Consider the following 58,849-nt stretch of genomic DNA (forward strand, 5'->3'; position numbering starts at 1 on the left):
ACCCACAAATTTCACTTTCCAGCAACTTTTTCATTAAAAATGGGTCCCACGATACTATTCACACATTTAAAAATTATTTCGCTACAGTGTTTTTCAGTTTTCAGTTTCAGTTTTCAATTTTCAGCTGTATCCAAACGGACCCTAAGTTTAAATTTTGTCATTTTAGTTTGTTAACTTAGGCGACAATCGTTTTTGTTAGTTCGTTCATTCGTTAGCATTTGAAAAACACCTCTAATCCTTTTAAAATGACATCATTTCATGTTTGTAACATTAAAAAAAATGACTTAAAATAGTGTTATTTTATGAGAGTTAACTATGTTTTACAAATGGTAATGGATGGAAGAAATAATATATATGACCATGTTGACAAAGTTAAAGGACTAAATTAAAATTTAAAATTAAAGAACTATAATGACAATTGACCAAACTAACTAATAGGGCGTATATTGTATTTTTTACCTATTTTTAGGTTAAGTATGGAGTATAAAGTAAAAAATTTAGTTCATTTTGATGGTCTCTGAATTGGGCGGTCTGCACTCTATTGGAGCACATTCAAAATCTTACCTAATATCAAAGGGAGATGATTTTTACGCATCAAATATCTAAATCAAAATGGTTGCACTAGCTTTTCATATATACGGCAGTACTCGATCTCTTCCGTAGTCCATGGGGGGAGAGAAGAGAGAAAGAGACTAAGATAATTAATGGAGGAGATGTGCCCATATGTACAGTAGGGCTAGAAGAAATTAACAGACTTAACGCTTGCATAATTACAGGAGAGCAAAGATTATCAAAATAAGCTCTCATATCATTACACAGGAGAGCTTTAGAAGATACAAAAAGTAAGTGCTTGCATGCATGATTACAGGAAAGCTAGCTACCTAAAAGTGCTTTTGCATTCTATATTACATAGCATATTTTCTAACTTGCTACAGAAGAGTATACATATTACTTCTGTAATACAAGAGTATCTATAGTAGTTTACACAAAGTATTTGCAAGAAAGAGCTAGTATTTAAGCCCAGTACCAAAGCGAATTACTTTTTCATTAGTGAAATCCGTATCCAATGTCCCAACATTGATCACTGGAGCAGGCATTTTGCAAACGATCATCATGATCTCTGGCTGTTTCTTTGGAACTTGACTTCAGTGATGAACACTGGGCCTCCTCGACCTGCCATAGTATTCATCTAACAGTGCAAAGCCCTCCATTCCAATCTTGACAAGGTCAGCCTTTGCCTGAGTTGCCATTTTGCTCAAAAGATCAACAACACAAATAGATATAGAACTCAATTAATTGTCTTTGTTTTCTTGATGCAGTTTAAGGTTATAAGTGAAACCCCTTTTATATAGAACTTCCAGCAAGTGACTCTATATTTCCCACCTTATGGCCCAACAGAGAGAGAGTTGAACAGAACGTAAAAAAAGATAGAGAAATAAACGAAGCCTCCCACCAATGGTGAATGTTGATTCTCTTCAAAGATGCAAAGTAAAGATAGCTTAGATTTTTATGAATAGATCCCTAATCCGCTTGTAGAAAATTCTTATTTGTTCTTATCTCTTTAATAAATAATTTTAATTCACGCCTAAGTTTAAGCTTGTTTATTAAACAAGCTAAGCCTGAATATAATAATGTGTTCATGTAATTTTCATACATGTACACTTGCCATTCAAAGGGCATGAAGAAATAATTGTGTTAAGAATGCTTATTTAATTAAAATTATACTTATTATTCTTATAATTCATTAGTTAGAGGTAGAAGACCTGAACTTTTGAATGTCTTCGTTAAAAACTCTTAGAGGTGTCAGTTGAGTTTTAAAATTCTTTGCAGTAAAGTGAATTATTGAGGCTGCTAACTTGACTACAAATATCTCAAAATACTCCAAGCTTGCTTTTATATATGAAGTGACTAGTATAACTTATTGAGATCTATTAAGGGGAAAAAAATACTGGGTTTCTCTTTAAAATTTAACATCATATTAATTAAAAATTTACAGCAATCAATGAAAGAGGACAACAACTATATATATTAACAACAACAACAACAACAAAAAGACAATTTATATATGGTAAGATCTTTGAGTTATGAGTCTTGTGATTTAGTGACTATAGCATTCCTTCTTTTTTCTTATAAAGTAAAGATTAAACTTATTGCACACAAACTGTTTTTTAAACATCCTAAAAAATAACTGAAATCATGTTTTTTGAAGTGTGTAAAATTGTGTTAAACAATTTGTGTATAATAAACACTACTCTAACCTAAATATGAATTTGAGTCACTATTTCTCACTTGTTTTAATTTTTTTTAAAGGATAATTATCATCAAAGCTTGATGATTCCCTCAAACGTACAACATGTACAAGTTGTGCCAATAGCTTATTTATGATCTTCTTAGTACAAAGCAAAAATATTCTCGATTATCTATAGAGGGGAAGTTATTTGATGTTTTTGGGAAGGCATAATAAGATTCTTATTGCATGTTTTTTGAGAAAGAGATTCTTATTGCATGTTAGTCTAAAAAGAACAACCGAAAGCATATCCACCGGCATTTTTATCCAAAAATAAATTAGATTGATACATTAGTACATACCTCCTTTAGATGATTCATGAAGTTTGGGAAAATGAATAAGTTTTTATCCCTAATTCCCAATTGGAAAATGATACCAAAGGACAGATGAAGGGCAACACCACTGTGATGCTAATGCTATGCTTCCATTTATTATTTTCCTTTTCTTACCCTCACATTATTTCAATCTAGGACCGATTAATTGCCCACTAATTTATCAGTGTTATCTACTAAAAAACAAAAGCTCACTAATTCCACAAAGCTCACCACTACCGACATGCCCAATGGTCCAACATCCTTTCATTTCAGATTCTTAATCCAATTCTGGGCACCATGCACCAGCCCAAAGTCTACAATACTAGAATTTTTATTTTGTATGATTGTGACCAAACCATCATTACCATGAATTACGCAATGTATATATTCCAATTCATGCTACGCATAGGTCAAAATCCAAAAACAATGCTACAATTCAAATTACATTATAATTTCTCCATAGATATTTTCTTCTCAATGAAGTCGATTTTACATTACTAAATTGCATCTTTGATCTAAGATATAGATTTTTTACACTCTTGAATTACTTGTCTTTTGTTTGGATCTATCAACTTGTAATTAATCTTGTTTTTTTTTTTTTTTTTTAGAGAAACAAACACACACACAAGAGAGAGGGAAATAAGTTATAACACAAAGGCACACAAAAACTCTACTAACAATTCCAAAAATAGTGGCATAGGAGGCAAGTGAGACAGTGAGTGTCCCCATGTGCAGGATCTTGAAAAATCAGAATTAAGTAGGTTAGGTACAGATCAATTTGCTTTTGCGCTTGGTCCGAGTACCCAAGGTCAAATTGGGTATTTTTCTTTGATTTCTCTTGAGTTATTGGATCTACGTTTACAATATTTTCACAAAAAATTATAGGTGGCAAATTATTATTAGTTGTAATTTAAATTCACCACTAAAATTACTATTTTTTTCACACTAGTAACAGTCAGTAACAACTTGCCATTTAAAATTTGTTGTAAAAGTATTGTGAAAATGTTGTGAATATAGCATTTGTCGGGTTGAATTTTTTCAAATTTATCAAATAATGGCTATGAAAGTAGAATGAGAATCATTCCATTTAAAGAAAATGTCTAAAGATGCAAATATATATATATATTGATAAAAAAATTTGAAACATGCAAATATGATTGATTGTAAGTGATAGCTAAAAAAAAAAAAAATCATTTTTAGTGGTCAGTCCAGATGGTAAAAGCTTGCCAATTTAATACGTGTGAAAAAAGTTGTCATTTTCTTTGTGTATGTGTTTGGGAGTCCAATTCACCAAAGGATAAGGACTCAACAGTGATCCTAGAAAATCTAAAAATTCAAAAGCAATTGTTTCAAAAGTTGTAAATCAGAGTTGCTCTAAACCAAATCTTTCAAGAAGTGCGAGACATGGCAAAAGAGACTACTCAAACACTCATATAATCAAACTGTCGCTCTCTAAATTTTATTTTCCATTAGTATAAAAAATAAATAAAAAGTATTTAGAGTCTAGTGAAAAATAGATTCAAGTTATGATATTGTAACTATCTCAACAACAACAACAACAACAAAATTCGTCAATTAATAATATTAAACCGAAGCAGTTTCAAAACGATATGCCGAAATAATCCAGCATTTAAATATTATAGTTGACAAAGGAAAAGGGGCACCGAAATTGGAAAGAAAACCCAAAAAATAAAATAAAATAAAAAGCATAAAATCATAGATCCGTTACTTTTGAAAAGCCCACAGCTGAGCTCTGCATGCAAATCGGTCCCCATGCTATAGCATAGCTGCTTTTGCTTGCTCCTCGTTATCTCCGCCTGTACCGCGAATCACACACAAACTCGTCACTCTACTCTCGCTCTTGGTTGGTGCGTGCTTCTATCAGCTTCGTTCAAATACTTGGCATTGTTCAGCCACTACTGCCACAAATCCTCAAACGCAGCCAGGTGCCGATTCACATTTATCACGGTTTGTTTCACACTTCGTCACACTCAGAGCAACGTCAACAACAACCATGGCCTTTTCTCTTTTGGCTCCATTCTCTTTGCTTTACTTCTACACCCTTCCTGATCTTACTTTCCTATTTTCTGCTGCTAATAAATACTACCACCACTCTTCGTTTCCACTCTCACTTGCTTTCTCTCTCTGGTTCTCTTCCTTTCTCTTTAGTTTTCTTTCGCTTTCAAAGCTTTGTGTGTGATTTGAGAAGCGAAAATATGCGAGACAGGCTCCAGGAATCTCTCTCTGCTCATCGAAACGAGCTCGTTTCGCTCCTTTCCAGGTTCCTCTCTCTCTCTCTCTCTCTCTCTCTCTCTGCTTGAATTGATCATGAAATTGATGGCTTGGCTGAGAAATTTGGGTTTTGGAATTGCATTTTGAATTTTTCAAGTACTCTTTTGCGCACACACGCATGCAAACTTTATAACTTGAATCACTTGATAATGCTAACATAAAGGTTTCATGGTTAAGAAAGATTAGATTTTTGAGATTGCATGTTGAGATCGAAAACATGCAATTGAAGATTTGATGAGAAATTAGGATTTTAGAATTACATTTCTTATTTCTTCAACTACACTCTCTCTCTCCCTCTCCTATACACATGCTTTAATGGTTAAGAAAGATCAGGTTTTTGAGATTGCATGCAATTCTTCAAACTCATTGTGGCCTCTCTCTTTCTCTCTCTCTCTCTCTTTTAAGCACACGCATCCACACACAGACGCACATACTGTGGCTTGAATTGTTGATAAGAGACTTTGTTTTGATAACATTGTGTCTTGAATTATTGATGAGAGCCTTGTTTTGATAACATTGTGGGTTTTGAGAGAATTAGGGACCGTTCGGTAACATTGTTTGTATTTTTTGGAAATACGTGAAGATGAAAACTACATGTAATAACTACGTGTAATGTTGTTTAAAAACTGAAAATTGTTGCTTAAAATCTCATACCAAACGGCCCCTTAGCTTTTTGAATATAGGCAAAACTTAGATTTCCCAATTAAATTCAACTGCATGATTGTATTGAGCAATGAAGTAAAAAGTGTTATTTATTCCAAGAACGGTTAAATTTAACCATATGATCTATTGTTCAATACAACTATATAGTTGAATTTAATTCAGGAACATAAGGTTCAACAGCTAAGTAATTGTACTTAAATTTTATTCTTAATGAGGGTTAACTTCTGTTGTTTTTATTTGTCTTGCCAGGTATGTTGCTAACGGAAAGGGGATACTGCAATCTCATGACCTGATAGGGGAGCTAGACAATGTTGTTAAGGAAGATAAATCAATGAAGATGCTCAAGTATAGCCCATTCAGCAAAGTCCTTCAATCTGCACAGGTGAACACACTCACCTTGATTCTCTACCATCATGATATATGATGCATTTTTTTTTTTTTTTTTGTCATGGATTTGGATCGGCTCCTATGGTTAGACATACTATTTCAAACTGGGTGTATTTAAATTAATGATAGTGTCATAAAATTTCAGTTTTGGTTAGTATTCAAGTGAGGATCACTAGTTTTAATTTTCCTTTCCCCCTCTTGGCGAAAATCTTATTAAAAAAAGAAGGTGACTCCTTAATTAATGTTGTTTGAGTGAGGGCATTTCAGGATTTTGAAGATGAGTGTGTTGGATTGTTTAGAATTAAAAGAAATTATTTTTTTGAATTCAAAATACAATGTGTTAAGACTTGGAATGCATTCTTCGCTTTTGCTCATTTCCACATAAGTCACCTAGACGATAAGTTAGTTCTTGTTCATATATAATGATTCAGGAAGTTCATAACTCCGTGCTGCCTGTAGCAAGGGTTACTTGGTATAAATGAAAGAAAGTTTTTCATTTTACTCTTTAAGATGTGGGGCATTGTGTAATCCTATAGTCTATATGTTTAGTTAGTTTATATATCTATATAGTTATTCTTTCAAAAGGAATAATTTACCTGATTGTATATGATTTATTTGGAACGCCAAACCCAACTTACCTCCCAACATGATGTGGGAGAAGCAGTTTGGAGATAAATCGAAGTAATAATCAATTTAATGGCCTTTTATTTTATGTTATCTTTTGGATTGTTGCATTGATTGATTTTATTCCTTTTATTTTATCATCTTTGTGACTGTTCCATACTAAAAACTTTTGATTCAAAAGTGGTGTAAAAAAATGGCCAACTTTTTTTTCCATTTCCATTTGTCCATGTACTTCAGAAGAGAATGACAAATTGCACGACTTAATTTTGCTCTGTTGCTTTAGTTCTACAAACTAATTGTTTATATGTTGCTGTAGGAAGCTATAGTTCTGCCTCCTTTTGTGGCTATAGCACTTCGTCCAAGACCTGGTGTTTGGGAATATGTCCGTGTTAATGTCTTTGAACTCAGTGTGGATCATTTGAGCGTTGCAGAGTATCTTCGATTTAAAGAAGAACTAGTGGATGGACAGTAAGGGATCTCTCTGTTATTTAAATCTTGGGTGCTTTGTTTTATAATCCTGTGCCTAGTGTTTGAGTCATCTCATCTGGTATAGTGTTAGACCGGGTAAAAGAGATAGATTCTGTTTTAGTTTTCACTTCTCTTTATCAATGATTGTAATCAGAAATTGGATTATGAAATTTTTGCTATAGGTGCAATGACAACTATGTTCTTGAACTTGATTTTGAGCCATTTAATGCAACATTCCCTCGACCAACTCGATCATCAACCATTGGGAATGGGGTTCAATTCCTCAACCGTCACCTATCTTCAAGTATGTTCCGTAATAAAGAAAGTTTGGAGCCTCTACTTGATTTTCTTCGTGCACACAAACACAATGGTCATGTAAGTTTAATTGAGCTAAGGATTTCACTGAACATTCTTTCTTGCTGTCATTGTGCTGAGCCTTTAGTTGATAACTATTTAATTTCTTTTGCTGAATTTGCCCTTACATGGTATGATTATGTTGATATTCTTTTAGGAACTGGCTACTTCTATTTGGCTTGAATTCAAGCTTTGTTGCAATTTATTGTTTAACTTCATGGTTTAGTATGAGCATGAATACAAGCCATATATGGAGTATTTTAGAACTGTAGATGTTACATAAATTTCATAGGGAGGCCTTAAAACCATGTGATGTTAATTTCACTATTATCCTATGCAGGCTATGATGTTAAATGATCGGATTCAGAATATTTCTAAACTTCAGTCTGCTTTGGCAAGGGCAGAGGAGTATCTTTCTAAGCTGCCACCAAGTACACCATATTCTGAGTTTGAATTTGAGTACGCAACTGTATCTATTTTCAAATAGCTTAGCTTTTCTAGCCTTGGAATTTATCACTTGGAAAAAAATCGTTAAATTATTGTCTTTAAACTCTTCACTTTTCTTTTTAGATTACAAGGAATGGGATTCGAGAGAGGCTGGGGTGACATTGCACAGCGGGTGTCAGAGACAATTCATCTTCTGTTGGAAATCCTTCAGGCTCCTGATCCCTCAACCCTAGAGACATTTCTTGGGAGGATTCCTATGGTGTTCAATGTTGTCATTGTGTCTCCTCATGGCTACTTCGGCCAGGCAAATGTTTTAGGTTTGCCTGACACTGGAGGACAGGTACAGTTGTTTTTTATTTGGTGAAATATGGAGATAATTTTTCTACTCTATTTGGTATTTTGGTTGCACAAACTTGATTGTACTATTTAATACTACATGTCTCAATGCATTGCTTCTCCTTGCCCATAAAAGAGTTTCCTTTATATATATGATGACCCTTTCTTAGCAAAATATAAATAAATAATCAAAAAAATTGATGGCCTAGCGCAAATAATTTTATCCTGATACTAACGAGAAATTGTCATGTTGCACAGATTGTTTATATACTTGACCAAGTGCGTGCCTTGGAGGATGAGATGCTTCTTAGAATACAAAAGCAAGGACTGGATGTCATTCCAAAAATTCTCATTGTAAGTGTCCTTATTTACTCGCGTAATTTGAAGCATTATTGACATTCAGCTCTCCTTTATCTCCATTTATTTAGCATGGCTTTTAACTCTCATTTTGGTATATTTGTTCCACTTTTATTAATGTCATTTAAGGTTACCCGACTAATACCTGATGCAAAAGGCACAACATGTAATCAAAGACTGGAAAGAATCAGTGGAACAGAACACACTCATATTTTGCGTGTTCCCTTTAGAACTGAGAATGGAATTCTTCGAAAATGGATTTCAAGGTTTGATGTGTGGCCATATTTGGAGACTTTTGCAGAGGTAAGTGTAGCCAAAACTTTGGTTTTCCATCAATTCGTTTTGTATTTATTTTTTATCTCTCTCTCTCTCTCTCTCTCTTCTTTTACCCTGTGACAATGTTTCTAAAATGATTGAGAAATTACACCGGGTAGGTTTTCAGTTTAATCTTTTCTTTTTGTTGGCCTAGCTGTGGAGAATGACATTTCACATAGTTTGCTTCCTTGCTGGCCTCACTCTCTCCAGATTGGAGTGTAAAAATAAAAATAAAAATAAAATAAAGAAGGCCAGGGAAATTATTTGATATTGGAAATCACTTTCAAACATAAGTTTCAGAAAGAAATTAAGAGGTTGGGAATTGAAAATTTGGAAGACATTTGTGAGGGCCAGCTATGGGCAATTTAGTGACTCTCAACAGTCAGCAGTTGATAAGCTATTGGAGCATACAACTTCCAAATTTTATGAGAAACTGGATTAGTATGGATTTTGTTTTAGGAGAAGAAAAGAGTTTAGTACAATTAGATAAGCTTTATATTTCAGGTTTTTTTAATAAAAAAAACAATGCAAGTATCTGTTATCCACTTTCTCTCATTGCATATATTGGATATTTTTATGATTTTCTTTTTCTTTTTTGGTATGATGATTAGGATGCATCAAACGAAATTGCTGCTGAGTTACAGGGTGTTCCTGATCTAATCATTGGCAATTATAGTGATGGAAACCTTGTTGCAACTTTGTTGTCCTTCAAGCTAGGAATCACACAGGTCTGATGTGATTATTTATTCTGTTCTTTTAGCTGCAATACTAAAAATCAGTATATCCACACACAGCATATCTACTGGTTTTAATTCTTCAAAAGTATGTTTTTGTAGTGTAATATTGCCCATGCATTGGAGAAAACAAAGTATCCAGATTCTGATATATATTGGAGAAAATATGAGGACAAGTACCATTTTTCAAGTCAATTTACTGCAGATCTTATTGCAATGAACAATGCAGATTTTATAATCACCAGTACATACCAAGAGATTGCAGGAAGGTGAGTTTTTTCTTCTTCTTTTTTCTTTAGTTGTTTGGAACTTGAAATGGTTATTTGATCATCATCTATCTTTACAAGGGAAATTCAGTTCAAGGCTGCTCTGAGTTTCTAGTAGTAACCATTGAGTTTATATGCATACTTAGGACCAACTAGATGATCTATTTTTTGGTTTGGCTAACTGGAATGCCACTCCAAATTTGTTGCTAACCCTTTTTTTTTCCTGCCAAGATGATAGTTCTTTTTGTTTAAGTCAAAATAGCCTAACATTTTTGTTCTTTGCCTCAGCAAGAATAATGTTGGACAGTATGAGAGTCATACAGCTTTCACACTCCCCGGGCTTTATCGAGTTGTTCATGGGATTGATGTTTTTGATCCCAAGTTTAATATAGTCTCTCCCGGAGCAGATTTGACCATATATTATCCGTACACTGATAAGGAAAGGAGACTTACTGCTCTACATGGTTCGATTGAAGAACTCTTGTATGGTACTGAGCAGAATGATGAGCATGTGTAAGTATCTTTTTGTGTTATATTGTAACTTCTATCAAATCTTGGATAAGATTTCTTTCAAAAATAAAAAATTGAAGGAAATATTTATTAAGCATCGGATTATACAAATCACTCGAATCATTGATAATTGATCTGATAGTTCGTTAATGTGGGATGCAGTGGTGTGTTGAGTGATCAATCAAAACCTATCATCTTTTCCATGGCAAGACTTGATAGGGTAAAGAACTTAACAGGTCTAGTTGAGTTCTATGGTAAGAGCAACAAGTTAAGAGAACTTGTAAATCTTGTTGTGGTTGGTGGTTACATGGATGTGAAGAAGTCCCGGGATAGAGAAGAAATGGAGGAGATAAAAAAGATGCATGGCCTCATTGAGAAATACAATTTGCATGGGCAGTTCCGATGGATAGCAGCCCAAATGAACCGTGCTCGTAATGGAGAGCTCTATCGCTATATTGCAGACACAAAAGGTGCTTTTGTGCAGGTATATAGTGGCAATGTATAGTGCAAATTTTGATTAAAATCAATTAAAATCTTTTTTTTGTTTTAACCTGTTCTTCTTTTACTTGCAGCCTGCTTTATATGAAGCTTTTGGTCTCACAGTTGTTGAAGCCATGACTTGTGGCCTTCCCACGTTTGCCACCTGTCATGGTGGCCCTGCTGAAATCATTGAGAATGGTGTTTCAGGATTTCATGTTGATCCATATTACCCTGATCAGGTTTCTGCGATTTTGATTGACTTCTTTGAAAGTTGCCAGAGAGATCCTGGCTACTGGGACAAGATCTCAGATGCAGGGCTTAAAAGAATCTTTGAAAGGTCTGTTTTTGCATTGTTAACATTAGGACAATTTTTGCCTTCCTCTATGTAACTGATTTGGCATTCAATTCTATAGGTACACATGGAAGATATATACTGAGAGGCTACTGACTTTAGCTGGGGTTTATGGATTCTGGAAGTATGTGTCTAAGCTAGAGAGGAGAGAGACGAGGAGATATCTGGAGATGTTTTACAATCTCAAGTTCCGGAATCTGGTTAGTGTCTTATCCTTCCCAATTCTTCTTATGAACCAAATTGCACTTGGAATGTCTGGACTCTTATTTGCCATGATCAGACAATTCGATGATGATCAAGTAGTTCTGTTTCCTTGGTTGGAGTCAGGATTGAGGAATCTATACTTTTTTGTGTGTGTGTGTGTGCGCGCGCGCGCGCACATGTATCATGGCATCAATGGCTGAACTATTAGGCTAAGTCCTAGTTCTGGTCAGATGATGATCTGACTTTGATACTATTGATTGTAGTCATGAACTGCCACTAGAATCAACTAGTGTCAGCATGAGGTATGCTTTGTTTCGGGTAAAGCATAAACTTTTTAGGGCTTCACATGTATCAGAAGAGAATTTTTTTTGTTAAACCCATGTCCCAATCTTCTTTTCCTTAATACTGGTCACAGCCTAGAACTAATCTTCATTGATACCAAACACAGCCTTCCCAATTGCTCGATTTCAATCTGCATAGAAAATTAATTGAATTCTATGACCTTTTAGATGAATTATCATATCTTGAAGTGTTTGCTTTTCTTCTTCTTCTTCTTCTTCTTCTTCTTTGTGTGTGTGCATGCTTGTTTTCTTTCAGTTGGGTAACTGTCTTCACTGCCTTTGTGGTGTTTCAGGTGAAGTCCATTCCGCTGGCAGTTGATGAGCAGAATTGAAATGTATGTGCTGAAGAAATTCTGTTTGTTAGTGCTCAGTATGCATGTGATGAACAATGTTCTTGTTGCTGTTTAATAAGTTTCCAGGAATGACTTTGTTGTAATTTATTTTCATTCGGTAAAACTATGTAGTAAATTCTTAATGGCTAGTTTCAATTGAGAACCATAAGGGAGCATCAAAGTTTCTATTCTGGTTTTGAATGGGAAATATTTACGCGAGAATGATGTGTTAAACTAAAAAGCATCTAGAATATACTATTTTCTGGCAACAGGAAGGCTGTCATTTTTAACTCCAAGGAATTGGTCTAGTGGTTCTCAAGTCTCACATGAGATCCTAGGCTTAAAATTCTTATGCATTTTGGGGCAAACCCAAAGGAATTCCCCCCTCTAAATGTTTGGTTTTTGCGGGATGGGTAGACTCATGGAATAATCAAGTGCTCGAAAAAGTCAGTTTAAGGTTTGGGAAACCCTAGTGAAGGTTGCAATTTACAAAAAATATAAATAATTAATTTTCTTATTAATATACCCAAAAACCTCTTTTAGTCATTTGTCATTGTAGGGACACGATTCTCAAGCGGCCCAACGATGACGTTGGGCTCGCGCGTGATGGATCCCTCACAATAAAATTTGTAGAGAATGGGTGTGAAAGGCTGGCGTTGGGTCACGGGGCGTTGGTACAGGCCGGACATTAGATAAACCTAGACTGAAAAAGGCTTTAGTCCGGTTATCTAAGCCCATTATCTTTATGAATTGAGGGATTGGACTCCTCGGATCATGTCCGAGGAGTACTAATGTATTCTCCGGTTACCCGTCGATGGGTTATCCTTGGTGGAGCGTATATACTTTCCGGGCATTCTCGTTCCTGGAGTCTTTTTTTAGGAAGTGAGATGGATCCCCCCCCTTTGTTACCTTGCGTTTTCTTTTATACTAGTCTACGTTCATTATCTCCCGTCCACGTGTAGGGTCGACTTTTCCAGGACAGAGATTTGTCCCATCAGTCCCATACCGAAATCGTGGGAGATGGTCCATAAAGCCTAAGAATCCGGCTCTGTTAGGTGCGGTGTCATGTCAATGAAGGGTATTAAGGACTATTTCCCTGAGATATTTTCTGATCTTTTAGGTTTGCTTGTATTCCACTTTCGTCAATGGGATTCTAGGTCTTCCGAGGACTGAGCGGTCCTCGGACGTATCTTTGAGCCATATCGGGCTCACTATTTTTGGGCTTGGGCCCTGGCCTCCTTTAGTTTGAGGCCTGTGGACTCCATATAAGCGAGCGAGCCGGGCCCATAAACTATTGGGCCCCACAATAGCCCCTCAAAACCCTGCTGTCCAACGTCTTGGTTGGAAAGGTGGGTTTTGGTAATACCGAGCCTTAACTGCGGCTCATTTAATTCGGCCCTTGATCAACGTTGGCGACTCTTTACCTCCACGAGGAATGCGTCGGTCTACAAGATATTCCCCTCGATTTGCGCGTGATGCGCTTATTCCGTTCGGTTATCCGTAGCACGCCTTTAATATCTTCCTTTTACGAGACCTCCCCAACCTAACAGTTACTGATAGCGTGGGGGAATGAAACGGATGCACATTTATTCGCAGATTTCCTTGGGGATCAGAACGTGTTACGCACCCTCGTCTTACTCCCCTATATAAAGAGAGAGGACAAAAGGTGATTCTCTCATATCTGAATCCCTCAATCCCTTCTCATAGTTCATTTCTTCCGTCTGGTTATTCTTTATCCAATAATACATCCTCCATAATAGTCAACCATGAATAAATCCTTCCTTTCTCAGAAACGCCATGTCCTAACAAAACTTGAGATGGCTCGGTCAGGGCAAGGATGGCGGAGACTCAAGATTTGCCTCCCCATTCTTTTAGCCAAAATCCGAAGCAGGGACCCGTCACACCTCACTTCCGGTGTGACTGAGTCGAAAACCTCCCTTGTCATCTCCATCCGCTCTCTCATGAGCATACCTAATATGGCTCCCCTTCTCCCTCTTTTGCTCCTTTTACTTTCTTTTCATTGCTTCCCTCTTCTTCTCCTCCTTCCTACTCATGTCCTCCATCTTCTTTTTCCCTTGCTTTCTTCAGCGACAAGAGTTTGCTGAAGTGCTTCCATGTGTTCCAATTCTTCTTCCTTCTCCTTCTCCTCTGTAAAAGGTTCTTATCCTGATATGAGCAGTACTGAGGCAAAAATTTGGGAGAGACTTTGAAGGCGCTTTCAGAAGACTCCTGGCGGTTTACTTATCTGTATTACGGATGTTATTACTGCTTCGGCAGTTCATTTTTGTATAGGCTTGTGTAAGCCCTTCCTTGTACGTTGTAATAATAATTTTTTATATTAATAAAAGTTACTGTTATTCTATTTCGCATGTTCTATTCATATGTTTTAATAAATTTGCAAGTTCTGCTCGGCACAGTAGTATAGCATTTGAACCAATGACAACTAAGGCCAAAATACTTGCTAATAAAAAGACGCCATAATAACTTTAACAAAATTATTATTCGACATAACAATCCGACCAGTGAGGAACGAGACTTACCTTAACATTAGTCGCGATGGGGACTAAGTGCTTGATAAGGTGTAAGAAGTAATTATCCGAGGACATGTCACCCTTTTAATTAGCAGTTTCCTTAGGCTAACTATCATTGGTTCGTTACGCCATATTCTTAACACGCTGGCCTTAATCTTTTCTAGTATTTAAGCCGAGAAACTTCTCCATCCGAGTAGTTGATTTCCCAAAAGGCCTGAGTCCGAGGACTTCGCACAGCCAGGGTTTTGCTTAGGACTTATACTTTTTCTTTTAGGTGCTCGGTTTCCCCATAGGCTTGAGTCCGAGGGCCATGCAAGTCCTAGGTTCTGTCCAAGACTTATAAGATATCTTTTTTATGTTCTTGGTTTCCCTCTAGGCTTGAGTCCGAGGACCATGCAAGTCCTAGGTTCTGTCCAAGACTTATAAGATATCTTTTTCGTACTTGGTTTTCCCATAGGCTTGAGTCCGAGGACCATGCAAGTCCTAGGTTCTGTCCAAGACTCTTTGAGTTCTGATTCTCCCTTTCATAAGGCATTTCCCAAGGCGCCAAGCAGGGGTTGTCCTCGGCCATGGCCATTGCTCGGCGTGGGCCACAGTACCTGGGCCCTTACGCAAAGCGGGCCCGGGGCCACGAATCCACTTAGCCCATGAATTAAGAGATATTTCTGCAACTTCTGGCCACGTGGTACTCTCTGATGTCACGGTGACCGAGGTGCGCCTTTACGAGGCTCTTTAATCTTGTGGTTGCAGTTGATGTTGGAAGTTGAGCCAGGACTGTTTTTTCTGTAGCGTTTCTTGGGACGCCACGTGAGTTGACTGCCATCACCTTGTCTTTTCCAATAAATGGGAGGGAGAGAAAGTTGCTTTATATACGCACAAATCCTTCAGATTTTCTCCCACATCACAGCTTCCATATCCGGAGCTCTCCTCCCTTAGCATAACATGTTTAAGGCAAGGGTTGGGAAGAAAGAACTTTCTCCGCCGCAGATGCACCCTGCCTTCATGAGACTCAGAATAGTACGGTATAGGCACAGGAAGCTTAAGTTCAGGAGAATACTTCGTTTCGACCGAGGGGGAAGGGAATCTTCCCCTCTTTTAGTCAAAATCCGAAGCAGGTTCTGTCCATGCCAGAATTTTGGTGTGGCAGAAGAAAGATTTTCCGCCATCAGCGCCTCTGCTTTGCGGCAGGCGTATATTTAGAGAAAGGCCCACAACCTCCAACTCCCTGCACCTTTCCTTCAACGGTGTCAGGTTCAAGTTGGGTCTCTTTTGCTGTTTGAGTTGTGGGCATGTGAAAGCATTGAGGAAGAACAAGGTCTTGGAGCTGTAGCCAACCTCTCCTCTGATCTACCTCCTCAGCTTCATTTTGTTCTCTTGTATTTTCCTTTCTTCTTGGTTATGTAGTGAGCTTCGACACAAACTGATTCCTGCTTTTTCATTGTACGCTGTATTATTTCTTTGTTTTAGTAAGAATGGAAATTTCTTTACTTGTTTTGAACATTGTTTCTTTGACAACACTGTTTCTTGAATGGGTATGCCCTATGTGTGCGTTTCTTCAAGAATATTTAGAGCAAAATGGCTTGAAGCATAATTTAACTAACTCCAATTTACCAACGCTACCAGGCATTATATCGATAATTCATAATAAATCAAACTTAAGAAACTAACCGGGATATCAGTTGGATATTCTGTGATAAGCGCGTGAATATCGTCCAAGGCTGATGATTTCTAAATAATCCATCCGAGCAATCGACTGGGAAGTAGGGAACTCCGATGGCGCTTTTGTGTACTTGGTTTCCCCATAGGCTTGAGTCCGAGGACCATGCAAGGCCTTGGTTCTGTCCAAAACTTTTTTTTTTCTGTATTTGGTTTCCCCATAGGCTTGAGTCCGAGGACCATGCAATGCCTTGGTTCTGTCCAAAATTTTTTGTATTTGGTTTCCCCATAGGCTTGAGTCCGAGGACCATGCAATGCCTTGGTTCTGTCCAAAACTTTTTTTTGTATTTGGTTTCCCCATAGGCTTGAGTCCGAGGACCATGCAATGCCTTGGTTCTGTCCAAAATTTTTTTTGTATTTGGTTTCCCCATAGGCTTGAGTCCGAGGACCATGCAAGGCCTTGGTTCTGTCCAAAATTTTTTGTATTTGGTTTCCCCATAGGCTTGAGTCCGAGGACCATGCAATGCCTTGGTTCTGTCCAAAATTTTTTGTATTTGGTTTCCCCATAGGCTTGAGTCCGAGGACCATGCAAGGCCTTGGTTCTGTCCAAAATTTTTTTTGTATTTGGTTTCCCCATAGGCTTGAGTCCGAGGACCATGCAATGCCTTGGTTCTGTCCAAAATTTTTTTGTATTTGGTTTCCCCATAGGCTTGAGTCCGAGGACCATGCAATGCCTTGGTTCTGTCCAAAACTTTTTTTTTTGTATTTGGTTTCCCCATAGGCTTGAGTCCGAGGACCATGCAATGCCTTGGTTCTGTCCAAAATTTTTTTTGTATTTGGTTTCCCCATAGGCTTGAGTCCGAGGACCATGCAAGGCCTTGGTTCTGTCCAAAAGTTTTTTTTGTATTTGGTTTCCCCATAGGCTTGAGTCCGAGGACCATGCAATGCCTTGGTTCTGTCCAAATTTTTTTTTTTGTATTTGGTTTCCCCATAGGCTTGAGTCCGAGGACCATGCAATGCCTTGGTTCTGTCCAAATTTTTTTGTATTTGGTTTCCCCATAGGCTTGAGTCCGAGGACCATGCAAGGCCTTGGTTCTGTCCAAAACTTTTTTTTTTTTGTATTTGGTTTCCCCATAGGCTTGAGTCCGAGGACCATGCAATGCCTTGGTTCTGTCCAAAACTTTTTTTTGTATTTGGTTTCCCCATAGGCTTGAGTCCGAGGACCATGCAATGCCTTGGTTCTGTCCAAAATTTTTTTTGTATTTGGTTTCCCCATAGGCTTGAGTCCGAGGACCATGCAAGGCCTTGGTTCTGTCCAAAATTTTTTGTATTTGGTTTCCCCATAGGCTTGAGTCCGAGGACCATGCAATGCCTTGGTTCTGTCCAAAATTTTTTGTATTTGGTTTCCCCATAGGCTTGAGTCCGAGGACCATGCAAGGCCTTGGTTCTGTCCAAAAAATTTTTTGTATTTGGTTTCCCCATAGGCTTGAGTCCGAGGACCATGCAATGCCTTGGTTCTGTCCAAAATTTTTTTGTATTTGGTATCCCCATAGGCTTGAGTCCGAGGACCATGCAATGCCTTGGTTCTGTCCAAAACTTTTTTTTTGTATTTGGTTTCCCCATAGGCTTGAGTCCGAGGACCATGCAATGCCTTGGTTCTGTCCAAAATTTTTTTTGTATTTGGTTTCCCCATAGGCTTGAGTCCGAGGACCATGCAAGGCCTTGGTTCTGTCCAAAATTTTTTTTTTGTATTTGGTTTCCCCATAGGCTTGAGTCCGAGGACCATGCAATGCCTTGGTTCTGTCCAAAATTTTTTTTTTGTATTTGGTTTTCCCATAGGCTTGAGTCCGAGGACCATGCAATGCCTTGGTTCTGTCCAAAATTTTTTGTATTTGGTTTCCCCATAGGCTTGAGTCCGAGGACCATGCAAGGCCTTGGTTCTGTCCAAAACTTTTTTTTTTGTATTTGGTTTCCCCATAGGCTTGAGTCCGAGGACCATGCAATGCCTTGGTTCTGTCCAAAATTTTTTTTTGTATTTGGTTTCCCCATAGACTTGAGTCCGAGGACCATGCAATGCCTTGGTTCTGTCCAAAATTTTTTTTGTATTTGGTTTCCCCATAGGCTTGAGTCCGAGGACCATGCAAGACCTTGGTTCTGTCCAAAATTTTTTGTATTTGGTTTCCCCATAGGCTTGAGTCCGAGGACCATGCAATGCCTTGGTTCTGTCCAAAACTTTTTTTTTGTATTTGGTTTCCCCATAGGCTTGAGTCCGAGGACCATGCAATGCCTTGGTTCTGTCCAAAATTTTTTTGTATTTGGTTTCCCCATAGGCTTGAGTCTGAGGACCATGCAATGCCTTGGTTCTGTCCAAAACTTTTTAAGATCTCTTTTTTTGGAGGTCAACCCCTTGGCCATGACGGGGGGAGCAGACTTGGGGTCGGAAGCCCCTAGAGAAACCCGCGCCGTTAGCGGTGCAAGGCGTAACCCCTAGCAGAAGTTTATGGCGGAGCAACAACTGCACGTCGCCGGAAATGAGAAAGACTCGTGAATCTCCGCTTGCTAGAGAGCTGACTTATGCGCCACTCGCGCCAACGCGCAAGCCTTCCCACAGACGGCGCCAATTGTAGGGACACGATTCTCAAGCGGCCCAACGATGACGTTGGGCTCGCGCGTGATGGATCCCTCACAATAAAATTTGTAGAGAATGGGTGTGAAAGGCTAGCGTTGGGTCACGGGGCGTTGGTACAGGCCGGACATTAGATAAACCTAGACTGAAAAAGGCTTTAGTCCGGTTATCTAAGCCCATTATCTTTATGAATTGAGGGATTGGACTCCTCGGATCATGTCCGAGGAGTACTAATGTATTCTCCGGTTACCCGTCGATGGGTTATCCTTGGTGGAGCGTATATACTTTCCGGGCATTCTCGTTCCTGGAGTCTTTTTTTAGGAAGTGAGATGGATCCCCCCCCTTTGTTACCTTGCGTTTTCTTTTATACTAGTCTACGTTCATTATCTCCCGTCCACGTGTAGGGTCGACTTTTCCAGGACAGAGATTTGTCCCATCAGTCCCATACCGAAATCGTGGGAGATGGTCCATAAAGCCTAAGAATCCGGCTCTGTTAGGTGCGGTGTCATGTCAATGAAGGGTATTAAGGACTATTTCCCTGAGATATTTTCTGATCTTTTAGGTTTGCTTGTATTCCACTTTCGTCAATGGGATTCTAGGTCTTCCGAGGACTGAGCGGTCCTCGGACGTATCTTTGAGCCATATCGGGCTCACTATTTTTGGGCTTGGGCCCTGGCCTCCTTTAGTTTGAGGCCTGTGGACTCCATATAAGCGAGCGAGCCGGGCCCATAAACTATTGGGCCCCACAGTCATTTTTGTTGACATATTAATGTTTGTTTTTGTTTTTGTTTTTGTTTTTTTTATTTTTTAACAAACAAAGATATTCAAACCTCTTCAAATAACTTATTATTCCTTAAGGTATATGTAGTCCTTCCATCCCATACACACCGAGTTGTTATTGGGAGAAATTCCTCAAGATTAGAACTAGAGTTGATACTATCTAATTAGTGAGATCCACCATGAATGTAAGAGGAATGAGCACCACGTCATTATACTCAAGAATACTTAATATTTTTCCCACTTTGATGACCCTAAAGCCTTCCTTGTGACCTATAATTGAGTTATAAGGTCTGTGGAAATTCCTAGAACAAAATTAAAGCTAGCCAACTAACAAATTAAATGGTCATGGAGGAGGCTCCCCCTCTCTTGGAAGGCTTAGGGTTCCCTTTAAGCTACCTTCTATATTTATTTCCATTACTTGTGATGGCAAGGAGAAAACCCATTGTGTAGTGGGCATATATAACCATACTCTCACATAGAGGTAGACCCCACAAGCGTGGGATCCACCTTTATGTGAGAGGATAGTTACATATGCACGATACATTATGCAAGGTTGTCCAAATTATTAGGTCGATTTGTTTTAAGGCCCTAGAATGCTCATGGTCATAAACCATGAAAAAGAATTCTTATGTGTGTGATATCTTTATCAATTGCATTCCACTCATCAATTAGTTAATTGGTATGAGTTAGCCCTATTTCACTTTGGCCTAAATTTCAATCTATTCAACTAAATTCCAGTCAATATGGTGATTTTCGGGCAAAATGTGAACAAAACATTTTTTTTCCTTGATATTATATATATTACTATTTCCTTCTTAGAATATGAATTTTGAAGTTTATTTTTTATTTAATTTTATTGTTATGAGTAATTTGAGTTACTAAGTTGATTCATTCGAATTTTTTTATTTTATTTGATATGTGAATTTAGTCATATTAGGTTAAACTATTGACTCATACTAAATTAATTGGATCTTTGTTATGTAATTATGATGTTACCAATGTGTAGTGATTGGTTTTTAATTGATAATTTGATATGGTATAAAACTATATGGTAAAAACTTAGGTATATTTATTTTGTGTTAGAAAAAAAAATCATTTTTTTTTTATATTTAAAATTAGTTGTAACTTCGAAAACATTCTGCCAAAATAAATTGGTATTGAAATATTATGTTCCAAATTCCTAATGAACAAATTGAAATGGTCATTGGAATATCGTTGACAACTTTAATATACAAATTTTTTATATATATCAACCTAAATTACACAGGATAGTAATTTGGTCACATTAGTTAGTAACTCACATTATATTGACATATTTTTATATATTTCATTATGATAAACCAAGAATGTATTGACCTCTTGTAATAAGTTAACCAATTAATTTAGCCAAGTTAATTAATTAATTCAATTAACATGCAAAATGCGTGGTAACACAAACAAATCACCAATTAATTAAATGCAGCGGAAATTAAATTGATATAATGATTTGTTTACGAATGAGGAAAACCTACACGATAAAAACCCCACCAGGTGATTTTAAAGTCACCATTCCCGAAAATCCACTATTATCAAAAACAAGTGGTTACAAGTAAAGGAATCTCAGTACCTTATACCAACCTACAGTTGAACCCTTACCCCAATATCCAATTGGACTTGTACTGTAGTGACAATCTCTCATTTTCAATGCATAGCTCCCAGTACGTGACTAACCAATAGATGATCCCAGTATATGACTTAATCACCAACTTGAAAAAAATGTTGGCTTCAAAGTTCTTCAGTTCATCACACGATGAAGATCACGAAACTCCTTAGTCACAAAACCCTAAGATGTACAAACACAGCAACTTCTTCAAGAGAAAGATGAACTAAGGCAAATTTTGTCTCCGGTAACAATTTGCATGAATACAACTTTGTTTCACACTTGCGTAACCTTTGACTGTCCTTAAAATAATCCTTATATATGTTTAGAGTTGTGAGAAAAGAAAACCTAAACATATATTCACGGATTAGATGCAAAACAAAATTGAAAATCTTTTTTTCATAAATCTCGACAGATAGGGTATCTATTGAGCTAACTGTCGAGTTTCGGGCTTCAGCAGCTTTTTAAACCTCAATAGATGCTAGCTGTCGAGCTTTAAAATCCAGCAATTCTTCATTTTTTTCTTAAACAGACTTGCATGGTTTTAACACTTGAACTTGAAACCTTATTTCTTGAAGTATTAAACACATCATAGATTTATCTAATTACAAGTAAAGTGCGTTTTGTCAAAAGATTAGCCAATTACATAAAATATTGATATATATTTCTAACATGATTCACATATGTCCTAACACATTATATGTCAAACAGGATATTAAGATAAAACTTAGATATAATTTCTTAAAGTATTGTACCATTCCTCTCTATTTAATATGGAATCATTTTATGGTCAAATTTAATTGATAAACCTTTTTTTTAAGAAAAAATTAATTGATAAACCTAAGTGCAGAATATAAGAAAATGTAACTAAATCTTAGACTAATAATTTTAGATAAACAAAAATACTAAAGACAAAATAATTTTTTGCTTAAGAGTCTTGTAACCCAGCTAGTACCAATTATTATTTCTACTTTCTACGAAGACTCTTATCTTCCATTATAATTACTAAATTTATAATATTAAAAAAAAAAAACTACTAATTTTCTTAACATTTTTCACAATAATTAAATCAACAAGCCTGAATTGAAAAACTTTTACTTAACTTGTCTACTACTAACCCCACATTTTTTTTTTTTTTTTTTATTGATTTGGTGAATCCGATCTGCGGTAAATTTATAAAGAAACGCAAATGGAAATGGTAGATTCGAACGGTGTCAAAGGATAACCCGTGGTTAAAAATAAATAAATAGGCAGCGGACTAGTTATAAGCTTGTTTTGGTGAATCAATCAACACAGAGAGAGAGAGAGAGAGAGAGAGAGAGGGAGGATGTCGTACCTGCTACCACATCTGCACTCAGGATGGGCGGTGGACCAGGCCATCCTCGCCGAGGAAGAACGACTCGTCGTCATCCGCTTCGGTCACGACTGGGACGAGACCTGCATGCAGGTTCTTTCCTTCTCTTCCCTTTTTTTCATTTCAATTTTTATTTTGGGGGAAAACCCTAATCTTTCTTTTACTAGTGGCTAAAAATTCATTCATCCTTTTTTTAATTTTCATTATTTAACATAACCCATATTGTAATTCAGCTTCAAACTAGCTAATAATTCATGGGTCCCAATTTATTTCGGATTTTATTTATGGGTTTAGGTTGATTCAAGTTGAGTTTAAAATTATATGCATATATATATGGATTGAGCTTGCGTTTCTTTTTTTAGAGTGTCTAGATAGAAACGTTTGTAATTAGGGTCGACAACAGGTCGGGGCAGAGAAATCCCGTATTGGGCTGGAGCGAGACAGGTCGGGGAGGAGTGGTGATGAGAGTATTTAGAGATAGATGACTGTTTTGGAGGTTAGAAACACACATTAGGGGCAGGGTAAGGCAAGAAAAATGCAACCCCGTCTCGTGGGTAGGGACAATCTGCACGGGGCGGGGAAATTATGTCATCATTCCTTGCTGGGCACAATAGTTTACCGAATTACATGCTGTCAGGTACTAAATGGGGTTAGTGGTTTGCTGGTGAGACTTCTCTGTAGTCTATAGTCTTTTTGGCATCATCATTTAAAACAAAAAAAAACAAAAAAATTTTTGGCTTTTGAGGATCATTTCACTTGGCTCTGTTGTTATTCACGAGTGTTGTATGATGATGGTCTAATCGATTGAGTTTATATTTAGATGGATGAAGTGCTGGCTTCTGTTGCCGAGACTATCAAAAACTTTGCTGTTATCTATCTTGTGGACATCACTGAGGTGCCTGATTTCAACACTATGTACGAGCTCTATGACCCATCCACGGTCATGTTCTTCTTCAGAAATAAGCACATTATGATTGATCTTGGCACTGGAAATAACAACAAGATAAACTGGGCTCTCAAGGACAAGCAAGAGTTCGTTGACATTGTTGAGACGGTCTACCGTGGGGCAAGGAAAGGTCGTGGTCTGGTGATTGCTCCTAAGGACTATTCCACCAAGTACCGTTACTAAGTCCTTGTGCAAGCTGTAGTTGATTTGGAGCTTGTAAGATCGGATATTGAAAACCTGTTGCATCATATTACATTCTCTAGAAGTTGTTTGTTTGAAACCGTAATATTAGATCTTGAAAACCTGTTGCTTGAAACTTGAATTCTCTAGAAATCAATGTTTTGGAGCTATCATATCCTTAAATTACAAGGTGTTTCACACCAGGTGCTTTCTTTATACTTGATTTGACTATTGCACATGTATTGCTCTTTGAATTAAATAATAGATCCAATCCTGGAATTTTAAATCTGAAATCATGTAATTGATATATGAGTTTTTAAGCATAATGTTAGGGCTCAATAAAATGTCAAATAGTAGTGTTAAGCATAAATTTAGGATGTTGATGGGCATCCGCTTGATAATTGTTTTCAGTGAAGTAGCAATCTATGTGCTAGGTAAGAGGTCTACCAAAAGAATAAATGATGGACTCGCAATGAGCTCAACATTAAGCATATGCTGTGAACAAATGTACAAATTAAATGTGGAGTCTTATATGCATTGCTGAGTATCTTATCCATCATGTCATGTTAAGTGGCATGCAAATTGCTTATGATGGATCTGTGGAAGTCTTTGTGTTGTCTTTGAAGTTAGGTTCTTTTGAGATTTTATTAAGGTGTATAAGTTTACTTTTTGGGCCTGTTGATGTGTGTGTCTTGGACTTGCAACTTGATAGAAACAATTGGCATAACTTACATCTCTTCATTTTAGTTTATTATTGAGTCACAACTATGCATGTCGTACTAATAAGTATTTAGTTTAGTGTTGGGTCCCATTCTCTTCTGTGTGTGTTAGGTTTGTTTTAGTTTAGGTGGTGGTAGTAGGAAGGGTTTCCTCTTCTTTTCTTGTGTGTGTGTCTGAGAGTGAGAGAGAGAGAGAGAATGATCTTGGCAGTGGTTTGGTTTTTTAGACTATTTAGGTGCTTTTCACAGGTTTTCACAAAATTGCAGGAAAACTTTTGGCCCATCTGTAACAAGTGAACTAAAACTAGAAATAACTGCATGTTCCATTTTGACTAATAACTTTCCAATTAGTCGGATGTAGCTATGACTTTTATTCTTTTAGCCTTTGGCATTGCATCTGATACCATTTCATGATGATAGTTTTGATGGCACCAAAGCCTGCAAAATGTTTTGATAACTAAAAATCATGTGATGGGCTGATGGCAAGGAAGGGTCATGGTCTGGGGTACTGGTACTTAGTCCTTGTGCTAGCTGTAGTTGATTCGAAGCTTTTAAGATCGTATGTTGAAAAACCTGGTGCATCATATTATATTCTGTAGAAGTTATAGTTTGTTTGAAACCTGTAATACTAGATATTGAAAACATGTTGCTTGAAACAATCTCTAGAAATCAATTTTTTGGAGATATCCTATCCATGATTATGAGAAGTTTCACATTGGGTGCTTTCTAGTTTCTACAATACTTTTTATGACTCTTGCACATGTACATGGTATAGCTGTTTGAATTAAATAATAATTCCAGTCCTGGAAACTTAAATCCAAAATCATGCAATTCATATGCAAGTTTTTTAGCAAAATGAAGTAAAATTTGGTTGTCAATGGGCATTTACATGATAATTGTTCAGTCAAGTAGCAATCTGGATATCAACTAGTGAGCTGGATTGTAAGAGGTCTACCGAAAGACTAGTAAAGGTGTAAGAATAAACGGTGAGACTAGCAACAGGCTCAACTTTAAGCATATGCTGTGAACAATTGTATAAATGTGGCGTTAGATGCATCACTGAGTATTTTATTCATTGTGTCATGTTAAGATTTGTGCAGTTGTGTTATGTTAAGAAGCGTGCAAGTGCGAAGTGTTTATGATGGATATGTGGAAGTCTCTGTGTTGTATTTGAAGTTAGGTTTTTTTATGTTAAGGTTCTTTTGAGATTTAATGAAGGTGTTTAGGCTTTTTGTGTCCTTGGACTGGCAAAAGACAATTGCATAACTTACATCCTCTTCATTTTAGTTGTAGTTATCATCGAGTCAACACTGCACATCCTAGTAGTAAGGGTTTGTGTAGGGTCCCCTTCTCTTCTGATCCAGTCAACACTCAGCATTTTGTAGTAGTAAGGATTTAGTTTAGTTTAGGGTCTTTTCCCGTATGCATGTGTGTGTGAGGGTTTAGTTGAGTTTAGTTCAGGTGGTTGTAGTGTGTAAGGGTTTACTTTTCATCTCGTGTGTGTGAGAGAGACAATGATCTTGGCTTTTGGATTGAGAGGACGATAGGAGGACGGTTCAATCAACCTTATTTGGATATCTTTCAAGGGGACAATGGGATAGGAATATATGCGATCCCCTCCACTTCCCCACCCAATCAATTTCTTTGACCAACCCCTCTTTATTTGGCTTCAAGAGAATGTCAGCTTTAGCCGTCAGCCCTTTCCTCACATCGCCCTTGGAATGCTTTTGTAACCTTCACCCTATGGCAAGTGTGGTTATCTCGCAATGCTTGTCTTTACACAAGATTTTACTTCGCTTTCCACTTGTGTTCACAAGATTTTAAATCTTGTAAATGAGTCTTGCTTCACCTCTTGATTTGTCAAACTCAATACTAATGGTAGTGTTGTAGGCAATCCAGGCCAGATTTTCTGTTTCCTTGGGGACAACTACTAATAATGTTGACTGAACTCTAGGCAATCCAATATGGTCTCACAATGGTTTGGAATTTGCGATATTGTAATATCATTTTAGAATCAAATTAGCCATTATCATCTCATCATTAACCTCTACGGGTCACTCGTCCTTGAGTCTGCCTACTCTTCTTGTTAATAGCAGGAAATTGATGACCAGTGATTGGATGGTGTATACACATCACGTTTATCATGAAACAAATGGGTGTGATCATATGTTGGTTATTGAGGACACAGAGCAAATAGAATGCATAGTAGAATACTCCTTTTGTTCAACAAATATTTTGTATGGGACTGGAGGGATTTGGAATTACTACACTTTTACCCAAGCATCTACTGTATGAGCATGCTTAACTTAGAGCATTCACAGTAGAATCGCTGCAAATTTAGCCAAATAAAGTATGCAATACTATTTTTCAAACTCATTTGTAAATACTCCTATATTAGACTCAATACACTATCTTTAAAATCTTATTTTATTTATTATTTATTTTTTTATTTCCTCTTACACTTACGCTTTGTCTTCCCCTCTCTCTCTCTTCCTCTCAACCTAGCACCACCTCCACTAAGCTCCCCCTCTCTCCTTTCGTACCACCACCCAAACAATCCATCAATCACAAATCACAAATCAACCACAACAAAATCAAACCAACAATCAACCACCAATCAACCCAAATCACAGTCATAACCCACATGCAACCACAACCACTGATCTAAAAACCCACAAATCGACCATTAATCTACCATTGTAGCATCCATAGTCTCAACCACATACAACCCAAATCACAAGTTAATTTGCAACCTACCACTGCAAATAAACAAAAATCAACCATTGAACAAATCAACCCAAATTTGCCACCACAAAAATCAACACGATCTAATCTCCAATCTATGAAGCAATGGTGGTAATAAAGAGAGAGAGAGAGATTTTTCTTTGGCGAGGAACTATACATCGTCTGAATTACATTATACATATTGATTTAATTTTGCTTTAGTTTTTCTTAATTCAACCAATTCTATAATTTACGAAAATTCACAATAATTTGGCCCAAAAAATAAAAAAGAAATTTCAAAATCTTCGTAACATAATTGCAATACAAAATTTGTTTTGTAACTTAAAAACTTTCAAAATTTTGCTAAGGTGACAATGTGACAAATGATGATGTTTTTATATGGTAGATTTGTTTTTGCAATGAAAATATAAGAATAAACAAAAACGATGAATTGTGAAGTACCAATACCAGTCTATGAAGATTGGTATATATTATTAGCACCAATCATAATATATACTATGATTGGGGCTAATAATATATAGCAATCAGATCATTTTTTTTTTTTTTTTTTGATGAAATCAGATCATAATAATTGATAAAGTGAGAAATCCTAAAAATAATAATAATTTAAAAAAAAAAAAAAAAAAAAAACAGTGTGGGTCAGAATCGATTACTTACGATATCTTCTCTGCACTTTATTTGTCTTGTCTATAAAAACGAAATTCTGTCTTATCAAGATGACCAAATCAGGAAGTTAAAAAAAGCGAAAGAAGCAGTCGGCTTTGACGCGTGTCGGCGTGTGATAGGTAGCTCTATAGAACTTTTTTTTTTTTGGAGCCAGCTCTATAGAACTTAATTATGTCCGACTCTAATCGAGACATTTCCAAAGATCCAACGTTCTTATCCAAACCTTAGCTCTCACACGCTCTCTGTTTCTGTCTCTGTCTCTGTGTCTGTGTGTTAATATATAGCTTAGTATATATATTTATATATTTATGGTGGTGGTGCCGATTTGGTTTCTTTAGGCAGTCGTTGAAATCCTCCAAGTTCGAAGAATAATGGCTTCCCGTACATCTGAGATGGTAGCGAAAGTGGACCCAGCTCACGCCCTCGATCACAAGGCGTTGTTGGCTTACGCCTCCGCCAACGTCCCTGGCTTCCCTCTTAATCCCTCCGATTTCACCGTCTCTCAGGTCCTCTCTCTCTCTCTCTCTCTCTCTCTCTCTCTCTCTCTGTATTGGTTTTGATCCGATTTATTTGTGGGTTTTATAGTTCGGGCACGGGCAATCGAATCCTACTTATCTGATGGAAGTGAGATCGTCAATGGGGGATTCGGTGAAACGTTACGTTTTGAGGAAGAAGCCACCGGGGAAATTGCTTCAGTCTGCTCACGCCGTTGATAGAGAGTTTCAGGTTCTTTCTTTGTCCCAGCTTTGTGATAAAACAAAAACAAAAACAAAACTGAAATATAAAAGGTTGCAATTTCGTTATTTCCCAGGAAAAAAGAAAGTCAAAACTACTTTCATATTTGTCCATCACAACGCACTTTTTATTACACCAAATATTAAAGACACTGCCCAATTTCATCTTGGTGGGTCATAAAAAAAGTGTCCGCTCACAATGGACGACTTTAAAGAAAATTAATGGGGTTTATTTGCCAAGCCAAAGGGTAAGGAATGTTGAATTTGAAATTCTCAATTTTTGGTGGGACAGGTTCTCCGGGCGTTGGGCACTCATACACAAGTTCCAGTCCCAAAAGCTTTCTGTTTGTGTACTGACCCAAGTGTAATTGGAACTGCATTTTACATCATGGAGTATTTGGATGGACGCATTTTTGTAGACCCCACACTGCCGGTATGACATTTTCTTGACTACATTGTGTTTCATGATCAATTTGAAATACTAATTATAAGTCTTAATGTATTGAGTTTTGACTTGTCAAATATAGTACTCGCATTTTTGGTGCAAATAACAATCAGTTTGATGGGTTGACTTGTATGATTGTTTCTGTTCCATCAGGGTGTATCACCTGATAAGAGGAGGGCAATATATCAAGCAACTGCAAAAACTTTAGCTTCTCTACATTCCACTAATGTGGATGCCATTGGTCTCACAAAATATGGGCGCCTTGACAACTATTGTAAACGGCAGGTAATGTTCTGAAATTTTTAGACAATCTAATTTTATCTATATGTATTTTGTACCTTGACATGTGTAATTTCAAATGCGAAATTCTCACAGATTGGGTTGAAGGTGCTTAGAATATGATTACCTGCCGCTCAATTCTAATAACAAACTTCATGCATGATAATGTACTAACGTTTTGTGTAGCAGCTGTTTTGTATTAGTCACATCCATGAAAATTTGTGAAAGCCCCTAACTAAACACAGGGCTATCACCCAGATTTTTACTTTGTATGAATTTTATGCTTGTTTTAGGTAGAAAGGTGGGCTACACAGTATATAGCTTCAACTGCTGGGGGTAAACCTGAGAGAAATCCAAAGATGATTGAGCTTGCTAATTGGCTACGGCAACACATTCCTCTTGAAGATTCTTCAGGAGCAACATCAGGCCTAGTTCATGGAGACTTTCGCATTGATAATCTTGTATTTCATCCCAATGAGGTCCAGTATTTCAAAAGCCTTCACTGATTTAAACACATATCTTTATCCAACCTGATTTCAGAATTTGTAATTTCACTCAGTCATCCAATATAATCAGTTTATGTTCTGTTTTATAAATTAAGAATTTCAAAAAATATTTATGGTTGGAATAGAAATACAAATTTGTTACTGTTTACACTTTATTTGACCCTTAATTTGGTCAAATGATCATGTACTAACAGCTTAGATATTCTGGGTTGCACATCTACTGAGATATGCTTAATGGTGCAGGATCGAGTTATTGGCATTCTTGACTGGGAACTGTCTACTCTTGGAAACCAAATGTGTGATGTTGCATACAGCTGTTTGGTAATTACAATTTACATGTCAATCTGTTCTCTTTTAGCCTCTGATGTGAATGTTTGGGATGCTTCTGGTAGGCTATTTGATTTTCTTTGGCACTAGTAAACTAGGCTGATAACGTAACTACATTAGGGTTAGATGTTCACTAAATATCATTTTCAAGTTATCGTTTTTTTCTTTCCTTGACAGCATTATATTGTGAGCATTGGGCTTGGAGATGGACAACAAGGTGAAGGTATGGAACTTGCTGGAATTCCAGAAGGTGTTCCTTCACTGGCAGAATATTTGGCAGAATACTGCTATGCAGCTGTAAGTCACATTGATAAATTTGATTGAATTGAGGTCTGTATTCTCATTTGTCCAAAATAGCTTCCTCTTCTGAGGAAATTCAGGCAATCATTAAGAGATTTTTTTTATTATTATTAAAATCTTCAAGATAATATCAGGGATTGAGGAAGACAATAAGAATACTCGGTGCTATGTAACTAACTTGATCTTATCATTTCCTAAGGCCTTTTATGAGTTAAAATGCAGTGTCTAAGCCATAATCTGATCAAATAGGACTGTATGATGTATTGCAATTCCGTAACTTGCTAGTCAACTAATTCCATTCCCCTGTATTGGCTATGCTACTGTTTGCCTTCCATGGCCATCTTTTGTAGTCTTGTAAAATATTGTACTAGGCAATCATACTTTGCTTTTCACAATCAATGGTACCACATTTTCAATGCAGAGAAAACCATGGCCTGTTGCTGAGTGGAAGTTTTATGTTGCCTTTTCCTTGTTCCGTGGGGCATCAATCTATGCAGGAGTGTACAATAGATGGACTATGGTATATTTTCAAATGTTATATATATATATATATATATATATATTAAATAAGCTTTTTGTCATAGGAAGTGAACTCTGAACACATCAGGATAATATCTGCTTTACCATGACAATGCAGGGTAATGCTTCAGGAGGTAAGCGTGCCCAACTCACAGGGAAATTAGCTAATTCTCTTATTGACTCGGCATGGGCATTTATTCAACGACAATCTGTGCTTCCTGAGCATCCTCCATCTGGTATCTATACCAATTAATGAACTTTTTTGGCCTTGAATTTGCACAATCTTTAGCATGCAGATAAATTTCCTTCCTAGAGTATTTATCTACCCAAAGCTATTCTCTAAGGATATTTTCTCCTTTCTATGGAACAGTTCCAATTGCACAACAATATTTGAAACTATCTGGTAATGAGAATGAAAATCAAGGGCTTTCAAGTGGAGTGGGGAGGTTTGTTCCTAGTAAAAGAGTTCAGGAATTGAGAAACAGATTGATCAAATTCATGGAAGATCACATATACCCCATGGAAAGTGAATTTTACAAACTTGCTCAGTCTTCATCACGATGGACAGTTCATCCAGAAGAGGAGAAGTTAAAGGAACTAGCAAAGAAGGAAGGCTTATGGAATTTATTTATACCTGTACGTGTCTTTATTTTCCCATGCATACATTCTATATTTATTTTTACTTTTTCAAAGTCTAGAATTCCTTCCTTATAAATTAGTTGTTGTGTTGTTGAAGATAATATTCTTCTGAATGAAAGACATTTTGCTTAACCTTTGAGTTTGTGTACACTGTGCAGTTTGATAGTGCTACAAGGGCAAGAAAACTGATTTTTGATGGTAGCAACCATACTCTCCCTAATGGTGCATATGATCAGTTACTGGGTGCGGGCCTCTCAAACCTTGAATATGGATACCTTTGTGAGATTATGGGTCGTTCCGTTTGGGCTCCACAGGTGTTTAATTGTGGTGCACCTGACACTGGAAATATGGAGGTACATTAAACTTTCAAATTCTTTAGATTCACAAATGATTTTTAGTGTTGTTACCACATCACACCTCCTCTTTTGTTTGAAAGAGATCTTCAGATTCTGTGAAGAATTTCAAATTAGAAAGAGTGATGATCATTTCGCAACCTTTAGGACGTAACTCGTAGTTGTGGCCAGTTGGAGAATCAAATGTTTTGTTGATTTTTAGATTTGTAAAATGATTGATATGGTTTTGGCCAGTGAGATTGTCTACTAATTGTGGTGTTTTTGTCTTGAGATCCTTGGGCTTACTTGGGTTTTACCAAGAATTGTGCCAGATCTTCTTTTTGGATGGAGGAATTGGTTGGGGAAACGCTGCACTGTTATGTTTGATATGGTGCATTTGGAGGGAACACAATAACTGCATGTTTGAAGATGTGGAGAGCTCAGCAAATCAACTTCTTGCCTCTTTTGTTGGCTCTTTATCTGACTGGTCTCGGGCTTGGAGACTCACAACTAGTGATTCTCTCCCGATGTTTATAGACTCTCTTCTTTCTTGTACATAGTTTTTGTTATCTTTTTGTATTCTTTGGCTGCTTTGTGCCCTTCTGCATAAAGTAGTCTTTTTTCAATAAATTTTTCTTACTTATCAAAAAAAAAAAAAAAATTTATTGATATGGTTTTGAATTTACTTGCAAAATATGAAAGCTACCTACAATGCATGTTTTACTTGATCTGGTTACAACAGTTCTTTTTCCTTTCGACTTCCTAGACTTTCTGAGTTTGGGAGTGTCTGTCTTTAGGAATAGGCCAATACATATAGTGTGTATTTGATCTATTTTCTCTTTTGAATAAAAGTATTTTACTTGGAAAAAAATTCCTGTTCATTTTAGGTATTGTTGCGTTATGGAAATAAAGAACAGCTACATGAATGGCTTATACCTTTGCTCAATGGTAAGATCCGGTCTGGATTTGCAATGACAGAACCACAAGTTGCATCTTCTGATGCTACCAATATTGAGTGTTCTATTAAAAGGTAGTGTGCAGCACCTTTGTAAAGGGAGTACTCTGTTTATCAAAATCATTTTTTTCAAGTACAGGGACTGCGTCTCCCAGTAGTCATCCAAACTTCTTCTGTGGATATATGGGATACAACCATATGTGGCACATGCCAATTTTTGCCAGAGCTTCTGCTTGCAATTTATGTATGACTGCTTGTTAAATCCATGTGCAGAGAAGGAGATACATATGTCATTAATGGGACAAAGTGGTGGACAAGTGGGGCCATGGATCCCAGGTGCAAAGTTCTCATAGTCATGGTTAGTTCTTGTTTGGCATAGCATGAAAAGTCCAAATTTCGATTCATGTAGTTAAAGGAATGTTATCTGAACAATATACAGGGAAAAACTGACTTCAATGCCGCTAAGCATAAACAGCAGTCTATGATCATAGTGGATACCCATACTCCTGGAGTACACATAAAGAGACCCCTAATGGTGTTTGGCTTTGATGACGCACCTCATGGGCATGCAGAAATATCATTTGTCAATGTACGTGTGCCAGCAAAGAATATTCTATTGGGAGAAGGACGTGGATTTGAGATTGCCCAGGTAAAGTTGTTCAACGCCTTCCCTGGTGCATTATGAATGTGTATTTTTTGGGTTGAGGGGGGGTTTCCCCTCTCATAGGTCAAAGCCAAGACCTCCACATTTAAGGTCTTGGCAACATGAAACAGTGGTTTTTCAAATTTATTTGTCTTCCATATATTTCACAACAAATTGCATTTCCTAGGGAATGTTGAAACTTCTATAAATTTCCATAAACATCAACAGTTTTCTCTGTTTTTATGGTGCATATCAGTGTAAGTGCAGCAAGCTTCTTGGTCTTAAACCAAGAAGAAGAAAAAGGTTTTGTTTCTGACATTCATATGCTGAAAGTAGAAATGATTGTTACTGGTCATATGTAGGATTAAAACCAGGTAGGCACCCAACTCATCCCCTGGCACAGATGTGATAATATGATTGATGGTTGTGTTTCATTAATTGAAATTTGAAGAGTTTACGTGACATTTATTGAGCTGCTTCTTGGTGTACCAACATGGATATCTTATATTTGGTACTGAGTTGCTTGCAGGGTAGGCTAGGACCGGGAAGGCTGCACCACTGCATGAGACTGATTGGTGCTGCTGAGCGTGGCATGCAGATGATGGCTCAGAGGGCTCTTAGTAGAAGAGTGTTTGGAAAGTTGATTGCAGAACAAGGTTCATTTATTTCAGATATTGCAAAGGTAAACTCTGTTATAGAAAATTGAAAAAATTTATGTTGCTACACATCACAAAATCTGAAATAATAATGTAAGCTAAATCAATAATACAAAAACTAGAAGTACTTTTGCTGAACTAGTGGTCCACCTTGAATCCTTATATTTTAGATTCACCTCCTAGCTGCAGTATTATAGCAGTCTTCTTATATTTGCTCTTTGATTCAGTGTCGGATAGAGCTAGAGAAAGCCAGATTGTTGGTTTTGGAAGCAGCTGACCAACTTGATAGGCTTGGAAACAAAAAGGCCCGTGGGATTATTGCAATGGCCAAGGTAATTGTTGGTTGTAATTTTGTTTTTGTTTGATAATTATTGCTGTTTGTAATATGAAGTGCCAGAATCCAATCTTGGCTTACGGTTATTTTGTTGCTGAATTTTCTTTTAAAATGGTCTGGTTGTATGTGGAGCAGGTAGCAGCCCCAAACATGACATTGAAGGTGCTTGACATGGCAATGCAAGTGCATGGTGGAGCTGGTTTATCTTCTGATACCGTTCTGGCACATCTTTGGGTCACAGCAAGAACATTACGAATTGCAGATGGTCCAGATGAAGTCCACTTGGGTACTATTGGCAAGTTGGAACTACAAAGAGCTAGGCTTTAAAGGATTTGAACTTTGAAGTGAATTTCTCTGGGGTAGGATTTTTTTTTTTGGCTTAATTGAAAATATAAAAGAAGAGAATAATCTCAAGGGGAAAGGACACTGTAATTTATCTCTGGAAAGGAAAAAAATGAGCCTAAAGTTGAATGTATCGCTTGGTGATATAATAATAACTAAATAATATACAATGGTGCATTTGAATATCTGGATTTGGACATATGAATAAATTCAAACACCTTGTTTGTATAGTTTTAAAAGATCAAGGATTTGAACTTTTAAAATCCTTGGATTTGAAATAATATCCAAAATTGATGATGGTTTTGTACCCAAGGCATTACAAATCTATTGAGTAAAATCCAAATCCAAATTTAAGATTCCAAACACAACTTTACAGAAATGAATTTGAACTTTCAATTCAATTTTAGTAATTGCTTTACTTTTTTCATTTTTTTTTTTTTTTTGAGAAATCATTTAAATATTTTTATTGAGAAATCTGTAGGTACATTTTTTCTTATATATACTCTACATTAAAAAAAAAAACAATAATAATAATAAAAAATAATTGTGTACCATATGTGGTACCCAAACCCAGTGTTACTCCCTATTAAGGGGGGGAGGGGGAGGAATTTGGGCTCCCATTCGGTATAGCTTTAAACTCTGTCTTAATAGCCCAACGCTGTCACCCTTGCTCCTCACACACCTAGTTCGTATACTTCTCTCTCTTTCCCTCTTGTTTTGTTACCTCCCTGCGTTTCCCAAACCCCTTTTCCATTCATCCTCCATTCATTTTTATAGTCTCCCCTTAGTGGGGATCCAAATAATTACATTTGCATCAATTCTCACATAACCCCTACTTCTACCCAAAATCCCTAGAAAACTGGTCCCTTTTGAGGATTCTCTTGAAACTTGCACCTGACGCCATAAAAACCAAGCTTTCATCACATCCATCTCACAAACCTGGGCATCAATCTCAAACAGCTACTCGAGAATCTAAGTAACAGAGAAATGAAGCTAGAGGCTATTCAGATTGCACCCATGACCACCCATGTATAACGAATTGCTTGGCAACCCCAATTGATTGAAAACTTGAAATGGAAGCTACAATTAATTGTTTGCCACAAATCTTATAGTTAAGGGTGTGTTTCTTAGTTCTGATTGAATTTGGGTTCAAATTCCCTTTTCTCATTTGTTATGGAATATACACCAAAAAGAAAAAAAAAACATTACGAATTGCATGGTGGAGCTAGTGTATCTTCTGATACCGTTCTAGCACATCTTTGGGTCACTGCAAGAACACTAAGAATTGTAGATGGTCCAGATGAAGTCCACTTGGGTACTATCGGCAAGTTGGAACTGCAAAGAGCTAGGCTTTAAAGGTTTTGAACTTTGAAGTGAATTTGTCAAGGTAGGATCTTTTTATTTTTTCCTTAATTGAAAATATAAAAGAAGAGAATAATCTCAAGGGGAGAGGGCACTATAATTTATCCCTAGGAAGGCAGAAAATGAGCCTAAAGTGATTAATTTATGGTAGAATGTATCTCTTGGTGAAATATAATAACTGAAACTAAATAATACAATGGTGCATTTGGATATTTGGATTTGGGCATGTGGATAAATCCAAATCTCTTATTTGGATAATTATAAAAAAGTTAAGGATTTGAATTTGATCAAATCCACCAAGAATTTAATAAACCTTTAAAATCTTTGGATTTGAAATGATATCTAAAATTGATGGATTTGTAATCAAGGCATTACAAATCTATTGATCAAAATCCAAATCCAAATTTAAGAATCCACATGCAACCTTACAGAAATGAATTTGAACTTTCAATTCAATTTTAGTAATTCCTTTGCTTCTTTTTGTTTAAATCTTTTTTTATTGAGAATTCTATAGGTACACTTTTTCTTATATATACTCTACATTAAAAAAATAACAATAACTAGCCTCATCACACGTGCGGAGCATGTGTGATGAGGCTCTTTTTTTATTTTGAGTTTAATGTAATTTTTTAATTTGAATTTATCTATTGTTAGTGAGGTTACATAGGAAGGAATTTTTAAGAAATTAAAATTTATGATTTGAAATTGAGTAAACTCCTAGGTTTTGTGTGTGCTAGTTTTTAGGAAAAAAAATGTATTGAACGTGCGTAAGATATATTGAAATAAAGATTGTGCTAATTTTTTGGAAAAAAGTTTCTCTAGTAGTTTTTTTAGTTTTTGAATTTTGGTGAATTACAATTTTGACCCCATTTTTTTATTTTTTAAAAATAAAGATTATCTAATTAGTGCTCTGTTTGTTTTTGCATTAACATTTTCTAAAAAATGGTTCATTTTCTAGAAAGTATTTTATGGAAAACTATCTCATTTTCTGATGTTTGGTAGCAACCTTAAAAATGGGCTTGAGAACGTTTTCTTGTGTTTGGTATCCACAATTTTTATAACATTTCTTGTATAATTTAAAACATGTATAATATGTGTATTGTGAAAACCCACCTAATGTAATCAATATAAATAAATAATAATAAAAACCAAGAATGAATTTGGTTTTCAAACTAAAATTTTGACAACGGATACAATCAAAATTAGCTGTCCAATTTTCATGATCTCAAATACTCATCTTGTTCATGTATATGAACAGTATTTTTGATAAGTAACGTAAGAAATTTTATTAGAAAAAAACCAACCAAGTACACTGGAAGTGTACTATAGTGGCACAAATCAAGAGCAAAATATATATATATATATATATATTAACCATACTTCTCATAATTCAAAATAACCATTATACTCATAAGGTTTATTTTAAATAGTTCAAAATGTCACATAGGCCAAATATTTTGATAAATACCAAAAATTGTTATAGAACTGTTGACAGATCTATGAGGAAAAAAAAACCCTTATTAAAGAACGGTGTTATAAAGGGGAGAAGAAATAGGGAGAACAAAAAGAGAAGAGATGCAGATAGAGAGAGAAATTTGTGGGAAGAAAAGAGGCCAGAGAGGGTGATAGTGAGGGTGTGAGAAGAGAGAAAAAATAAAGGCAAGAGAAAAAAATGAGAGAGTTTATTGTGAGAAAGGCTGAATGAGTGAAAGAAAATATTGTTTCCTAAGTCAGAAGAAGATAATATTTATAGGAATTATGTGTTGCATGAGAGAAAGATTGTTTTCCAAATTTTTATTTTGGAAAACAATCTATAGAAAATAAACCTTATTTTTATAAGAGTTTTCCGTTGACCAAAGATAGTTTTCCGTTGACTATTTTTTTTTTTTGTTACCAAACCCTGGAAAATGTGAAAAACTATCTTTATAGAAGGTTTTCTAGCGAAACAAACAGAACGTAGATTAAAAGTATTTTTGACATTTTTTGAAATCATAACTAACTTTCTGAATTCTTTTAATATATAGAAATAATAAATAATTGTGTGCCATAAAATGACCATCTTTTTATACTAAAGTCTTAGGTATAAATATTTAAAACTGTTATTTAAACTCTCCTACTAAATGAGCTCTCATTGGTTTGATTCCTAAAGGGAAAGATGGTCGATTTTATCAATTAAGTCAATGCAAGTATAAAACCTTTTAGAAAGTATAAATGTTGAATAAAACAAGAGAAAAAACTTAAAACTTTTGCTAACCACTAAATACAACTTATGATAACCCAGTTGATGTTCGTTTTGGTGAAGTCTCAGATTTTCACCATCTATTGGAGAAAACTAAGTGCCATATGATAAGACCACAAAAACTATTTTACTAAACCACATAAAGTAGTTGTGGAAAATGATGTGTGGTAAATAATTTGATTCTAGAATTACAAGTAATGCTAGAGACACTTAAAATTTCACAATTTTTATTACAACTTACCATGTGGTGAAAGTTGTGAACCCACCATTTGACATTTACTATTAACAACTCACCACAAATGCTAGGAACACGTAAAGTCTCACAACTTTTGTTACAACTTGCAATATAGCGTGAAGTGATGAAAGTTGTGAACCCACCGTATAAAACTTGCCGCATGGTAAGTTAAGACAAAAATTGTCTAACATTTTCCTAGAATTGCTCTGGTTTTTAGTGTAAAAATTCAACAGACTTTGTAACCCCAAATCAGTTATATGGGCTTTAGATCTAAAATATCCAAAGAAGTGTACTAAGGGGAAAATGTCAGGAACAACAAAAAAGTGGTGGTCTAAGGAGTCCAACTCAACCAGGCAATGTGGGCCAGTAGTACACCAGCCCGTAATCCTTCCACTGTTGAGAGCGAGAGGTCTTCGCTGCTCTGTGAAACCAGCCTCACGCAGTACCCTCTACTTTAGGGACCATGTGATCCAGACCTTCGCCCAAATCACAAGGCCCATCTCTCAACTTGGAACGGGCGGGCTAGGTAGTTGCACAGACAGACCCTGTCTGGTGAGCCGAACTATTATCCCACCACTCTGATGCCCCTGCACAGGTTACAAGTTGGCGCTACCCAACTCGGCAAACAGAAATGCATGTGATGCCTATTATAAACTTATGTAGAATCTATAATCTAAGCGGTGTGGGACAGTAAACAATAGAATGAGTTGAGGCATGACTGGCTATATGAACACTAGCTCCTCATTTGAGTGGTAAGATTCACCTGGAATTTTTGAATTTGGGTTTGTTTGTTGCAATTTTTGTTGTTCTTGAATGTACAAAGATAGATTGTTGCTTAACAGATTTGTTATAGGATCACAACTGAGAGGATGAAATTCTAGCTACTTTAACATGGAGGACATGAGGTTGCAAATGGTTTCAGATAGCTTTGATAATTCTGTGAGAATCTGAGATGTCTTATTCTAATGAACCATTACCGAAAGTTGGGGAGGAATCAAATGAGATGCACCCTCTACCTCTAGGTGCAAAAATTATATTTATGTTAATTATAAAAAAAAGATGACAGAAAGTGGGGAAATAAGTAAATTTTTGGCCATTTGAGGACTTCCTAACTGATGTGATAGGTGGATTCAACCTTAGTTTGTTTGGTCGTGTCGCCATAAAAACCAAGCTTTCATAACATCCATCTCACAAACCTGGGCATCCATCTCAAACGGCAACTCGAGAATCTAAGTAACAGAGAAATGAAGCTAAAGGCTATTCAGATTGCACCCATGACCACCCATGTATAACAAATTGCTTAGCAGCCCCAATTGGTTGAAAACTTGAAATGGAAGCTACAATTAATTGTTTGCCACAAATCTTATAGTTAAGGGGTGCTTCTTAATTCCAATTGAATTTGGGTTCAAATTCCCTTTTCCCATTTGTTACGGGATATAAACCAAAAAGAAAAAAAAAAAAAAAACATTACGAATTGCATGGTGGAGCTGGTGTATCTTCTGATACTATTCTGGCACTTCTTTGAGTCACAGCAAGAACACTACGAATTGCAGATGGTCCAGATGAAGTCCACTTGGGTACTAATGGCAAGTTGGAACTGCAAAGAGCTAGGCTTTGAAGGTTTTGAACTTTGAAGTAAATTTATCAAGGCAGGATCTTTTTATTTTTTCCTTAATTGAAAATATAAAAGAAGAGAATAATCTCAAGGGGAGAGGGCACTGTACTTTATCCCTAGGAAGGCAGAAAATGAGCCTAAAGTTTATTAATTTATGGTAGAATGTATCTCTTGGTGAAATATAACAACTGAAACTGAATAATACAATGGTGCATTTGGATATTTGGATTTGGGCATGTGGATAAATCCAAATCTCTTATTTGGATAATTATAAAAAAGTCAAGGATTTGAATTTGATCAAATCCACCAAGAATTTAATAAACCTTTAAAATCTTTGGATTTGAAATGATATCTATTGATCAAAATCCAAATCCAAATTTAAAAATCCACATGCAACCTTACAGAAATGAATTTGAACTTTCAATTCAATTTTAGTAATTCCTTTGCTTCTTTTCTTTTAAATCTTTTTTTATTGAGAATTCTATAGGTACACTTTTTCTTATATATACTCTACATTAAAAAAATAACAATAATTAGCCTCATCACACGTGCTCTGCACGTGTGATGAGGCTCTTTTTTTTTTTTTTGAGTTTAATGTAATTTTTTAATTTGAATTTATCTATTGTTAGTGAGGTTACATAGGAGGGAATTTTTAAGAAACTAAAATTTATGATTTGAAATGGAGTAAATTCTTGGGTTTTGTATGTGCTAGTTTTTAGGGGGAAAAAAAATGTATCGAATGTGCGTAAGATATATTGAAATAGAGAGTGTGCTAATTTTTTGGAAAAAAATTTCTCTAGTAGTTTTTTTAGTTTTTGAATTTTGATTAATTACAATTTTGACCCCATTTTTTATTTTTATTTTTTAAGAATAAAGATTATCTAATTAGATTAGAAATATTTTTGACATTTTTTGAAATCATAACTAACTCTGAATTCTTTTAATATATAGAAATAATAAATAATTGTGTGCCATAAAATGACCATCTTTTTATACTAAAGTCTTAAGTATAAATATTTAAAACTGTTATTTAAACTCTCCTACTAAATGAGTTCTCATTGGTTTGATTCCTAAAGGGAAAGATGGTCGATTTTATCAATCAAGTCAATGCAAGCATAAAACCTTTTAGAAAGTATAAATGTTGAATAAAACAAGAGAAAAAACTTAAAACTTTTGCTAACCACTAAATACAACTTATGATAACCCAGTTGATGTTCTATTTGGTGAAGCCTCCGATTTTCACTTGGAGAAAACTAAGTGCCATATGATAAGACCACAAAAACTATTTTACTGCACCACATACAGTAGTTGTGGAAAATGATGTGTGGAAAATGATTTGATTCTAGAATTGCAAGTAATGCTAGGGACATTTAAAGTTTCACAACTTTTTTTATAACTTACCATGTGGTGAAAGTTGTGAACCCACCATTTAACATTTACCATTAACAACTCATCACATATGTTAGGGACACGTAAAGTCTCACAACTTTTATTACAGCTTGCAACATGGCATGAGTGGTGAAAATTGTGAACCCACCGTACAAAATTTGTCGCTTGGTAAGTTAAAGACAAAAATAATTGCTCTGGTTTCTAGTGTAAAATATCCAAAGAAATGTCAGGGACAACAACAAAAAAGTGATGGTCTAAGGAGTCCAACTCAACCAGGCAATGTGGGCCAGTAGTACACCAGCCCGTAATCCTTCCACTGTTGAGAGCGAGAGGTCTTCGCTGCTCTGTGAAACCAGCCTCACGCGGTACCCTCTACTTTAGGGACCATGTGATCCAGACCTTCGCCCAAATCACAAGGCCCATCTCTCAACTTGGAACGGGCGGGCCAGATAGTTGCACAGACAGACCCTGTCTGGTGAACCGAACCATTATCCCACCACTCTGATGCCCCTGCACAGATTACAAGTTGGCGCTACCCAACTCGGCAGGAAGAAATGGATGTGATGCCTATTATAAACTTATGTAGAATCTATAATCTAAGCGGTGTGGGACAGTAAACAATAGAATGAGTTGAGGCATGACTGGCTATATGAACACTAGCTCCTCATTTGAGTGGTAAGATTCACCTGGAATTTTTGAATTTGGGTTTGTTTGTTGCAATTTTTGTTGTTCTTGAATGTACAAAGATAGATCGTTGCTTAACAGATTTGTTATAGGATTACAGCTGAGAGGATGAAATTCTAGCTACTTTAACATGGAGGACATGAGGTTGCAAATGGTTTCAGATAGCTTTGATAATTCTGTGAGAATCTGAGATGTCTTATTCTAATGACCCATTCCCGAAAGTTGGGGAGTAATCAAATGAGATGCACCCTCTACCTCTAGGTGCAAAAGTTATATTTATGTTAATTATAAAAAAAGATGACAGAAAGTGGGGGAATAAGTAAATTTTTGGCCATTTGAGGACTTCCTAACTGATGTGATAGGCTGATTCAATCTTAGTTTGTTTGGCCGTGTCGCCAAAAAAACCAAGCTTTCAACACATCCATCTCACAAACCTGGACATCCATCTCGAATGCCAAATCAAGAAGCTCAGTAACAGACGTTGGATTTCTAAGAAATGGAGCTAAAGGCTCCTCAGATTGCACCCATAATCCGTGTATTACAAATTGCTTGGCAACCCCAATTGGTTGAAAACTTGAAATAGAAGCTACAATTAATTGTTTGCCACAATTCTTATAGTTAAGTGGTACTTCTTAGTTCCGCATATTCAACAGAATTTGGGTTCAAATTCCCTTCTCCCGTTTCTTACGGGATATACACCAAAAAGAAAAAAAATCCTTTATGTGAGAGAGATACTAAGGTAATTAGTAAGTTCACATACACCAAAATTTTCACAATTGTTTATATGACATGTTGTGATTGGTTCATAATAAAAGTTTATTTACATTAAGTTCAAGTAAAAAGTGATTTTGATCAAATCAAAAGTTACCACCTAAACAAGTCATGAAAAGTTTTTGTAATAGTGACCATGATAATAGAGGAGGAAAGTCTTACACAATAGTAAACATAGCTAGAAAATACAAAGTAGTACTTAATATTCTGCAAATACAAAGTCTGCTATCTGGTCTATGCTATTTAGTATTACACGAGGAGGGTTTATTTTTTTTTTTTTTCATATGAAGTACTAAGGTAGAAAAACACAAAGAAAAACATAAACTGGCATAGCAGTCCATCACAGTCAGCGAAAAAGAAGAAAAAAAAGAGAGATCAGTGTGCATATGCACAAGGATAATGATTCAGGCTGAGACCCCCTGAATCAGCGGTTTTTCTTAACTTCAATATAAAAAGTCACACGGACAGTTTGGCCAACTGGTACCTTCCGGACCTCTGGTGGCCTCCTTGGTCGGCCATAGAAGTACTTGTCTATTATAGCAAACCCTTCCTTCCCAACCTTTTCAAGCTCTGCCTGAGACTGAGAACGAGATGCCATGCTCAACTCAACACTTGACACCACAACAAATCTACAAAGCAATAAGTAATAAACTTTCTCTATGCTTTCCTGTACTCTAAAGGTTACAGGCCAAGCCCCATTATATAGAAATCAAACACACAACAGAGTGCCCTCCGCTCTACCAGTCTAGCTAGCTTCCCCACCTCATGGACCCACAGACAAACACTTTATTCACATCTCTATTCTTAACAATGAAAAAGAAAACAAACTTGGAGGGTCATTCTTTTAGGGAAGGTAAGATTTTCATAGATTTATTTCAAGGAACACTCTAGCTTCTCTTCCTTTCTGATTAGCCAGGTGGTTCAAGGTATCTAAGTCAACGACCATTTTTTTTTTCTTTGGGATAACAAAATCAACGACCATCTAGAAATACGTTTAGAAAGAAGTTTTATTTGGTTTTCTTCAAGTGGATGCACTATATTTTATATTTTTATTAAATTCTCTAGTTAGATTGCAATCATATGGATTCTTATATATAAAAAATTGCAATCATATCGCTCTCTCTTAAAAACGTGGACACTTGGACAGTTCCATTGCCCGCAAATATATGCTTTCAAGTGTTTTTTCAGAAAGATATGCTAAAAAGTTGATTGTAATTAGTTATGCATTAATAATATAATACATAAATTTTTTGCTTATATAATTTTTTTTTTCTTAAGTTTAAAAGTGAATGGCAAATTCTAGTGACTTCAATTATTAAATTTTAAAAAAAATATATATAATTCTATGTTTTCTCTCATCAATTCTTGTTCTCAAAATCACTGTAACAATATAATAATAGCTTTTTTCCCCTTTCAAATCTTTATCTCTCTCAACCACACCCGAACCATGTTGCGATTAAAATATGCAATTATGCAAACCCAAAAGCAAATTTTTCACAAATAATAATATCTAGGTAAATAATTAACACTAATATAAAAACCTATATTATTAAGCAAAAAATAAAAATAGTTGTTTGTTTATTTTTCCACCCAAAGATATGGAGCAAGATAATATTGAAACTATAATTGAAAATAGCAAAATAAATTTAAGAGAAATTAATAGAGAAAAACAATAGGGATTGAAGGATCCACCTAGTTAGATATTTAGCCACACATAGATATGCAAAACAAATTCATAAAAAACCATGTTAAACGTCTAAAAGAAATAAATAAAAAATGAAAAACATTCTAGGGTTTTCCCTTCTCTTTAACCTCAATCTCCTTCAAAAGAAAAAGAGAAAATCTCTCAAATTTAAGATGTGAATCCCTTGATTTAATTTTATTCACTGTCTGCTTCCAACCCACATTTGATTTGACCTCCAAAACAATTTTTTCTGAATTTTTAGTAAGCTACAAAGTTGTAGATCTTTGAATCTTCTTTTCGTGGCCACAAAAACAGGTCAATCAAACATCTGTGAAACAAGTTATGGCAAAAAAAAATACCAAAATAGTGTATGATGTGTCCATATCAAGATTTTTCCATTTTTGGCTTGAACAAATTTCTTTCTTCCCTTTTTTATTCTCACACATTTTTGGCTTATTCACGTGTTTTTTACTTATTTAATACTTGAAAAAATTCCCCAATTGATCTTGACCATTGGATTCTCTTGACTACATGTTTGCATGATTAGCTAATTAGTTTTAGAGTCCATTTGGATATAACTTATTTTGCTGAAAACGCTGTAGCAAAATAATTTTTAAATGTATGAATAGTACTGTGGGACCCATTTTTAATATTTTTTCTAAATAAAGTGGATGTGGGTCCCGTGAATAGTGCATGAACAGTATATAAACAGTATATGAACAGTGTTACTACAGTGCATGAACAATGATAATTGTCTCCCAAGCAAAACGCGTGAAAAAAAAAAAAAAACAAAACAAAACAAAAAAAAGAAAGAAAGAAGAAGTAGTAGAAAACGCAAAATGCAAACGCAGGATAATCAGAATCCAAACGCCACCTTAATCTCCTACAAAAGAGAAATACACATAATTAATATATTTCAAAGAAATCTTTCAAATTTACATATTTACCTATAATTAAACATAAAATTGATGTGATATTGCCTACTAAAACTAAGATAATAATGTAAATTTAAGCAATCAACAAACCACAAGGACAAATTGACCAATGCAAGAGAATTGAGCACCATTGGGGTGGGTAATCATTGTGAGACCAATGCGTTACCGTGAGACCAGTCTCGAGATCCATTGCAAAACCAACAAAGCATCGCAAGAACCATCTTGAGATCCACCAAAGAACCATTGGACCGCCACGAGATTATTATTATTATTATTATTATTATTTTCTTGTTAATTTATTATTGGTTGTTTTTTTTTTTTTTTTGGTTTATTTTAGATTTTTTTTTTTTTTTAAATTCAATTGGTAGTTTAGGTACGGTCGAGGGTTTGGCTAGATGTGTGTAATCAATTTGTTTTGTTTGTTTGTTTTTGGCTAGATGTGCGTAATCAATTTTTTTTTTTTTTTTTTTTTGGGGGGGGTTAAAGAAAAGAAGAATTGAGTATAACAAATTTTGGGTGTTGAGAAAAAACACTAGAAAACTATTTTTGAGAACAATTTCTCAAAACACCCAAAAAATTTGTTTTGAAAACACGAACCAAATAGTAAATAGGCCCTAAGTTAAGACCCTAGTTAGTTACACAATTAGCCAATCAACTGCAAGGAGCCTATGTTTGTTAAGCCAACCAATGGGTCGAGGGTTATTACCACCCCATCCATCAAATCAAGTGTTTCTCTCTTTTTTAGCACGTGCTAGCCATGGAAAAAAAAGTAGTGATTAGGATCCATTCTAAATTTTATTTGTATCACAAAATAAAAATATAAATCATTTGATTTTTAAAATACATAGAGATTTACATTAATCAAAAGAGACATTAATTTTAAGAATTTTGATAATTATGTCATAAAAAGTTAATCTCATTCGTATAAGATCGTGACGGATCCCAGTTTAATATTTTATTATTTTATTTTGACGTATAACTTACACCTCATTAGTTGTGAATATATTGTAATAACAACAATATGTTACGAAATTTTTAGTTGTGCTAAATCTCGGTATGATATTTTATTATTTTATTTTAATTTATTTTGACCCATAAGGAATTGACACATGCATCACAACATTTTCACAATATATCTATGTATACATTATACTTAATTACAATGTAAATTTATATTGTAGACACAAAAAAATTGTCAAATTTTGTACACATTTACAAAATTTGTACAATATTTACCATTTTTTGTGCAAATGTGTATAATATTAACCACTTTTATGTATTTACAATGTAAACTTGCATTGCAAGTACAAAGTAAACATATAATGATCTTAAAAAAACAAAAAACAAAAACAAAAACAAAGCTCAAACCAACTGGCATACTTGAAGAAAAAAAAAAAAAAAACAAAAACAAAAAGTGCACCTCACTAATTGAATAAACCAATAAAACACTATTCATGAGCCTTTGGCTCCTTTTATATAGTTAATAGAAATGTCAGCTTACATAAATATTTAAAAGGAAAAAAAAAAAAAAAAAAAACTTTAAGCATTGTAGAAATTAATGTTAAAATGTTGTAGACTTAGCATTTTTTTTTATTTGATCTATAAAAAACTGAGATCTCAACAATTGTGAAAATATTGTGATAATAATAAGTGTTGTAATATTTTCTCGAAACATTTATTTTTAGTTGTGGTTGGTCACAGTCTCATATTTTATTATTTTATTTCGACTTGTAAGAAATTGACACGTCAATAATTTTGAAAATATTGTGAAATTTTTTGTGTCAATATAACAATATATATACCAGCTTACATAAATATTTAAAAAAAAAAAAAAACACAAACCGATTACTGAAAAAAAAAAAAAAAAAAAAAAAAAAAAAAAAAAAAAAAAAATTAGACACTGTATCTACCGTATTTGTTGAATAAACCAAAAGCATTGCACAAAAAGCATTATAACATATTCTCAAAACATTTATTTTTAGTTGTGGTTGGTCACAGTCTCATATTTTATTATTTTATTTCGACTTGAAAGAAATTGACACGTCAATAATTGTGAAAATATTGTGAAATTTGTTATGTTAGTATAATAATATATATACCAACTTACATAAATATTTAGAAGGAAAAAAAAAAAAACATAAACCAATTACTAAAAAAGAAAAAAAAAAAAAAAACTTTAGGCACTGTACAATGCCAGTTGAATAAAGCAAAAGCACTGCATAATAAGTATTGTAACATTTTCTCAAAACATTTATTTTTAGTTGTGGTTGGTCACAGTCTCATATTTTATTATTTTATTTCGACTTGTAAGAAATTGACACATCAATAATTGTAAAAATATTGTGAAATTTGTTGTGTTAGTATAACAATATATATACCAACTTACATAAATATTTAAAAAAAAAAAAAAAAAAAAAAACTTTAGGCACTGTAGCTACAATGTCAGTTAACTAAACCAAAAGCACTATAGCTACTGTGCAAACGTGCATTCGCGATAAAGAAAAAACACTACATAATAAGTGTTGTAACATTTTCTCAAAACATTTATTTTTAATTGTGATTGGTCACAGTCTCATATTTTATTATTTTATTTCGACTCGTAAGAAATTGACACGTCAATAATTGTGAAAATTTTGTGAAATTTGTTGTGTTAGTATAACAATATATATAATTATATACCCGCTTACATAAATATTTAAAAGAAAAAAAAAAAAAAAACAAACAAACAAACTGATTATTGAAAAAAAAAAAAAAAAACTTTAGGGACTGTAGCTCTAGTGCCGGTTAACTAAACCAAAAGTACTGTATATAAAGAAGAAAGAAAAGACAAAAAAAAAAAAAAAAAAAAAAAAAAAAAAAAAAAACTGTTTCCGCTACAGTGCTTGCATGGTGCAAACACACTGAGTGCACAGTACCGAAGCACTATATTTTATATAAAGATGTATTTTATTACGCTAAGCCAAACATAATTCTTTTTTAACTTTTTTTAATCCGTGAACTCTACGTAGTACTGCTTAGCTCATGCCTTTGATATTGAGCTTCATTAAGAAGCAAAAATATTCGTGTCTTTCGCTAGGGTAGGCAAAGGTGTGGGGGAATAAGATGTTATTGTTTATGGTACCCATTTAAGGCAACTTGAAGCATATTTATTTTGTTTTTTTGTTTTTTTTTTTTTTTAGAGTTTCAACTTATGAAGTTTACTCTTGATGATAACTCTATCATTAAACCAAGATTCCAATTGGTTTTTAGTGTAGGCGGAAATTGAATTACAGATTTTTTATTCAACCATCAAAGACTTTATTAATTGAGTTAATTGGAACCCACATATTTATTTAGTTATTTAATTTACCCAAATGATTGAGATTCATATTATAGACCTATCAAGAATATTTGTAGGTGTACTAGCCCCACGTGGTCCCAAGTGTACATTTTGTTTCAATTGATACATTGTTTAGGATCGATAATGTTTGGAGCATCTTTCCATTTGAATCCTTTTTAATGACAGAATATTTAATCTCCAGATGAGGTTGGGGAGTTAACACGTCGGCTTATAGTGTTCTTCTAATCTATCTATAGATTCTAGAAAGTTTAAATCCTTTTTTAATCTAAGATAAAATATCTTAGATTAAAAAAGGATTTAAACTTTCTAGAATCTATAGATAGATTGGGAGAGGAAAATTCTACTATACCTTCAATTTTTATTATTTTTGTTACGATATACTGAATACTGATAATAAAATTATGCATAATATATTTTTTTTTCCTCATATCTAATTTTTCATATTGCACCGATCAAGTGCCAAATAAAGGGTCTGTTTGGATTGAACTTATTTTTACTGAAACTAAAAACTAAAAACACTGTAGCAAAATAATTTTTAAATGTGTGAATAGTGCCGTGGACCCATTTTTAATATTTTTTTCTGAATAAAGTGTTTGTGGGTCCCATAAACAGTACTGCTACAGTGCATGAACAGTACTGCTACAGTGCTGCTATAGCGATAATTGTCCCCTAGCCTAAAGCAAAACGCGTGAAGTGAAGAAAAAAAAAAAAAAAAAAAAAAAGAACAAATGCAGACGCAGACGCAGCTTTCAACCCAATCCAAACAGCACCAAAATAGTCATGTCAAAATTGGTGATAAATCCCACCAAGTCACATGATAACAAATGCTTACTTTTTGGTCATCTTGGTTTTGTACACATTATAGTAATTTGTGTGGACGAGGATCCCTAATCCCATTTAAGTGGATTGCTAAGATGATTTCTGAGGATGCACCTCGGGCCTCGGGGACGAGCATTGAATAGCCAAGGGATGAGCACCTGTTGACCTTGGGGACGAGCAGTAACCATGGGAAGCACATAGAGTTAAAATATCACTAAGAGAAGAAAGTAGAGTTGGCATAGGTTACGATGAGGATGAAAGGAGAAGGGTGTTGAATCTATCCCCTTTGTGTTAAATATAAGACAACTACTCATCTGGTCGCATTAATAAAGAAATGACCATGAACAGTGGTGGCACAGCTCAAATTACAAGATAGAAGCTTACTAGAATGTCCTAGATGAGATAGAAGTCCTAGGAATGCAATCTCAACCCTACAAGTGTAGGATAAAGATAATCTATGTGAAAATATAAAAGGAAAATGAAGATCCTTATGAGAGGGATCCAAAAAGAGAGAGAGAGAGAGAGAGAGAGAGAGAAGGGGAACTTTGGAACTAAGGAAAGAAAAGCACTTATATATACAATTATCCATCCTTGGACTTGGCCAAGGATCCTTTTTATCTCCATAATTCGTAGTCTTGATCGTATAGTTGACGTACTATTTCATTGTAACTAACCTTATCTCATCTAAGTGATTAGTATTCGACCCATTCTCTAACAAATCTATTGTAGTGGACTTGTTGGGCCACCGTTTGAGTCTTTCTTGGGCTGGGAGCCAATTTGCGCCCTCACATAATTAATTATGTTACATTCATTAGTAATTCACATCATATTAATAATAATTTTATAGTGAGTTTCATATCCCAAAATTATTCGAAGAACCGTAACTACACAGTAGATGTCATACCCCCAAATACATTGGAGGTTTTTTTTTTTTTTTTGAAAACATTGGAGTTATTGTAGAATAGAGTTTTGTGCACAAAAATTATCTCTATTATTTTTGTGCACGTGGGTTGCTTTTTCTTTATTTGTTGCTTCTTGCTTTTATCTTCTTCCTTGAATTTGAAACATCAATTTATTTCAAATCTCAAAATTTTTTTTTTACTTAAAAGAAATCTCAATTTTTTTTCTTTTTGTATAACTTAGGTATGAGAGTTAATTAGTCCCAACAACATAATCAAATTTGTATGTTGAATAGAAATGCATTGTTATTCGTCACAAGCTTTGTAGTTCAAATATTTTCAACAAAAACATCTAGAATTCAAATTCCTCAACTACTGTTGTAACTATTAAATTATAAAATAATTAAAAAAAAAACCACTGTTTTTTTTTTTTTTTTTTTAGAATACTAAATATTTTTAACACACACACACGGGGAGAGGGGAGAAGGTTTTAAAGAAACTTACAGTAGTGTATATCCAAAAGGGCCTAACTCTTGAATATACAGCACATACTTTAAACCTCTTTAACTCACACTCATTTTCCAATTTGGGATTAACCCACTATTTTTTCTTTTGAGAATACTAAATATTTTTAACACACACACACATACAGGAAGAAGGGAGAAGGTTTTAAAGAAACTTACAATGATGTATATCCAAAATGACCTAACTCTTGAATATACAGCACAAACGTTATGGTTCTCAAAGCATTTATGTTAGTTCTTTGCATATATAAAAGTTTCACAATTGCTTTTTTTAACTTCATGGGTAAACTTAGCTTCTTAAAATATTAAATATAAGAGAAAATATATTCTCAAACTTATATGTAAATTAACGAGTTGGGTAGTTTGGGTCTATGTTCCATGAAGCATAGGAACCAAGCTATCTTAGCTAAGCTCTGCTGGAGGCTTGCTAATGAGGAAGAGATGCCTTGGGCAAGAATGTTGGCAGTAAAGTACCTATGTCCTACCAGAATTTCTGAAGAGGGAAGGAAGCTGCCTTGCTCTCGGATTTAGGTAGCTTGCAAAAGGGGAGGGCCAATTTATGTGAAAGGTTTGAGATGGGCAGTGAAGAATGGTGAATCAATGAAACTGTGGATGGACTTTTGGCTTCCTAGTGGGAGGTTGAGGGAGCTTGTTGAAGGACCCCTTAGCTGAGAGGAAGAAAAGCTGACTGTCAAGCAATGCTTTGATGAAAACCATGTATGGAATCCACGAAGTATTTCTTTTGAACTCCTAGAAAGGGTAATTAACACTATGAAGGCCACTCCCTTCTCCTATGATCAACACTCAGTAGATATTCTCATGTGGGCCTTCTCCAAGAATGGAAGCTTCTCCCTTCAATCAGCTTACCTTCTTGTTAGGGGATTAAACCCCTTGAACCTGGATACTATGTCATTCAAGTGGGTGTGGAAGACTGAAACCCCCCCCCCAAAAGATTCAGTTTCTCATATGGCTTTGCTTCATGATAGCTTACCCACAACTGAAGTGCTGGGTTCAAGAGGTTTAATTCTTGATCCAATGTGCAAGATGTATAATAGAAGCTATGAAACTATTGAACACATTTTCAGAGGTTATGAAGTAGCCCACAAGTTCTGGTAGCAGATACAAGTACCACACTGTCTTAGAGAGTCTTTTACTCTTACCCTTTAGAGAATGGATTGAAGTTAACTATAAGAATGGATTGAATTCCAGTGTTAGGGGCATACCTTGGAAGATCATATTTCCTATGGGAGTATGGCGTTTGTGGCTTCACGGAAACAATTTTGTGTATCGAACAAGAACTATAGACCCCCAGGCTTGGAGAAAGTGTATGAAGGCTAGTGCATAATTCTTCTCCATTGGGCTAGAAGCAAAAATCAAAAATCCAAAAACCATTGTTCTTGTTGGATGGGAGAAGCCACCGATGGGTTGGATGAAGCTTAACTCGGATGGATCAGCTTTAGGGAACCTGGGAAAGGCAGGAAGGGGGGGGGGGGGGGTGGTTTAATTCACAACCATGATGGAAGTTGAGTGCAAGGCTATGCTAGAGGGCTTGGGCACACCAACAGTATTATGGCAAAGCTGTGGGCGCTAAGGGATGGTTTGATCCTAGCTAAGGGGATGGGATTAAACAATCTGATTATAGCGCTTGATGCCTTAAGTATTGTTATTCTTATGAATAATGATTCTGCTAACTCATTGATGGAACCCTTCTTAACTGATTGTAGGAACCTCTTGAAGGATATCCCAAATAAGCGTGTGATCCACACATACTGTGAAGCCAACCAATGTGCTGATGCATTGGCAAAATTAGGAGCGCAGTCCTTATCTTCTTTTGTTGCTTTTTGTAACCCACCGCCTGTGGTGGAGAGTATTCTAGATTTTGATAAAGCTAGTTTGCATTGTAATAGACTTGTGAATTCCTAGTTTAATGTTAATTCATGGTTTGCCATTAAAAAAAAAAAAAAAAAAAAAAAAAAAAAAAAAAAAAAAAACAAACAAACAAACGAACGAATGGTCTAGTACAAAGTTTAGCCATTCGCAATCTTTTATGCTTATTTGGCATTTGAATGAAAACTAATACTGTGATTCATATAATGTTGTCCATATTTTAAAATTTTAAGCATACTTTCTAGTCCAATATTACCTTCAGCGTGACATTAATTTAAATTTGTAGATTTGTAGACTACTGTGATGTCATTTATGAATCCATATTTTTGGTACCAAGTTACTTGCAAGCTGATTGGTAAAGCACATATTTGATGCAAAACTTAAATCAATTAGAGTTTCATTCTGTGTAGGATGGAGCAAGAAAAAAGCAGGTTAGATTAGATTAGAAAATGCAGTACTTGATGTCTATAAAATAATTTAGTAGCTGTAATCTAAGCAGTGTGTTGAATTGGGCCCGTGTGTGGCTTGAATTGCCATAAGCCCAAGTCAAGTCTAAATTCTCCTTAGTTGACCAAATCCTATTCGTAATAGGAAACCTTTTTTCTGCCGACTTTAATATATACATATATATATATATATATATATATTGTATTAAGTGCAGCCGTGTATTTTGAGAGAAATTCCAATTAACCTAGTGAGCAGCCGCATGAGAGAAAATAGAGAAAAGAGAGGCAGCTAACTTCTATTCTTATTTTTTATGTGAGAGAGTGCTAGGGTGTAATTGAGATTTGGGTTTCTTGACAGTGTTCTTGTGCACTATTGTATTTTCCCTGATAATAGTGAAATCCCTGCAACTCCGTGGACGTAGGCAAATTGCCGAATCACGTAAATATTGTCTTGTGCGTGTGATTATTTTCTTTGGCATGTGTTTTCTCTATTTGTTTTGTTTCTCACAGGTTGGGAATTTTGGTTAAATTCCTTACAACTGGTATCAGAGCCTAGGGTTAGGTTTGAGTGGGAGCAATGGCAGAGGAAGCAGGAAAGGCGCTTGGAATAGAAAAGTTTGATGGCACAGACTTCGCGTATTGGAGAATGCAGATTGAAGATTATCTCTATGGGAGGAAATTGCATCTGCCTCTTTTGGGGACAAAACCTGAGGCTATGAAGGCTGAGGAATGGGCTCTTCTTGACAGACAGGTATTAGGAGTTATCAGGTTAACTCTGTCTAGGTCTGTTGCACACAATGTTGTAAAGGAGAAGACCACAACAGATCTGATGAAGGCTTTGTCTGGTATGTATGAAAAGCCGTTAGCAAACAATAAGGTGCACTTGATGAAGAAACTGTTCAATCTGAAGATGGCAGAGAATGCATCAGTAGCACAACATCTGAATGAATTTAATACTATCACAAATCAATTGTCGTCTGTAGAAATTGATTTTGATGATGAGATTCGTGCTCTGATTGTCTTGGATTCTTTGCTAAACAGTTAGGAGGTAATGAGGATGGCAGTAAGCAATTCTACAGGAAAAGAAAAGCTCAAGTACAATGATATACAAGATTTAATTCTGGCTAAGGAGATTCGCCAAAGAGATGCAGGCGAAACCTCAAAATCTGATTCTGCCCTAAACCTTGAGACAAGAGGTAGAGGTAATGACAGAAATTCAAACCGGTGCAGGTCAAAATCCAAAAATTCTAATCGAAACAGAAGTAAATCTAGATCAGGCCAACAAATACAATGCTGGAACTGTGGGAAAACAGGTCACTTTAGGAATCAATGCAAAAGTCCTAAGAAGAAGAATGGAGATGATTCTGCTAATGCTGTAACAGAAGAGGTACAGGATGCATTACTTCTTGCAGTAAACAGTCCACTTGATGATTGGGTTTTGGATTCAGGAGTTTCGTTTCATACCACTCCACACTGAGAAATCATACAGAATTATGCTGCAGGTGATTTTGATAAGGTGTATTTGGCTGATGGTTCAGCCTTGGATGTTGTAGGTATGGGAGATGTCCGGATATTGTTGCCCAATGGATCTGTTTGGTTACTAGAGAAGGTTCGACATATTCCTGACCTAAGGAGGAATCTGATTTCTGTTGGACAACTTGATGATGAAGGGCATGCAATACTATTTGTTGGTGGCATTTGGAAGGTTACAAAGGGAGTTAGGGTATTGGTTCGTGGAAAGAAAACTGGTACTTTGTACATGACCTCAAGTCCAAGAGACACAATTGCAGTTGCTGATGCAAGTACTGATACAAGCCTATGGCACCGTAGACTTGGTCACATGAGTGAGAAAGGGATGAAGATGCTGCTGTCAATAGGAAAACTACAAGAATTGAAGTCCATTGATTTTGACATGTGTGAAAGTTGCATCTTAGGAAAGCAGAAAAAAGTGAGCTTCTTGAAAATTGGCAGGACACCGAAGGCTGAAAAATTGGAATTAGTACATACTGATTTGTGGGGGCCTTCTCCGGTTGCATCCCTTGGAGGTTCAAGGTACTACATCACTTTCATTGATGACTCAAGCAGAAAGGTATGGGTTTATTTTCTGAAAAATAAATCTGATGTATTTGAAACTTTTAAGAAGTGGAAGGCCATGGCTGAGACAGAAACATGTTTGAAAGTAAAATGTTTGAGGTTAGATAAGGGAGGAGAGTACATAGATAAAGGGTTCAGTGAGTATTGTACTGCACAGGGAATTAGGATGGAGAAGACCATTCCTGGGACACCACAGCAGAATGGTGTGGCTAAGCGCATGAACAGAACTCTCAATGAGCGTGCTAGGAGTATGAGGTTGCATGTTGGACTACCAAAAACTTTTTGGGCTGATGCTGTTAGTACTGCAGCTTACTTGATAAGCCGAGGACCTTCAGTTCCCATGGAGTTCAGACTTCCTGAGGAGGTTTGGAGCAGTAAAGAAGTAAAGTTTTCACACTTAAAAGTTTTTGGTTGTGTTTCTTATGTTCATATTGATTCTGATGCTCGTAGTAAACTTGATGCAAAGTCTAAAATATGTTTTTTCATTGGTTATGATGATGAGAAATTTGTCTATAAGTTTTGGGATGAACAAAACAGGAAAATCATCAGAAGTAGAAATGTGATATTTAATGAACAGGTTATGTACAAGGACAGGTCAACTGTAGTGTGAGATGTGACAGAGATAGATCAAAAGAAATCTGAGTTTGTCAACTTAGATGAATTGACTGAAGGTACTGTCCAGAAAAGGGGTGAAGAAGATAAGGAGAATGTAAATTCACATGTAGATCCGAGTACACCTGTAGCTGAAGTCCGCAGATCTTCCAGGAACATTAGACCTCCACAGCGTTCTTCACCCACTCTAAATTATCTCCTGTTGACTGATGGTGGTGAGCCAGAGTGTTATAATGAAGCCTTGCAAGATAAGAACTTAAGCAAGTGGGAGTTAGCCATGAAGGATGAGATGGATTCCTTGTTGGGGAATCAGACATGGGAACTGACTGAATTGCCAGTAGGAAAGAAGGCTTTGCACAACAAGTGGGTATACAGAATAAAGAATGAGCATGATGGTAGCAAATGTTACAAGGCCAGATTAGTTGTTAAAGGGTTCCAGCAGAAGGAAGACATTGACTACACAGAGATATTTTCTCCAGTTGTGAAGATGTCAACAATCAGACTGGTACTGAGAATGGTGGCTGCAGAAAAGTTACATCTTGAGCAGTTAGATGTGAAGACAGCATTCCCTTATGGTGACTTGGAGGAAGACCTTTACATGATTTAGCCAGAAGGGTTCATTGCTCAAGGACAAGAGAATTTAGTCTGCAAACTGAGAAAGAGCTTGTATGGCCTAAAACAAACTCCTAGACAGTGGTACAAGAAATTTGACAGTTTTATGCATAGAATTGGGTTCAAGAGATGTGAAGCTGATCACTGTTGCTATGTTAAGTCTTTTGACAATTCTTACATCATATTACTGTTGTATGTGGATGATATGCTTATTGCAGGGTCTAGCATTGAGGAAATTAATAATCTAAAGAAGCAATTGTTCAAACAGTTTGCAATGAAGGATTTGGGAGCTGTAAAGCAAATCCTTGGTATGAGAATCATTAGAGACAAGGCTAATGGTACATTGAAGCTTTCACAGTCAGAGTATGTGAAGAAAGTTCTTAGCAGGTTCAACATGAATGAAGCTAAACCAGTGAGCACACCCTTGGGTAGTCATTTCAAACTAAGCAAAGAACAATCACCAAAGACAGAAGAAGAAAGGGACCATATGAGCAAGGTGTCCTATGCCTCAGCTATTGGCAGCTTGATGTATGCTATGGTGTGTACAAGGCCAGACATTGCACATACAGTGGGAGTTGTGAGCAAATTCATGAGTAGGCCTGGAAAACAGCATTGGGAGGCAGTCAAGTGGATTCTGAGATATCTGAAGGGTTCATCAGATACATGTCTTTGCTTCACAGGTGCAAGTTTGAAACTACAGGGTTATGTAGATGTTGATTTTGCTGGTGATATTGATAGTAGAAAGAGTACTACAGGGTTTGTTTTCACTCTGGGTGGTACAGCTATATCATGGGCTTCAAATCTACAGAAGATTGTTACTTTGTCTACTACAGAAGCTGAGTATGTTGCAGCAACTGAAGCTGGAAAAGAGATGATTTGGCTACATGGTTTCTTAGATGAATTGGGTAAGAAGCAAAAGATGGGCATTCTACACAGTGACAGTCAGAGTGCAATCTTTCTTGCCAAAAATTCAGCTTTTCATTCAAAGTCGAAGTATATACAAACAAAATACCACTTTATCCGTTACCTTGTTGAAGATAAACTGGTAATACTTGAGAAGATTTGTGGATCTAAGAACCCGGCAGACATGTTGACTAAGGGTGTCACTATTGAGATGTTAAAGCTGTGCGCAGCTTCAATTGGTCTTCTAGCTTGAGGACAGGAGGATGAGTTGCAGGGATGAGGGATTGTGTTATGGAGGATTGTGGTTGATGTTTGCAGCTTGTGAGCCCTTAAGGGCTAAGGTGGAGCTAATGGAGGAGTTTGCTAGTGTAGCTTGATTAATTCAAGCCAAGGTGGAGATTTGTTGAATTGGGCCCGTGTGTGGCTTGAATTGCCACAAGCCCAAGTCAAGTCTAAATTCTCCTTAGTTGACCAAATCCTATTTGTAATAGGAAACCTTTTTTCTGCCGACTTTAATATATACATATATATATATTGTATTAAGTGCAGCCGTGTATTTTGAGAGAAATTCCAATTAACCTAGTGAGCAGCCGCATAAGAGAAAATAGAGAAAAGAGAGGCAGTCAGCTTCTATTCTTATTTTTTATGTGAGAGAGTGCTAGGGTGTAATTGGGATTTGGGTTTCTTGAGAGTGTTCTTGTGCACTATTGTATTTTCCCTGATAATAGTGAAATCCCTGCAACTCCGTGGACGTAGGCAAATTGCCGAACCACGTAAATATTGTCTTGTGCGTGTGATTATTTTCTTTGGCGTGTGTTTTCTCTATTTGTTTTGTTTCTCACAGGTTGGGAATTTTGGTTAAATTCCCTACACAGTGTGGGAT

At 35.8% G+C, this 58,849-nt stretch overlaps 3 protein-coding genes and 1 long non-coding RNA gene across 4 annotated transcripts; 3 read left to right on the plus strand and 1 right to left on the minus strand.

Annotated features, from left to right (window-relative positions):
• Positions 1 to 3,655: 3,655 nt before the first annotated feature.
• LOC126690254 (sucrose synthase 2-like) lies at positions 3,656 to 12,258 on the plus strand. Its single transcript, XM_050385374.1, has 16 exons — positions 3,656 to 3,667; positions 4,389 to 4,882; positions 5,806 to 5,938; positions 6,884 to 7,035; positions 7,218 to 7,410; positions 7,730 to 7,848; positions 7,960 to 8,176; positions 8,431 to 8,526; positions 8,659 to 8,832; positions 9,456 to 9,572; positions 9,681 to 9,847; positions 10,133 to 10,357; positions 10,517 to 10,838; positions 10,927 to 11,171; positions 11,248 to 11,386; positions 12,025 to 12,258. Exons 1-16 carry the CDS (start codon positions 3,656 to 3,658, stop codon positions 12,061 to 12,063), a joined length of 2,844 nt encoding a protein of 947 aa, XP_050241331.1. The 3' UTR covers positions 12,064 to 12,258.
• Positions 12,259 to 22,515: 10,257 nt separating this feature from the next.
• On the plus strand, positions 22,516 to 24,068 carry LOC126689002 (thioredoxin-like protein YLS8). The gene is made up of 2 exons (XM_050383967.1): positions 22,516 to 22,742; positions 23,470 to 24,068. Exons 1-2 carry the CDS (start codon positions 22,623 to 22,625, stop codon positions 23,776 to 23,778), a joined length of 429 nt encoding a protein of 142 aa, XP_050239924.1. The 5' UTR covers positions 22,516 to 22,622; the 3' UTR covers positions 23,779 to 24,068.
• Positions 24,069 to 28,118: 4,050 nt separating this feature from the next.
• LOC126689003 (probable acyl-CoA dehydrogenase IBR3) lies at positions 28,119 to 35,146 on the plus strand. Its single transcript, XM_050383968.1, has 17 exons — positions 28,119 to 28,411; positions 28,491 to 28,631; positions 28,932 to 29,072; positions 29,238 to 29,369; positions 29,657 to 29,842; positions 30,113 to 30,190; positions 30,374 to 30,493; positions 30,918 to 31,016; positions 31,134 to 31,251; positions 31,386 to 31,651; positions 31,813 to 32,007; positions 32,874 to 33,016; positions 33,215 to 33,299; positions 33,381 to 33,590; positions 34,114 to 34,266; positions 34,468 to 34,572; positions 34,710 to 35,146. The coding sequence occupies exons 1-17, from the start codon at positions 28,277 to 28,279 to the stop codon at positions 34,899 to 34,901; spliced, it is 2,499 nt and encodes an 832-aa protein (XP_050239925.1). The 5' UTR covers positions 28,119 to 28,276; the 3' UTR covers positions 34,902 to 35,146.
• Positions 35,147 to 39,071: 3,925 nt separating this feature from the next.
• On the minus strand, positions 39,072 to 42,289 carry LOC126689004 (uncharacterized). The gene is made up of 2 exons (XR_007644385.1): positions 42,156 to 42,289; positions 39,072 to 39,228 (listed from the first exon to the last, which is right to left on the minus strand). It is a non-coding gene; the product is annotated as an uncharacterized LOC126689004 (long non-coding RNA).
• Between the last annotated feature and the right edge of the window lie 16,560 nt (positions 42,290 to 58,849).

The sequence above is a fragment of the Quercus robur genome, chromosome 6 (assembly GCF_932294415.1).
Source record: "Quercus robur chromosome 6, dhQueRobu3.1, whole genome shotgun sequence".
NCBI lineage: Eukaryota > Viridiplantae > Streptophyta > Magnoliopsida > Fagales > Fagaceae > Quercus > Quercus robur.

Excerpts from the sequence above, each read along its gene's own strand:
- LOC126689002 (XM_050383967.1), top strand. The coding sequence starts at position 22,623 with ATGTCGTACCTGCTACCACATCTGCACTCAGGATGGGCGGTGGACCAG. Across the intron at positions 22,743-23,469 it reads GGGACGAGACCTGCATGCAG|ATGGATGAAGTGCTGGCTTC; the intron begins GTTCTTTCCTTC and ends GTTTATATTTAG.
- LOC126689003 (XM_050383968.1), top strand. The coding sequence starts at position 28,277 with ATGGCTTCCCGTACATCTGAGATGGTAGCGAAAGTGGACCCAGCTCAC. Across the intron at positions 31,652-31,812 it reads TATGGAATTTATTTATACCT|TTTGATAGTGCTACAAGGGC; the intron begins GTACGTGTCTTT and ends TACACTGTGCAG. Across the intron at positions 33,300-33,380 it reads GCAAAGTTCTCATAGTCATG|GGAAAAACTGACTTCAATGC; the intron begins GTTAGTTCTTGT and ends AACAATATACAG.
- LOC126690254 (XM_050385374.1), top strand. Across the intron at positions 8,177-8,430 it reads TGCCTGACACTGGAGGACAG|ATTGTTTATATACTTGACCA; the intron begins GTACAGTTGTTT and ends CATGTTGCACAG. Across the intron at positions 9,848-10,132 it reads TACCAAGAGATTGCAGGAAG|CAAGAATAATGTTGGACAGT; the intron begins GTGAGTTTTTTC and ends TCTTTGCCTCAG.